Source organism: Salvelinus namaycush, unplaced genomic scaffold (genome assembly GCF_016432855.1).
Source record: "Salvelinus namaycush isolate Seneca unplaced genomic scaffold, SaNama_1.0 Scaffold402, whole genome shotgun sequence".
Lineage (NCBI taxonomy): Eukaryota > Metazoa > Chordata > Actinopteri > Salmoniformes > Salmonidae > Salvelinus > Salvelinus namaycush.
Window position 1 is genome coordinate 133,548 of NW_024061031.1, and position 72,089 is coordinate 205,636.

Genomic DNA, 72,089 nt, shown 5'->3' on the forward strand with positions numbered 1-72,089 from the left:
TTATGATTGTATTTCCAGTGCCCACCAGGTGGCAGTGTGTGACGGGGTGTTGTATTTTATCTGTTTTAGACAGATTTATCTCCCTCTTCGTTCAAAGACTCAATCATTTGTGATGCTGTATGTATTTCCAGTATACATTGATTTAATTATGTCATGTTTTACCCCCTACACCACTTTCAATAACTTTGTAGAACAGTCCTGTATGCCAAATAAAATCAAATGCTGTTTGGAAGTCGATAAAGCAAGAGTAAATATGTGTAAATATGATTGGTCGTGCTATGTAGACATTGTGCTTATTAAGGAAGTTTATAATCTTACAATCATTTTTTTTATTTTTAAACACCCCTTTTTCGTGGTATCCAATTGTTCGTTACAGTCTGGTCCCATCGCTGCAACTCCCCTACGGCCTTGTGAGAGGCGAAGGTCGAGAGCCATGTATCCTTTGAAACACGACTCTGCCAAGCCATACTGCTTCCTGACACTGCTCTCTTAACCCGGAAGCCAGCCGCACCAATGTGTCAGAGGAAACACCATCCAACTGACGACCGGAGTCAGCTTGCAGGCGCCCGGCCACCCACAAGGAGTAGCTAGAGCGCGATGGGTCAAGGAAATCTCGGTCGGCCAAACCCTCCCCTAACCGGACGACACTGGGCCAATTGTGGGCCGCCTCATGGGTCTCGTGGTCACGGCCAGCTGTAACACAACCTGTGATTGTAGTGATGCCTCAAATACTGCGATGCAGTGCCTTAGATCGCTGCGCCACTCGGGAAGACCACTCTTACATTTATACTACTACAGAAAACTTTCCCCAGGTTACTGTTCACACTAATGCCTCTGCAATTTTTATGGTCAAATTTGTCTCCGTTCTTAAAGATCGGGGTTATTGAGTCCTTGATTCCAGATGTCAGGGAAATAATCTACACTCAGGATCAATTTAAACAGTTTTAATATAGCCAATTGAAATGTTGCACTAGTGAATTTGAGCATCTCATTTAGGATGCTTTCAGGTCCGCATGCTTGAAGTTTCTTATAGAGCTCTGGTCAGTAATTGGGGAGTCCAATGGATTTTGATCGTCTATTAATTCTTCTTGTTTGGATTTTCTATTTTTGTTGTTGCCAGAAGTTGTGTTTTGTTGCTTGCTGTTGTACTGGGCTTGTTGGTTTTTGAGAGTTTTGTTTTATAGAGATGTAAAGTCTCACAGTAATGAAGGTGTGGGTTTCTGGGCTTTTGGTTTGCTGTGTTTTTCCTGATCATTTTACAATCCGTATCAAACCAGTTGTCATCTTTAGTTTTTCAGTTTTTTTTTGTTGTTGTCAATTTCAGTTGTGCTTCTTTTGCTATTTGATATTGGTGTGTTTTACTGCTAGATTGATGCCTTCTTTACGGTGATACAGTGCATTCAGAAAGTATTCAGACCCCTTGACTTTTTCCACATTTTGTCACATTACAGCCTTATTCTAAAAGGGATTAAATAAATAAAAATCCTCATCAATCTACACACAATACCCCATAATGGCAAAGCGAAAAAGATTTGAAGATATGTTTGCTAATTTATAAAAAATAAACAACAGAAATAACTTATTTTCATAAGTATTCAGACCCGTTGCTATGATACTTGAAATTGAGCTGAGCTCAGGTGCATCCTGTTTCCATCAATCATCCTTGAGATGTTTCTACAACTTGACTGGAGTCCACCTGTGGTAAATTCAATTAATTGGACATGATTTGGAAAGACACACACCTGTCTATATAAGGTCTAACAGTTGGCAGTGCATTTCAGAGCAAAAACCAAGCTATGAGGTTGAAGGAATTGTCCGTAGAGCTCTGAGACACGATTGTGTCGAGGCACAGATCTGGGGAAGGATACCAGAAAATGTCTGCAACATTGAAGGTCCCCAAGAACACAGTGGCCTCCATCATTCTAAAATGGAAGAAGTTTGGAACCACCAAGACTCCTCCTAGAGCTGGCCGCCCGGCCAAACTGAGCAATCGGGGGAGAAGGGCCTTGGTCAGGGAGGTGATCAAGAACCTGATGGTCACTCTGACAGAGCTCTAGAGTTCCTCTGTGGAGATGGGAGAACCTTCCAGAAGGACAACCATCTCTGCAGCACTCCACCAATCAGGCCTTCAAGGTAGAGTGACCAGACAGAAGCCACTCCTCAGTAAAAGGCACATGACAGCCCGCTTGGAGTTTGCCAAAAGACACCAAAAGGACTCTGACCATGAGAAACAAGATTCTCTGGTCTGATGAAACCAAGACTCTTTGGCCTGAATGTCAAGCATCATGTCTGGAGGAAACCTGGCACCATCCCTATGGTGAAGCATGGTGGTGGCAGCATCATGCTGTGGGGATGTTTTTCAGCGGCAGGGACTGGTAGACTAGTAAGGATCGAGGGAAAGATGAACGGAGCAAAGTACAGAGATATCCTAGATGAAAACCTGCACCAGAGCGCCCAGAACCTCACACTGGGGCAAAGGTTCACCATCCAACAGGACAACGACCCTAAGCACAGAGCCAAAACAACACAGGAGTGGCTTCAGGACAAGTCTCAATGTCCTAGAGCCTGGACTTGAACCCGATCAAACAACTCTGGAGAGACCTGAAAATAGCTGTCCAGTGACGTTCCCCATCCAACCTGACAGAGCTTGAGAGGATCTGCAGAGAAGAACGGGAGAAACAGGTGTGCCAAGCTTGTAGTGTCATACCCAAGAAGACTCAAGGCTGTAATCACTGCCAAAGGTGCTTCAACAAAGTACTGAGTAAAGGGTCTGAATACGTATGTAAAAGTGATATTAAAAAAAAAATATATATATATATATATATACACATTTGCAAAATGTTCTAAAAACCTGTTTTTGCTTTGTCATTATGGGGTATTGTGTGTAGATTGATGAAGAATTATATATTTTTTAAATACATTTTAGAATAAGGCTGTAACGTAACACAATGCTGAAAAAGTCATGGGGTCTGAATACTTTCTGAATGCACTGTACACCAGTTCACATAAAGGACTGGGTAAGCAACATGCCAAGCAGTCAAAAGCACTTGGTATTGACCCCGTGGCTGGTGTCTGGGGTACTTGCTCATTAAGGTTTCCCGGACACATGTTAAGCCTCTAAAATTGCCAGTGTTATCCCCTACAGTAACCCATGTGTAGCCTAGACACATTGTGGGCTATAACATGGGACCAAATAGTACAGTAACATCTAGATAATTACATTAGCCATGTTGTCGCAAGTAGGATATTTCATTTGTTTATGGTAAAAAAAAAACAAGGTCTCCCACAATGCTTTGGTTCCGACATCAAGCTGCAGTTGATGAGGACAGAGAGGAAGAGAGAGGCCCAACACGGCGGGAAATCTGTCTCCATCCAGCAGTTGGCGTATTTTCGTTGTTTCGCACACCAAGCAAGGAGTTTTTGTATGGAGGTTTAATGAGAGAATGTCGAATTTGGTCGACAGAATGAATGGCATATTTGCTACGTGACGTTTATTTGTTCAAACAGAAGTTTCGTAATGCTTAAACTGTTATGATATAGAACTTGTCCCGATTGGTATTTTTAAATCACTGATGAATGATCTTGGGACTGATTCCCTGACCTGTCAATGTTTTTAATTTGCTGTTTTTGATTTTGTTATACTCTTGTGAATTCAATGGTTTTTACTAGATTACTTGTAGTTTTTCATGTTGTCTGTCTGTAATTTTTGTAATGACTTGGTGCTGCCTATCTTGGCCAGGACGCTCTTGAAAAAGTGATACATCTCAATGAGCCTTTCCTGGTTAAATAACGGTTAAATAAATAAATAAAATATAAGTAGGACACGTGACATCCCGGCAATTTTGAGTTTTTTTTTTTTTATATCGGAGTTGTCTCGCGATGTCAATGCATATTCATATTCATATTCAAATGACCTCCAGCAGGCCACAAATGTGCATGTGTCTGCTCAAACGGTCAGAAACAGACTCCATGAGGGTGGTATGAGGGCCCGACGTCCACAGGTGGGGGTTGTGCTTACAGCCCAACACCGTGCAGGACGTTTGGCATTTGCCAGAGAACACCAAGATTGGCAAATTCGCCACTGGCGCTCTGTGCTCTTCACAGATGAAAGCAGGTTCACACTGAGCACATGAGCACATGTGACAGACGTGACAGAGTCTGGAGACGCCGTGGAGAACGTTCTGCTGCCTGCAACATCCTCCAGCATGACCGGTTTGGCGGTGGGTCAGTCATGGTGTGGGGTGGCATTTCTTTGTGGGGCCGCACAGCCCTCCATGTGCTCGCCAGAGGTAGCCTGACTGCCATTAGGTACCGAGATGAGATCCTCAGAGCCCTTGTGAGACCTTATGCTGACACATGCATATTTGTGGCCTGCTGGAGGTCATTTTGCAGGGCTCTGGCAGTGCTCCTCATTGCACAAAGGCGGAGGTAGCGGTCCTGCTGCTGGGTTGTTGCCCTCCTACGGTCTCCTCCACGTCTCCTGATGTACTGGCCTGTCTCCTGGTAGCGCCTCCATGCTCTGGACACTACGCTGACAGACACAGCAAACCTTCTTGCCACAGCTCGCATTGATGTGCCATCCTGGATGAGCTGCAATACCTGAGCCACTTGTGTGGGTTGTAGACTCCGTCTCATGCTACCACTAGAGTGAAAGCACCGCCAGCATTCAAAAGTGACCAAAACATCAGCCAGGAAGCATAGGAACTGAGAAGTGGTCTGTGGTCACCACCTGCAGAATCACTCCTTTATTGGGGGTGTCTTGCTAATTGCCTATAATTTCCACCTTTTGTCTATTCCATGTGCACAACAGCATGTGAAATTTATTGTCAATCAGTGTTGCTTCCTAAGTGGACAGTTTGATTTCACAGAAGTGTGATTGACTTGGAGTTACATTGTGTTGTTTAAGTGTTCCCTTTATTTTTTTGAGCAGTGTATATATTTTTAAATTAGCTAACTAGAATACTTTTTTGGCCCTAAACAGACAGTACACAGTGGCAGAATACCTGACCACCGTGACTGACCCAAACTTAAGGAAAGCTTTGACTATGTACAGACCCAGTGAGCATAGCCTTGCTATTGAGAAAGGCCTCCGTAGGCAGACCTGGCTCTCAAGAGAAGACAGGCTATGTGCACACTGCCCACAAAATGAGGTGGATACTGAGCTGCACTTGCCCAATGTATGACCATATTAGAGACACATATTTCCCTCAGATTACACAGATCCACAAAGAATTAGAAAACAAACCCTAATTTGATAACCTCCCATATCTACTGGGTGAAATATCACAGTGTTCCATCACAGCAGCAAGATTTGTGACCTGTTGCTACAAGTAAAGGTCAACCAGTGAAGAACAAACACCATTGTAAATACAACCCATATTTATGTTTATTTATTTTCCCTTTTGTACTTTAACTATTTGCACATCGTTACAACACTGTATATATACATAATATGACATTTGAAATGTCTTCATTCTTTTGGAACTTTTGTGAGTGTAATGTTTACTGTTAATTTTTGTAATTGTTTATTTCACTTTTGTTTATTATCTATTTCACTTGCTTTGGCAATGTAAACATATGTTTCCCATGCCAATAAAGCCCCTTAAATTAAATTGAAATCGTATCCACCAGAGTTGGAATAATCCAGAGTTAGCCAGCTCGCCTTTCCGCTTTGTGGACGACGACGACTGTTAAGGCTGAGAGACATGTACCTTGTGTGGGAAGTGTGAAATGGCTAGCTAGTTAGCGGGTACGCGGGGCGAGGGGACGGTTTAAAGTTATACTGTTACACAGCCAGAGGGCTGGATATGGGATAGAGAACTGTGTAGTTTCGGTGGATAAAGTTGTGCGAGGGGGCAGGTTGAGGTGTCTAGAGTCAGAGTAGTGCACAGGGTGTCGTATGCTGAGGCATTGAACAAAGTAGAAGAAGACAAGGGCACAGGAGGTTGGTACCATAATTGGGGGGCGAACAGGCTCGTGGTAATGACTGGAGCGGAATCAGTGGAATGGTATCAAACACATGGTTTCCATGGTTTTCAGGTGTTTGTTGCCGTTCCATTTGCTCCGTTCCGGCCTTTATTATGATCCGTTATCCCCTCAGCGGCCTCCACTAGTAAAATGTGAGGGACTCAGAGGATCCCTGTAAATAGTAGATCTGCACCGAAGGGATAGCCGAATGAGTGATTTGATTTGAGTGATAATATATACCATATGTTTCAGTAAGGTTGGCGTCTTAGCGTTCATAGCAATGGTTATCAACTGTACCGCAGAACGTAAGTCACAGAAAATAGATGTTGTGGTGGCAGCTGCAGAGAAATACTTGGGGGTATGAGATTGGACTTTGGAAGAGTTACAGGGTGTGTTGAGTGGTGGTGTCTCGTCCTCTGAGGCCGTTGGTATGGGGTAGGATCAGAAAGGGTTTAAACTAATAAAAGGAAAATAATAATAAAATAAAAGGAATAACCTGATGGGCTTTAATGAGTATAGGGCTAGTTGGGTAATTAAAATATGTATTTTTTTTACTTAACTTTTTTCTCGCTTCCCCTTTCCCATTTTGTATCACAAAGTGTAATGGATCTATACTATTGTTCAATTTGGTGGGGGCGCAAATGCAACATATTGGATGCCAACAGCCATTAAACTTGACCAAAGACGACGTGTATCTTGTTAGAATAGAGTACCACAGTATGAGTCATAATACCCATAAAACCTAGTGGTCAAACAAGGAAATGGTTCCATTCATTTTTCCCCATCGGGGATTTTAGAAACACTTAAAATAATGGCTGTGTTTTGTGTAGACTTTCCCTGGCGTTGCTTGTATTTACCCCCCCCCCCCCCCCCCCAAAAAAAAGAAAATGCTAATTAGCTGATAATGAGGCTATCATAAAGAAGTACAAATGCCTTGATGATCTGGAGGAGACTGCCGAATCGAGGCAAAGGTAAGAATCTCTGGATAAACTATCTAATGTTAGCTAAATTAAGTAATGATTAAATTGGCAAAATGTCTTTAGATTGACAATTCTGTGAATTGTCTTGTGCAAGTTTTAAATCGACACAATACCTGTTAGCAAAGGTGTCAGCTAGAGATGACACTCAGCGATTTGTAGTCTTGCATGATGTTTACATTGATGCTAATTAACATTTTCGAATCTGAGAAATAAATAGAGGCTGAATATATTGATAAATCACCTTGTCCGAGAGAGATTTACCGTTCTCAAAACCTCACGCCAGGGTAAACCGACACGAAACACAGCCCTTATTGTAAAGTGTTTCTAGGGTTTGACCGGTGTAGGCTGTCATTGTAAATCAGAAATTGTTAACTGACTTAGTTAAAGGTGGAAAACCTATTGTAACCATTTCCCTGTTTGATTAGGTTTCAGTGTACTGTGGTACTATATATCCATACTGTTTGGCTTTGTCCATCGACCCATGTGGGATTTAGTGAGTACAGACAGTCTGCTGGGTTTATTCCGCCGTGGTTCAGAGGCCAGAACGGTAGTAGTCACATGGTCTGGTACTTGGCATTGTGGGAAACAAACAGAGCGGTGGCTGGTGTATGAACAGCGTCCAACGTCAACACCACTTACTATTGTGGGCTAAACAAGTAATAAGACGCAGCTGTCTAGCAGACGGACTTAGACGCCACGGTTATCACTATGCACCGGGAAGAGAAGGTCCATGTTCGGTGAATCTGCCCGTTGGGACGGGTTTCCAGGACTTTACAGACAGCAGCTAGCCGAGTCGGTCTCACTGGAGTAGCAACTCGCTGCAAGGTTTTACGATAAATAGGACAGAGGAGTCGCAAAAGTTGGATTTATCTTTGGACCGCACGGATTTATCTTTGGACCGTTTCGTATGGATATGAATAGTAGGCTTGATCTGACGTTTTTAGCAGTACCGTGACTTTGTGGTCAGTTTGTTGTTGTGCCTCGGCTCGCCAGATTAACATCGACCGATGCTTTTCAACGCAGTGATTGTGTGACGAAAACTGCTGGGAGTATCGCCTCCGATTCGAGGCGATGTGAAAACGTTTTTTCTTTAAATCATTGGACTGGCATGTCTCCCAATTTGGTGTACCCAAGATCAAGAACTGCCACACTGGACGATAATTCGTATGATGGCAACCCGGATTGGAAGAATTTCCGTTTGAAGCCTATGTAAACAGTTATCCTCTATGCTGAAAAATAGAAACGTGTCCCCAACACAGAAACCATCGATAACCTTTCTCACTGTCAGCACATCACCCGAATCTTTCTCGGTTGTCATTATTTATGTTCAAGCGTCATCGTTTCTACAAGGGGGAAACGGGATAATTCAAGTACACAACGCTCCATCTTAAATCCGGGCACAACCAGTCAGAGCGACTGTATATCTTCCTGAGACTCAGTTGTAGGGCAACCATGTGGGGCGCAAGGGCGCCACCATCCCTGCAGGTCGTCCTAAAGGTCCTTAAACACGCTGCGGTCAAAGGACAGATCCAGCTGAACCGCTGGCTCCAGAGATCCTCCCCGGACGAGTGCGATAAAATTGACATCTTGATATGCAACGCGTTTGACGAGAGAGGAGCAGCCGTCGGTAAATCTGACGGAGACCCTGAGAGCATCGTTGACGCTGGCGTGTCATTCACCGGTAGCGTCACCAACGGTGATTTCAGACACCCGTGTTGTATTACCACGTGTTGTTTCAAGAGTGCCCTCCTGGCGTGCATTGTGACAGCTGTGTGCTTCTCCTCCGTGGCTCTAGTCCGACAGTACCTCAAGGACCTTCTACTCTGGGTGGAGAGCTTGGACAGCCTGGTTGGAGTCCTGCTGTTCATAGTCGGTCTGATCATTGTCTCCTTCCCATTCGGCTGGGGCTACATCGTACTGAACGTGGCTGCGGGATACCTCTACGGCTTCGTGCTGGGTATGGGACTGGTGATGGTGGGGGTGCTCATCGGTACCTTCGTGGCTCACCTGGTGTGTAAGAGACTGTTGACGGACTGGGTGGTCAACAAGGTGGGGAACTCTGAACAGCTCAGTGCTGTGATACGGGTGGTGGAGGGGGGGAGCGGACTCAAAGTTGTGGCCTTAGCGAGACTCACGCCCATTCCGTTTGGACTCCAGAATGCAGTGTTCTCAGTGAGTATGGTTGAAAATCTTGCCAGTACAGTTGCTGATGGTGTCTTTGGTCCTTTCTCCATTGTCTGTGCAGGTGAGAAACGGGAACCAGAATGTGCTTCCCAAATGGAACCCTATTCCCTAAATAGTAGGGCTGCACAATTAATTGCAGTATCGACATTTTAATATTGACATGTGCAATATCCATATTGCATTGTTTGTTTTTTCTGGTTTACTCTTTGTCCTCTCTGTCTCCCTCTAACAGCTGCTTCCCACACACACAGGCCCCGCCCCCTGTCACTCAAGCAGCTCCTCTGTTAGATTTGGGCTCCTCTGTTAGATTTGGGCTCCTCTGTTAGATTTGGGCTCCTCTGTTAGATTTGGGCTCCTCTGTTAGATTTGGGCTCCTCTGTTAGATCTGGGCTCCTCTGTCAGATTTGGGCTCCTCTGTCAGATTTGGGCTCCTTGTCCTCTGTTTAATCCAGTATTATTGTGGATGATGTTCTGTTAGGTCAAATACAGTCAACACAATGTTACAAACAAGAATGATGCCGCTTTCCACTTTGCTTCTTAATATAAATCATTATATTTATATTATTCCAACAGTTCACCCAAGTGTTTAGATTTAAATAACAATATTAAAAAAAATTAAAAAAAATAATATTAAATCGTAATTAGATTTTTCCTGCCCATATCTTTCAGCCGTACTATGTATTGCACTATAAAGGGAATAGGGTGCCATTTGAGACAGACAGCATCTGCAAGGGTGGTCGACCACCTGGTGGATGTGCAGGCCTTTGTTCCAGCCCTGTTCCAACATACTTTAATGATTCAGCTAATGTAGCCTAGGTCCTGATGACAAGCTGATTTGCAGTATCAGGTGTGTTCGAGCAGGGCTGGAACACAAGCCTGCACACTTAGATGAACAGGGCCGAGCATTCCAAGGAGAACAGGGCCGAGCATTCCAAGGAGAACAGGGCCGAGCATTCCAAGGAGAACAGGGCCGAGCATTCCAAGGAGAACAGGGCCGAGCATTCCAAGGAGAACAGGGCCTAGCATTCCAAGGAGAACAGGGCCGAGCATTCCAAGGAGAACAGGGCCGAGCATTCCAAGGAGAACAGGGCCGAGCATTCCAAGGAGAACAGGGCCGAGCATTCCAAGGAGAACAGGGCCGAGCATTCCAAGGAGAACAGGGCCGAGCATTCCAAGGAGAACAGGGCCGAGCATTCCAAGGAGAACAGGGCCGAGCATTCCAAGGAGAACAGGGCCGAGCATTCCAAGGAGAACAGGGCCGAGCATTCCAAGGAGAACAGGGCCTAGCATTCCCAAAGCTACACACACTAGGCTAGGGCTGTGCAGAATACTGTGACACAATGAGTATTGTAACGGATATGGAGAAATATGACTACGACAAATATTTTTTTATTATCTGTGATCAGAAAAAAGTAATTTCCAGCTGCCAGCACACATCTCTTTCACTCAGTGTGAAGCGCTGTGTTCTGTAAATAACTATTGGCTACTTCTTCTGTCTGCAAAGAAATGGGCGGGCTATTGGTTGAAACCGTTGCAATGATTGGATTAGAACAAGCCACTGCTCCAGCTGTTCTCATTCCCCCAGACACACAGGCACTGCTGTTTCAGTCACTCGTCTGTGGGGACAAGTCTCCCTTTCTCCAAAAGTCACGTATCAATCAGAATTCACAGCTAGTCATTGTTGTTTAATCGAGTTATTTCCTGTCGTCTTGTCCGAGGCCATATGGTTGTTTTAGTCTGTCTACTTGGTGTTGTTTAGTCTGTCTACTTGGTCTTGTTTAGTCTGTCTACTTGGTCTTGGTTTAGTCTGTCTACTTGGTCTTGGTTTAGTCTGTCTACTTGGTCTTGGTTTAGTCTGTCTACTTGGTCTTGGTTTAGTCTGTCTACTTGGTCTTGGTTTAGTCTGTCTACTTGGTCTTGTTTTAGTCTGTCTACTTGGTCTTGTTTTAGTCTGTCTACTTGGTCTTGTTTTAGTCTGTCTACTTGGTCTTGTTTTAGTCTGTCTACTTGGTCTTGTTTTAGTCTGTCTACTTGGTCTTGTTTTAGTCTGTCTACTTGGTCTTGTTTTAGTCTGTCTACTTGGTCTTGTTTTAGTCTGTCTACTTGGTCTTGTTTTAGTCTGTCTACTTGGTCTTGTTTTAGTCTGTCTACTTGGTCTTGTTTTAGTCTGTCTACTTGGTCTTGTTTTAGTCTGTCTACTTGGTCCATTGCGGACCACGCCTGTCGTTACGCTGTGATCCAAGCCCATGCTTCTAGCTGTTGTTGTTATTATTTATTATTATTGCTCCTGTCCAAGGATGTTTACTGAATGACAGGTCATTAGTAAATGAAATCAAATGTTGTGACATAAGTGTGGGGAGAGAAGTGTTTTGCTCCTATCTAAAGTGAACCAATACATAGTGAATTATCCGAGCTTCATCTAAATGTGTCTGGAAGAAATGCAGGCAGTAGTAGCCAGCCATGCGTTAGGCTATTTACAGTATACACAAACTGTACCTACTGCAGCCCTAGCTGCTGTTTACACAAACTGGACCTACCTAGCTGCTGTTTACACAAACTGGACCTACCTAGCTGCTGTTTACACAAACTGGACAGGTCAAAAAAAGCTGAAATAAACTTTAAACACAGATGCACTTTTCTGAGATCCAACATTGCAGCCCTTCAGCTCGACCATGTCTCAAATTACACCCTATTTACCAACATGAGGCTTTGTCAAAAGTAGTGCACTATGAACAGAATAGGGTGCCATTTGAGTTGCAGGCCCTAGTCTGATGTTTTGAACCCCCCAACTATTTTACCCCCCACTGAGAAGGTGGTGTGTGTGGGTGGTAAACCCGGAATTATCCCCACGGACTAATCTGTCACTGGTCTCCAACACTTGACACAGCTAACAGTGAATTGCCCGTCTGTGTCAACACTAGGCCCCTCTTACGTCAAAAACTACAGACCTGTATCCCTTCTTTCTTTCCTTTCCAAAACACTTGAGCGTGCTGTTATACTGGATAGTTATACTGTTATACTGTATAGTTATACTGTTATAGTGGATAGTTATACTGTTATACTGTATAGTTATACTGTTATGCTGTTATAGTGTATAGTTATACTGTTATAGTGGATAGTTATACTGTTATAGTGGATAGTTATACTGTTATACTGTATAGTTATACTGTTATGCTGTTATAGTGGATAGTTATACTGTTATAGTGGATAGTTATACTGTTATACTGTATAGTTATACTGTTATAGTGGATAGTAGAGTCCCTGCCCATCTTCCCCCTGATGCTAGGACAGTAGAGTCCCTGTCCATCTTCTCCCTGATGCTAGGACAGTAGAGTCCCTGCCCATCTTCCCCCTGATGCTAGGACAGTAGAGTCCCTGTCCATCTTCTCCCTGATGCTAGGACAGCAGAGTCCCTGCCCATCTTCTGAAAACATCTGAAACCTTACCTCTTCAGACAGTATCTTAAATAATCTCCCTCACCTGAATGGAGTAGACTGTTGTGCAGTTAGAGAGCATGGTCCCAGTAGACTGTCGTGCGGTTAGATAGCATGGTCCCAGTAGACTGTTGTGCAGTTAGAGAGAATGGTCCCACATCTGTTTGTTCTATTATGTCAAATCCTATATAAATGTTTGGCATGACAAGGAGTGGCACAAACATGCTCGTACCCACCCAGGCTAGCAATTAGACTGTACAAGGCATGCCAAAAATAATATTAGTCACATGCTTTGTAAACAACCGGTGTAGACTGGGCTGTATGCATTACTCTCTGTAGTGCCTTGCGGTTGGATGCCAAGCAGTTGCCATATCAAGCAGTGATGCACCCAGTCAAGATGCTCTCAATGGTGTGGCTGTAGAACCTTTTGAGCATCTGTGGGCTGAATCTTGAAAATGTAAGTGAATACTCTTACCAGCTGGTCAGTACACGTCCTGGTAATCTGTCTGTCCATTGTGAATGTTAACCTGTTTTAAATGTCTTACTCATATCATCTACGGAGAGTGAGATCACGGTCGTCCGGAACAGCTGGTGCTCTCATGCATGGTTCAGTGTTGCTTGCCTCAAGCATAGAAGGAATTTAGCTTGTCTGGTCGGCTCGTGTCACTGGGCAGCTCGCTGCTGGGTTTTCATTTGTATTCCAGGATAGTTTGCAAGCCTTGCCACATCCGACGAGCGTAGTAGGATTCGATCTTAGTCCTGTATTGACGTTTTGATGGTTCGTCAGAAGTCGAAGTGGGATTTCTTATCAACATCCGGAATAGTGTCCTGCTCCTTGAGGCAGCAGCTCTAGCCTTTAGCTCAGTGTGTATGTACATAAGGTCACTGTGGGGACAATTTCATTAATGAAGCCGGTGACTCTGGTAAATTCCTCAATGTTACAGGATGAATCCCAGAACATTTTCCAGTCTTGTAGCTTAGTGTCCTCTTCATCGGACCACTTCCTTATTGAGCAAGTCTCTGATACTTCCTGTTTTGAGTTTTTGCTCGTAAGCAGGAATCAGGACGATTTATGGTCAGATTTGCCAAATGGAGGGCGAGGGAGAGATTTGTCTGCGTCTCTGTGTGTGGAGTGAAGGTGAACTAGAGGTTTTATTTTGTACAGGTGAAAATTAGGTACTGTAAAATAGATTGCCGTTTCCCTCCATTAAAATCAACGGCCACTAGGAGCGCCGGTCTTAGTGCATTTTCTTGCTTCAGTTCCTATACAACTTGTTTAGTGCGGTCTTATAAATATAGATGAACTCTGTTGGTAAATAGTATGGTCTACAGTTTATCATGAGGTACTCTACCTCAGGCGAGCAATACCTTGAGACTTCCTTTATATTAGAGATTGTTAACAGGTGTTGGGCAAAGTGACAAACACCTCCCCCCTTAACCTCACCCTACGCTTGCGATCGGTCTTGACGAGGCATAGAAAAACCAGCTAGAGACTGGGCGTTCTCTACGTTCACGTCGGTAGCCATGAAGTGCTTTGAAAGGCTGGTCATGGCTCACAACACCATCATCATGCCAGGAAACCCTAGACCCACTCTAATTCGCGTACCGCCCTAACAGATCCACAGATGACGCAATCTCAAATCGTACTCCACACTGGTTTTCAAATTGTATCCGAGTAAAATGTAGCCTAAATATCTTGAATTCCCATTGTGTTGGTAATCCTATTTTAAATATGCATGTTTTCATAATGACTCTGTGTTTTAGTCATACTAGTGGAAAAGTGCAGATATCGTTAGCATAGACGGTAGGCCTAAAAAAAGAGTTTGATTTTGTATGCTTCCCAAACGTTCCAGTTAATGTCGTGTAATCACCCTCTACCAATCTTTGACATTAGCATTATATTGCATTTTAAATGGACAAGATTTATTTTAGTTTATGCTCGGTTACGCTACATATGTCAACCCTTGTATTGCTTTATGAAGATCAGCGGGATGTGGGATTAGGTTGTAGTAATATACTCCTTTAGCTTTAGTCGAAAACAACAAAGGAACCTATTGAGCAGTCGGTCTCCTACGAACGTGGGCGTTGTTTTGACAGCAAACATTGTTTAGTATCAAAACACTGCTTCCACCCAGGTTGACTACTGTAGGGGACAGTAGCTGTTCTGGACAGACCAGATTGACTACTGTAGGGAACAGCAGCTGTTCTGGACAGACCAGGTTGACTACTGTAGGGAACAGTAGCTGTTCTGGACAGACCAGATTGACTACTGTAGGGAACAGTAGCTGTTCTGGACAGACCAGGTTGACTACTGTAGGGAACAGTAGCTGTTCTGGACAGACCAGATTGACTACTGTAGGGAACAGCAGCTGTTCTGGACGGACCAGGTTGACTACTGTAGGGAACAGTAGCTGTTCTGGACGGACCAGGTTGACTACTGTAGGGAACAGTAGCTGTTCTGGACAGACCAGATTGACTACTGTAGGGAACAGTAGCTGTTCTGGACAGACCAGATTGACTACTGTAGGGAACAGTAGCTGTTCTGGACAGACCAGGTTGACTACTGTAGGGAACAGTAGCTGTTCTGGACAGACCAGGTTGACTACTGTAGGGAACAGTAGCTGTTCTGGACAGACCAGGTTGACTACTGTAGGGAACAGTAGCTGTTCTGGACAGACCAGGTTGACTACTGTAGGGAACAGTAGCTGTTCTGGACAGACCAGATTGACTACTGTAGGGAACAGTAGCTGTTCTGGACAGACCAGATTGACTACTGTAGGGAACAGTAGCTGTTCTGGACAGACCAGGTTGACTACTGTAGGGAACAGTAGCTGTTCTGGACAGACCAGGTTGACTACTGTAGGGAACAGTAGCTGTAATGGACAGACCAGATTGACTACTGTAGGGAACAGTAGCTGTTCTGGACAGACCAGGTTGACTACTGTAGGGAACAGTAGCTGTTCTGGACAGACCAGGTTGACTACTGTAGGGAACAGTAGCTGTTCTGGACAGACCAGGTTGACTACTGTAGGGAACAGCAGCTGTTCTGGACGGACCAGGTTGACTACTGTAGGGGACAGCAGCTGTTCTGGACAGACCAGGTTGACTACTGTAGGGAACAGTAGCTGTTCTGGACAGACCAGGTTGACTACTGTAGGGAACAGCAGCTGTTCTGGACAGACCAGATTGACTACTGTAGGGAACAGTAGCTGTTCTGGACAGACCAGGTTGACTACTGTAGGGGACAGCAGCTGTTCTGGACAGACCAGGTTGACTACTGTAGGGAACAGTAGCTGTTCTGGACAGACCAGGTTGACTACTGTAGGGAACAGTAGCTGTTCTGGACGGACCAGGTTGACTACTGTAGGGAACAGCAGCTGTTCTGGACGGACCAGGTTGACTACTGTAGGGAACAGCAGCTGTTCTGGACAGACCAGGTTGACTACTGTAGGGAACAGCAGCTGTTCTGGACAGACCAGGTTGACTACTGTAGGGAACAGTAGCTGTTCTGGACGGACCAGGTTGACTACTGTAGGGAACAGTAGCTGTTCTGGACGGACCAGGTTGACTACTGTAGGGAACAGTAGCTGTTCTGGACGGACCAGGTTGACTACTGTAGGGAACAGTAGCTGTTCTGGACGGACCAGGTTGACTACTGTAGGGGACAGCAGCTGTTCTGGACAGACCAGATTGACTACTGTAGGGAACAGCAGCTGTTCTGGACGGACCAGATTGACTACTGTAGGGAACAGCAGCTGTTCTGGACAGACCAGGTTGACTACTGTAGGGAACAGCAGCTGTTCTGGACAGACCAGGTTGACTACTGTAGGGAACAGCAGCTGTTCTGGACAGACCAGATTGACTACTGTAGGGAACAGCAGCTGTTCTGGACAGACCAGATTGACTACTGTAGGGGACAGCAGCTGTTCTGGACAGACCAGATTGACTACTGTAGGGAACAGCAGCTGTTCTGGACAGACCAGGTTGACTACTGTAGGGAACAGCAGCTGTTCTGGACAGACCAGGTTGACTACTGTAGGGAACAGCAGCTGTTCTGGACAGACCAGATTGACTACTGTAGGGAACAGCAGCTGTTCTGGACTGACCAGATTGACTACTGTAGGGGACAGCAGCTGTTCTGGACAGACCAGATTGACTACTGTAGGGAACAGCAGCTGTTCTGGACAGACCAGATTGACTACTGTAGGGAACAGCAGCTGTTCTGGACAGACCAGGTTGACTACTGTAGGGAACAGCAGCTGTTCTGGACAGACCAGATTGACTACTGTAGGGAACAGTAGCTGTTCTGGACAGACCAGATTGACTACTGTAGGGAACAGTAGCTGTTCTGGACAGACCAGGTTGACTACTGTAGGGGACAGCAGCTGTTCTGGACAGACCAGATTGACTACTGTAGGGAACAGCAGCTGTTCTGAACAGACCAGGTTGACTACTGTAGGGAACAGCAGCTGTTCTGGACGGACCAGGTTGACTACTGTAGGGAACAGCAGCTGTTCTGGACGGACCAGGTTGACTACTGTAGGGAACAGTAGCTGTTCTGGACAGACCAGGTTGACTACTGTAGGGAACAGTAGCTGTTCTGGACAGACCAGGTTGACTACTGTAGGGAACAGCAGCTGTTCTGGACGGACCAGGTTGACTACTGTAGGGAACAGCAGCTGTTCTGGACGGACCAGGTTGACTACTGTAGGGAACAGCAGCTGTTCTGGACGGACCAGGTTGACTACTGTAGGGAACAGCAGCTGTTCTGGACAGACCAGGTTGACTACTGTAGGGAACAGCAGCTGTTCTGGACAGACCAGATTGACTACTGTAGGGAACAGCAGCTGTTCTGGACAGACCAGATTGACTACTGTAGGGGACAGCAGCTGTTCTGGACAGACCAGATTGACTACTGTAGGGGACAGCAGCTGTTCTGGACAGACCAGATTGACTACTGTAGGGAACAGCAGCTGTTCTGGACAGACCAGGTTGACTACTGTAGGGAACAGCAGCTGTTCTGGACAGACCAGGTTGACTACTGTAGGGAACAGCAGCTGTTCTGGACAGACCAGGTTGACTACTGTAGGGAACAGCAGCTGTTCTGGACAGACCAGATTGACTACTGTAGGGGACAGCAGCTGTTCTGGACAGACCAGGTTGACTACTGTAGGGAACAGCAGCTGTTCTGGACAGACCAGATTGACTACTGTAGGGAACAGCAGCTGTTCTGGACAGACCAGATTGACTACTGTAGGGGACAGCAGCTGTTCTGGACGGACCAGGTTGACTACTGTAGGGAACAGCAGCTGTTCTGGACAGACCAGGTTGACTACTGTAGGGAACAGCAGCTGTTCTGGACAGACCAGATTGACTACTGTAGGGAACAGCAGCTGTTCTGGACAGACCAGATTGACTACTGTAGGGAACAGCAGCTGTTCTGAACAGACCAATTCCTGTCGTCTTGTCCGAGGCCATATGGTTGTTTTAGTCTGTCTACTTGGTCTTGTTTAGTCTGTCTACTTGGTCTTGTTTAGTCTGTCTACTTGGTCTTGTTTAGTCTGTCTACTTGGTCTTGTTTAGTCTGTCTACTTGGTCTTGTTTAGTCTGTCTACTTGGTCTTGTTTAGTCTGTCTACTTGGTCTTGTTTAGTCTGTCTACTTGGTCTTGTTTAGTCTGTCTACTTGGTCTTGTTTTAGTCTGTCTACTTGGTCTTGTTTTAGTCTGTCTACTTGGTCTTGTTTAGTCTGTCTACTTGGTCTTGTTTAGTCTGTCTACTTGGTCTTGTTTAGTCTGTCTACTTGGTCTTGTTTAGTCTGTCTACTTGGTCTTGTTTTAGTCTGTCTACTTGGTCTTGTTTTAGTCTGTCTACTTGGTCTTGTTTTAGTCTGTCTACTTGGTCTTGTTTTAGTCTGTCTACTTGGTCTTGTTTAGTCTGTCTACTTGGTCTTGTTTTAGTCTGTCTACTTGGTCTTGTTTTAGTCTGTCTACTTGGTCTTGTTTTAGTCTGTCTACTTGGTCCATTGCGGACCACGCCTGTCGTTACGCTGTGATCCAAGCCCATGCTTCTAGCTGTTGTTGTTATTATTTATTATTATTGCTCCTGTCCAAGCATGTTTACTGAAAGACAGGTCATTAGTAAATGAAATCAAATGTTGTGACATAAGTGTGGGGAGAGAAGTGTTTTGCTCCTATCTAAAGTGAACCAATACATAGTGAATTATCCGAGCTTCATCTAAATGTGTCTGGAAGAAATGCAGGCAGTAGTAGCCAGCCATGCGTTAGGCTATTTACAGTATACACAAACTGTACCTACTGCAGCCCTAGCTGCTGTTTACACAAACTGGACCTACCTAGCTGCTGTTTACACAAACTGGACCTACCTAGCTGCTGTTTACACAAACTGGACAGGTCAAAAAAAGCTGAAATAAACTTTAAACACAGATGCACTTTTCTGAGATCCAACATTGCAGCCCTTCAGCTCGACCATGTCTCAAATTACACCCTATTTACCAACATGAGGCTTTGTCAAAAGTAGTGCACTATGAACAGAATAGGGTGCCATTTGAGTTGCAGGCCCTAGTCTGATGTTTTGAACCCCCAACTATTTTACCCCCCACTGAGAAGGTGGTGTGTGTGGGTGGTAAACCCGGAATTATCCCCACGGACTAATCTGTCACTGGTCTCCAACACTTGACACAGCTAACAGTGAATTGCCCGTCTGTGTCAACACTAGGCCCCTCTTACGTCAAAAACTACAGACCTGTATCCCTTCTTTCTTTCCTTTCCAAAACACTTGAGCGTGCTGTTATACTGGATAGTTATACTGTTATACTGTATAGTTATACTGTTATACTGTTATAGTGGATAGTTATACTGTTATAGTGGATAGTTATACTGTTATAGTGGATAGTTATACTGTTATAGTGGATAGTTATACTGTTATAGTGGATAGTTATACTGTTATACTGTATAGTTATACTGTTATAGTGGATAGTTATACTGTTATAGTGGATAGTTATACTGTTATAGTGGATAGTTATACTGTTATACTGTTATAGTTATACTGTTATACTTTTATAGTTATACTGTTATAGTGGATAGTTATACTGTTATACTGTTATAGTTATACTGTTATAGTGGATAGTTATACTGTTATACTGTATAGTTATACTGTTATAGTGGATAGTTATACTGTTATACTGTATAGTTATACTGTTATAGTGGATAGTTATACTGTTATACTGTATAGTTATACTGTTATACTGTATAGTTATACTGTTATAGTGGATAGTTATACTGTTATACTGTATAGTTATACTGTTATACTGTATAGTTATACTGTTATAGTGGATAGTTATACTGTTATACTGTATAGTTATACTGTTATACTGTATAGTTATACTGTTATAGTGGATAGTTATACTGTTATAGTGGATAGTTATACTGTTATACTGTATAGTTATACTGTTATAGTGGATAGTTATACTGTTATAGTAGATAGTTATACTGTTATACTGTTATAGTGGATAGTTATACTGTTATAGTGGATAGTTATACTGTTATAGTGGATAGTTATACTGTTATAGTGGATAGTTATACTGTTATAGTGGATAGTTATACTGTTATACTGTTATAGTGGATAGTTATACTGTTATAGTGGATAGTTATACTGTTATAGTGGATAGTTATACTGTTATAGTAGATAGTTATACTGTTATACTGTATAGTTATACTGTTATAGTGTATAGTTATACTGTTATAGTGGATAGTTATACTGTTATAGTGGATAGTTATACTGTTATACTGTATAGTTATGCTGTTATAGTGGATAGTTATACTGTTATACTGTATAGTTATACTGTTATACTGTATAGTTATACTGTTATAGTGGATAGTTATACTGTTATAGTGGATAGTTATACTGTTATACTGTATAGTTATACTGTTATAGTGGATAGTTATACTGTTATAGTAGATAGTTATACTGTTATACTGTTATAGTGGATAGTTATACTGTTATAGTGGATAGTTATACTGTTATAGTGGATAGTTATACTGTTATAGTGGATAGTTATACTGTTATAGTGGATAGTTATACTGTTATACTGTTATAGTTGATAGTTATACTGTTATAGTGGATAGTTATACTGTTATAGTGGATAGTTATACTGTTATAGTGGATAGTTATACTGTTATAGTGGATAGTTATACTGTTATAGTAGATAGTTATACTGTTATACTGTTATAGTGGATAGTTATACTGTTATAGTGGATAGTTATACTGTTATAGTGGATAGTTATACTGTTATACTGTATAGTTATACTGTTATAGTAGATAGTTATACTGTTATAGTGGATAGTTATACTGTTATAGTGGATAGTTATACTGTTATAGTGTTATACTGTTATAGTGGATAGTTATACTGTTATAGTGGATAGTTATACTGTTATAGTAGATAGTTATACTGTTATAGTGGATAGTTATACTGTTATAGTGGATAGTTATACTGTTATACTGGATAGTTATACTGTTATACTGTTATAGTGGATAGTTATACTGTTATACTGTTATAGTGGATAGTTATACTGTTATAGTGGATAGTAGAGTCCCTGCCCATCTTCTCCCTGATGCTAGGACAGCAGAGTCCCTGCCCATCTTCTCCCTGATGCTAGGACAGTAGAGTCCCTGCCCATCTTCCCCCTGATGCTAGGACAGTAGAGTCCCTGTCCATCTTCTCCCTGATGCTAGGACAGCAGAGTCCCTGCCCATCTTCTGAAAACATCTGAAACCTTACCTCTTCAGACAGTATCTTAAATAATCTCCCTCACCTGAATGGAGTAGACTGTTGTGCAGTTAGAGAGCATGGTCCCAGTAGACTGTCGTGCGGTTAGATAGCATGGTCCCAGTAGACTGTTGTGCGGTTAGAGAGCATGGTCCCACATCTGTTGGTCCCAGTAGACTGTTGTGCAGTTAGAGAGAATGGTCCCACATCTGTTTGTTCTATTATGTCAAATCCTATATAAATGTTTGGCATGACAAGGAGTGGCACAAACATGCTCGTACCCACCCAGGCTAGCAATTAGACTGTACAAGGCATGCCAAAAATAATATTAGTCACATGCTTTGTAAACAACCGGTGTAGACTGGGCTGTATGCATTACTCTCTGTAGTGCCTTGCGGTTGGATGCCAAGCAGTTGCCATATCAAGCAGTGATGCACCCAGTCAAGATGCTCTCAATGGTGTGGCTGTAGAACCTTTTGAGCATCTGTGGGCTGAATCTTGAAAATGTAAGTGAATACTCTTACCAGCTGGTCAGTACACGTCCTGGTAATCTGTCTGTCCATTGTGAATGTTAACCTGTTTTAAATGTCTTACTCATATCATCTACGGAGAGTGAGATCACGGTCGTCCGGAACAGCTGGTGCTCTCATGCATGGTTCAGTGTTGCTTGCCTCAAGCATAGAAGGAATTTAGCTTGTCTGGTCGGCTCGTGTCACTGGGCAGCTCGCTGCTGGGTTTTCATTTGTATTCCAGGATAGTTTGCAAGCCTTGCCACATCCGACGAGCGTAGTAGGATTCGATCTTAGTCCTGTATTGACGTTTTGATGGTTCGTCAGAAGTCGAAGTGGGATTTCTTATCAACATCCGGAATAGTGTCCTGCTCCTTGAGGCAGCAGCTCTAGCCTTTAGCTCAGTGTGTATGTACATAAGGTCACTGTGGGGACAATTTCATTAATGAAGCCGGTGACTCTGGTAAATTCCTCAATGTTACAGGATGAATCCCAGAACATTTTCCAGTCTTGTAGCTTAGTGTCCTCTTCATCGGACCACTTCCTTATTGAGCAAGTCTCTGATACTTCCTGTTTTGAGTTTTTGCTCGTAAGCAGGAATCAGGACGATTTATGGTCAGATTTGCCAAATGGAGGGCGAGGGAGAGATTTGTCTGCGTCTCTGTGTGTGGAGTGAAGGTGAACTAGAGGTTTTATTTTGTACAGGTGAAAATTAGGTACTGTAAAATAGATTGCCGTTTCCCTCCATTAAAATCAACGGCCACTAGGAGCGCCGGTCTTAGTGCATTTTCTTGCTTCAGTTCCTATACAACTTGTTTAGTGCGGTCTTATAAATATAGATGAACTCTGTTGGTAAATAGTATGGTCTACAGTTTATCATGAGGTACTCTACCTCAGGCGAGCAATACCTTGAGACTTCCTTTATATTAGAGATTGTTAACAGGTGTTGGGCAAAGTGACAAACACCTCCCCCCTTAACCTCACCCTACGCTTGCGATCGGTCTTGACGAGGCATAGAAAAACCAGCTAGAGACTGGGCGTTCTCTACGTTCACGTCGGTAGCCATGAAGTGCTTTGAAAGGCTGGTCATGGCTCACAACACCATCATCATGCCAGGAAACCCTAGACCCACTCTAATTCGCGTACCGCCCTAACAGATCCACAGATGACGCAATCTCAAATCGTACTCCACACTGGTTTTCAAATTGTATCCGAGTAAAATGTAGCCTAAATATCTTGAATTCCCATTGTGTTGGTAATCCTATTTTAAATATGCATGTTTTCATAATGACTCTGTGTTTTAGTCATACTAGTGGAAAAGTGCAGATATCGTTAGCATAGACGGTAGGCCTAAAAAAAGAGTTTGATTTTGTATGCTTCCCAAACGTTCCAGATAATGTCGTGTAATCACCCTCTACCAATCTTTGACATTAGCATTATATTGCATTTTAAATGGACAAGATTTATTTTAGTTTATGCTCGGTTACGCTACATATGTCAACCCTTGTATTGCTTTATGAAGATCAGCGGGATGTGGGATTAGGTTGTAGTAATATACTCCTTTAGCTTTAGTCGAAAACAACAAAGGAACCTATTGAGCAGTCGGTCTCCTACGAACGTGGGCGCTGTTTTGACAGCAAACATTGTTTAGTATCAAAACACTGCTTCCACCCAGGTTGACTACTGTAGGGAACAGTAGCTGTTCTGGACAGACCAGATTGACTACTGTAGGGAACAGCAGCTGTTCTGGACAGACCAGGTTGACTACTGTAGGGAACAGCAGCTGTTCTGGACGGACCAGATTGACTACTGTAGGGAACAGTAGCTGTTCTGGACAGACCAGGTTGACTACTGTAGGGAACAGTAGCTGTTCTGGACAGACCAGGTTGACTACTGTAGGGAACAGTAGCTGTTCTGGACAGACCAGGTTGACTACTGTAGGGAACAGTAGCTGTTCTGGACAGACCAGATTGACTACTGTAGGGAACAGCAGCTGTTCTGGACAGACCAGGTTGACTACTGTAGGGAACAGTAGCTGTTCTGGACAGACCAGATTGACTACTGTAGGGGACAGCAGCTGTTCTGGACAGACCAGATTGACTACTGTAGGGAACAGCAGCTGTTCTGGACAGACCAGGTTGACTACTGTAGGGAACAGCAGCTGTTCTGGACAGACCAGGTTGACTACTGTAGGGAACAGCAGCTGTTCTGGACAGACCAGATTGACTACTGTAGGGAACAGCAGCTGTTCTGGACAGACCAGGTTGACTACTGTAGGGAACAGCAGCTGTTCTGGACTGACCAGATTGACTACTGTAGGGGACAGCAGCTGTTCTGGACAGACCAGATTGACTACTGTAGGGAACAGCAGCTGTTCTGGACAGACCAGATTGACTACTGTAGGGAACAGCAGCTGTTCTGAACAGACCAGGTTGACTACTGTAGGGGACAGCAGCTGTTCTGGACAGACCAGGTTGACTACTGTAGGGAACAGCAGCTGTTCTGAACAGACCAGGTTGACTACTGTAGGGGACAGCAGCTGTTCTGGACAGACCAGGTTGACTACTGTAGGGAACAGTAGCTGTTCTGGACAGACCAGGTTGACTACTGTAGGGAACAGCAGCTGTTCTGGACGGACCAGGTTGACTACTGTAGGGAACAGCAGCTGTTCTGGACGGACCAGGTTGACTACTGTAGGGAACAGCAGCTGTTCTGGACAGACCAGGTTGACTACTGTAGGGAACAGCAGCTGTTCTGGACAGACCAGATTGACTACTGTAGGGGACAGCAGCTGTTCTGGACAGACCAGATTGACTACTGTAGGGAACAGCAGCTGTTCTGGACAGACCAGATTGACTACTGTAGGGGACAGCAGCTGTTCTGGACAGACCCGGTTGACTACTGTAGGGAACAGCAGCTGTTCTGGACAGACCAGGTTGACTACTGTAGGGAACAGCAGCTGTTCTGGACAGACCAGGTTGACTACTGTAGGGAACAGCAGCTGTTCTGGACAGACCAGGTTGACTACTGTAGGGAACAGCAGCTGTTCTGGACAGACCAGGTTGACTACTGTAGGGAACAGTAGCTGTTCTGGACAGACCAGGTTGACTACTGTAGGGAACAGCAGCTGTTCTGGACAGACCAGATTGACTACTGTAGGGGACAGCAGCTGTTCTGGACAGACCAGATTGACTACTGTTGAGGACAGCAGCTGTTCTGGACAGACCAGGTTGACTACTGTAGGGGACAGCAGCTGTTCTGGACAGACCAGGTTGACTACTGTAGGGGACAGCAGCTGTTCTGGACAGACCAGGTTGACTACTGTAGGGGACAGCAGCTGTTCTGGACAGACCAGATTGACTACTGTAGGGAACAGCAGCTGTTCTGAACAGACCAGGTTGACTACTGTAGGGGACAGCAGCTGTTCTGAACAGACCAGATTGACTACTGTAGGGGACAGCAGCTGTTCTGGACAGACCAGGTTGACTACTGTAGGGGACAGTAGCTGTTCTGGACAGACCAGATTGACTACTGTAGGGAACAGCAGCTGTTCTGGACAGACCAGATTGACTACTGTAGGGAACAGCAGCTGTTCTGGACAGACCAGATTGACTACTGTAGGGAACAGCAGCTGTTCTGGACAGACCAGATTGACTACTGTAGGGGACAGCAGCTGTTCTGGACAGACCAGATTGACTACTGTAGGGGACAGCAGCTGTTCTGGACAGACCAGGTTGACTACTGTAGGGAACAGCAGCTGTTCTGGACAGACCAGATTGACTACTGTAGGGAACAGCAGCTGTTCTGGACAGACCAGATTGACTACTGTAGGGAACAGCAGCTGTTCTGGACAGACCAGATTGACTACTGTAGGGGACAGCAGCTGTTCTGGACAGACCAGATTGACTACTGTAGGGAACAGCAGCTGTTCTGGACAGACCAGGTTGACTACTGTAGGGAACAGCAGCTGTTCTGGACAGACCAGGTTGACTACTGTAGGGAACAGCAGCTGTTCTGAACAGACCAGATTGACTACTGTAGGGAACAGCAGCTGTTCTGGACAGACCAGATTGACTACTGTAGGGGACAGCAGCTGTTCTGGACGGACCAGATTGACTACTGTAGGGGACAGCAGCTGTTCTGGACGGACCAGATTGACTACTGTAGGGGACAGCAGCTGTTCTGGACGGACCAGATTGACTACTGTAGGGGACAGCAGCTGTTCTGGACGGACCAGATTGACTACTGTAGGGAACAGCAGCTGTTCTGAACAGACCAGATTGACTACTGTAGGGAACAGCAGCTGTTCTGAACAGACCAGGTTGACTACTGTAGGGGACAGCAGCTGTTCTGGACAGACCAGATTGACTACTGTAGGGAACAGCAGCTGTTCTGGACAGACCAGGTTGACTACTGTAGGGGACAGCAGCTGTTCTGGACAGACCAGGTTGACTACTGTAGGGAACAGCAGCTGTTCTGGACAGACCAGGTTGACTACTGTAGGGAACAGCAGCTGTTCTGGACAGACCAGGTTGACTACTGTAGGGAACAGCAGCTGTTCTGGAATGACCAGATTGACTACTGTAGGGGACAGCAGCTGTTCTGGACAGATCAGATTGACTACTGTAGGGGACAGCAGCTGTTCTGGACAGACCAGATTGACTACTGTAGGGGACAGCAGCTGTTCTGGACAGACCAGATTGACTACTGTAGGGGACAGCAGCTGTTCTGGACAGACCAGATTGACTACTGTAGGGAACAGCAGCTGTTCTGGACAGACCAGGTTGACTACTGTAGGGGACAGCAGCTGTTCTGGACAGACCAGATTGACTACTGTAGGGAACAGCAGCTGTTCTGGACAGACCAGATTGACTACTGTAGGGAACAGCAGCTGTTCTGGACAGACCAGATTGACTACTGTAGGGGACAGCAGCTGTTCTGGACAGACCAGATTGACTACTGTAGGGAACAGCAGCTGTTCTGAACAGACCAGGTTGACTACTGTAGGGAACAGCAGCTGTTCTGGACAGACCAGGTTGACTACTGTAGGGAACAGCAGCTGTTCTGGACAGACCAGGTTGACTACTGTAGGGGACAGCAGCTGTTCTGGACAGACCAGGTTGACTACTGTAGGGAACAGCAGCTGTTCTGGACAGACCAGATTGACTACTGTAGGGAACAGCAGCTATTCTGGACAGACTACTAACAGCCTATAGGAGTGGTTTTTGGGTGATGAGAGCGAGCCTAACAGCCTATAGGAGTTTGCTACAGCGTTGCCACCTGACTGTTTTGCATAATAATTTATTCCACAGTTGAGTTCAGACATGAACATACACTTCAGGAAGTATTCACACCCTTTGACTTTTTCCACATTTTTGTTGTGTTACAGCCTGAGTTTAAAATGGATTAAATTGAGTTTTTGTGTCACTGGCCTAAACACAATAACCAATAATGTCAAAGTGGAATGATGTTTTTTAGATTTTTTTAAAGATTTTTTTTACAAACTATAAAAAAAATTAAAAGCTGAAGTCCTGAGTCAATAAGTATACAAACCCTATGAGAAGCCTAAATAAGTTCAGGAGTACAGAACTGCTGGTCACATAAGTGTCATGGACTCACCCTGTGTGCAATAATAGTGTTTACCATGATTTCTGAATGACTACCTCATCTCTGTACCCCACACATACAATTATCTGTAATGTCCCTCAGTCGAGCAGTGAATTTCAAACACAGATTCAACCACAAAGACCAGGGAGGTTTTCCAATGCCTCACAGAGAAGGGCTCTTATTTGTAGATGGGTACAAATAAAGCAGACATTGAATATCCCTTTGAGCATGGTGAAGTTTTTAAATACACTTTGCATGGTGTATCAATACACCCAGTCACTACAAAGATACAGGCGTCCTTCCTAACTCGGTTGTTGGAGAGGAAGGAAACCGCTCAGGGATTTCCCCATGAGGCCGATGGTGACTTTTAAACAGTGTTTTTATGAATGATATGAAAACTGAGGATCGATCAAGAAATGAACGTTATGTCCTGAATACAAAGCATTATGTTTGGGGCAAACACAACACATCCCTGAGTACCATTCTTCATATTTTCAAGCATGGTGATGGCTGCATCATGTTATGGGTATGCTTGTCATCGGCAAGGACTAGGGAGGGAGTTTTTAGGATGAAAAGAAATGGAATAGAGCCAAGGACAGGCAATATCCTAGATGAAAACCTGGTTCAGTCTGCTTTCCACGACACTGGGAGACAAATTCACCTTTCGGCAGGACAATAACCTAAAACACAAGGTCTACACTGGAGTTACTTACCAAGACGACAGTGAATGTTCCTGAGGGGCCTAGTTACAGTTTTGACTTAAATTGACTTGAATATCTAATGGCAAGACTTGACAATGTCTGTCTAGCAATGATCAACAACCTACTTCACAGAGCTTGAAGAATTTAAAAAAAAATAATTTGCAAATATTGTACTGTCCAAGTGTGCAAAGCTCTTGGAGACGTACCCAGAGAAACTCACAGCTGTAATCGCTTCCAAAGGTGATTCTAACATGTATTGACTCAGGGGTGTAAATACTTATGTAAATGAGATTCATGTATTTCATTTAGCAATTTGCAAAAAAAATGTCTAAAAACATGTTTTTCACTTTGTGATAATGGGGTTTGTGTGTCGATGGGTGAGAGAAAAACCCATATATTGAATGTTGAATTCAGGCTGTAACACAGCATGTGGAATCAGTCAGGGGGGTGTGAATACTTTCTGAAGGGACTGGTTCCTCCTCCCAGTATTTCACTGCAGTAATTATGTTCCCTTCTCATACACCTCAGCAGATCCCTTTCTCCTGACTGAGCTTGTGCCAAATAGCCTCCTATTCATTATATAGTGAGGTGAGTCGTATAGGATTGTAGCTTTTCATTTGACCTAAACCAGTCAGCAGGTCATACTTTACAGCTTTACTGTGGGCCCTGGTCAACGGCAGTGTGGGCCCTGCCCGGTCAACGGCAGTGTGGGCCCTGCCCGGTCAACGGCAGTGTGGGCCCTGCCCGGTCAACGGCAGTGTGGGCCCTGCCCGGTCAACGGCAGTGTGGGCCCTGCCCGGTCAACGGCAGTGTGGGCCCTGCCCGGTCAACGGCAGTGTGGGCCCTGCCCGGTCAACGGCAGTGTGGGCTGTGTAGGAAATGGGGTGCCATTTGGGATATAGACACTATGAGGGACTTGGAAGTTCCCTGTCCAATGGTTAAAATGTCTCACCCATGACGCCAGGACCTGTATTCACAAACGTAGCCCAGAAATATTTTCAGTATCTATCTCCGATTCTTCTGGCAATTCTCACAGTAACGTCACTGGAAGGAACGATGTTTGGCATTTATTTTGCATTTGTATTCGTCTCTAGAGCCTCCATATTATTATTATTTTTAAGTCACAATGAAAGCAGCCATTTTGGGCCCTATTCAGACCCATCCATGCCTCCTGTAAGACCCTATGATCTGTGAACCGTACGTGATACAGACAACATCTGGGTATCATTACACTCCTTTACAGCACTCTCTCATATGGAGTGATTCTGAAATACTATTCAATGGGTTCGTGGTGCTTATAAAAACGTATCCTGCAGTACCTTCAGAATTAGCAGGGTTCCTACTGGACTTGTGGTGTACTTACAGATTGTAGACACTCCATATGAGAGTGCTATAAGGGGTATAATGATACCCAGATGTTGTCTGTATCATGTACAGATTATAGAGTCTTACAGGAGGAATGGATGGGTTTGAATCGGGCCTAAAATGGCTTCTTTCATAAGAATGTCAAACAAACAATCTGAGTTACCAAAAATAGTATCAACCTACGCATGGAATCGCCCTTGGGTAAAGTTCTCTGTCCAAAGGTTATAACGTCCCTCCCAGGACAGGAGCCAAGACGAGACTGCTCTTTGACCCTCCACTCTGCCGAAACACCGACGCTCCCAAATCGCTCTCTCCGCCGACGCTCCCAAATCGCTCTCTCCGCCGACGCTCCCAAATCGCTCTCTCCGCCGACGCTCCCAAATCGCTCTCTCCGCCGACGCTCCCAAATCGCGCTCTCCGCCGACGCTCCCAAATCGCTCTCTCCACCGACGCTCCCAAATCGCTCTCCACTGTACAAGTTGTTGCCACTTGTATCATGTCTTGTTGAAGACAGTAAAAGGCCTCCTACCTGCAGGCCCGCCTGTAGACTGTTTCGTTGTCGACCTGCTTGTATCATGTCTTGTTGAAGACAGTAAAAGGCCTCCTACCTGCAGGCCCGCCTGTAGACTGTTTCGTTGTCGACCTGCTTGTATCATGTCTTGTTGAAGACAGTAAAAGGCCTCCTACCTGCAGGCCCGCCTGTAGACTGTTTCGTTGTCGACCTGCTTGTATCATGTCTTGTTGAAGACAGTAAAAGGCCTCCTACCTGCAGGCCCGCCTGTAGACTGTTTCGTTGTCGACCTGCTTGACGTTTCTACATTTAATTACTCTGATTCCCCAGATGACTTCCTGTTCCCTATATAATGAATGTGATTCCCCAGATGACTTCCTGTTCCCTATATAATGAATGTGATTCCCCAGATGACTTCCTGTTCCCTATATAATGAATGTGATTCCCCAGATGACTTCCTGTTCCCTATATAATGAATGTGATTCTCCAGATGACTTCCTGTTCCCTATATAATGAATGTGATTCCCCAGATGACTTCCTGTTCCCTATATAATGAATGTGATTCCCCAGATGACTTCCTGTTCCCTATATAATGAATGTGATTCCCCAGATGACTTCCTGTTCCCTATATAATGAATGTGATTCCCCAGATGACTTCCTGTTCCCTATATAATGAATGTGATTCCCCAGATGACTTCCTGTTCCCTATATAATGAATGTGATTCTCCAGATGACTTCCTGTTCCCTATATAATGAATGTGATTCCCCAGATGACTTCCTGTTCCCTATATAATGAATGTGATTCCCCAGATGACTTCCTGTTCCCTATATAATGAATGTGATTCCCCAGATGACTTCCTGTTCCCTATATAATGAATGTGATTCCCCAGATGACTTCCTGTTCCCTATATAATGAATGTGATTCCCCAGATGACTTCCTGTTCCCTATATAATGAATGTGATTCCCCAGATGACTTCCTGTTCCCTATATAATGAATGTGATTCTCCAGATGACTTCCTGTTCCCTATATAATGAATGTGATTCCCCAGATGACTTCCTGTTCCCTATATAATGAATGTGATTCCCCAGATGACTTCCTGTTCCCTATATAATGAATGTGATTCCCCAGATGACTTCCTGTTCCCTATATAATGAATGTGATTCCCCAGATGACTTCCTGTTCCCTATATAATGAATGTGATTCTCCAGATGACTTCCTGTTCCCTATATAATGAATGTGATTCTCCAGATGACTTCCTGTTCCCTATATAATGAATGTGATTCCCCAGATGACTTCCTGTTCCCTATATAATGAATGTGATTCCCCAGATGACTCCCTGTTCCCTATATTGTGCACAGGGGCTGAAGTTCTCACTGTGACAGATTTCCATCATATGGATTCTTTATACACTGCTCCAAAAAATAAAGGGAACACTAAAATAACACATCCTAGATCTGAATGAATGAAATATTCTTATTAAATACTTTTTTCTTTACATAGTTGAATGTGCTGACAACAAAATCACACAAATGGTCAATGTAAATCAAATTTATCAACCCATGGAGGTCTGGATTTGGAGTCACACTCAAAATTAAAGTGGAAAACCACACTACAGGCTGATCCAACTTTGATGTAATGTCCTTAAAACAAGTCAAAATGAGGCTCAGTAGTGTGTGTGGCCTCCACGTGCCTGTATGACCTCCCTACAACGCCTGGGCATGCTCCTGATGAGGTGGCGGATGGTCTCCTGACGGATCTCCTCCCAGACCTGGACTAAAGCATCCGCCAACTCCTGGACAGTCTGTGGTGCAACGTGGCGTTGGTGGATGGCGCGAGACATGATGTCCCAGATGTGCTCAATTGGATTCAGGTCTGGGGAACGGGCGGGCCAGTCCATAGCATCAATGCCTTCCTCTTGCAGGAACTGCTGACACTCCAGCCACATGAGGTCTAGCATTGTCTTGCATTAGGAGGAACCCAGGGCCAACCGCACCAGCATATGGTCTCACAAGGGGTCTGAGGATCTCATCTCGGTACCTAATGGCAGTCAGGCTACCTCTGGCGAGCACATGGAGGGCTGTACGGCCCCCCAAAGAAATGCCACCCCACACCATGACTGACCCACCGCCAAACCGGTCATGCTGGAGGATGTTGCAGGCAGCAGAACGTTCTCCACGGCGTCTCCAGACTCTGTCACGTCTGTCACATGTGCTCAGTGTGAACCTGCTTTCATCTGTGAAGAGCACAGGGCGCCAGTGGCGAATTTGCCAATCTTGGTGTTCTCTGGCAAATGCCAAATGTCCTGCACGGTGTTGGGCTGTAAGCACAACCCCCACCTGTGGACGTCGGGCCCTCATACCACCCTCATGGAGTCTGTTTCTGACCGTTTGAGCAGACACATGCACATTTGTGGCCTGCTGGAGGTCATTTTGCAGGGCTTGCACAAAGGCGGAGGTAGCGGTCCTGCTGCTGGGTTGTTGCCCTCCTACGGCCTCCTCCACGTCTCCTGATGTACTGGCCTGTCTCCTGGTAGCGCCTCCATGCTCTGGACACTACGCTGACAGACACAGCAAACCTTCTTGCCACAGCTCGCATTGATGTGCCATCCTGGATGAGCTGCACTACCTGAGCCACTTGTGTGGGTTGTAGACTCCGTCTCATGCTACCGCTAGAGTGAAAGCACCGCCAGCATTCAAAAGTGACCAAAACATCAGCCAGGAAGCATAGGAACTGAGAAGTGGTCTGTGGTCACCACCTGCAGAACCACTCCTTTATTGGGGGTGTCTTGCTAATTGCCTATAATTTCCACCTTTTGTCTATTCCATTTGCACAACAGCATGTGAAATTTATTGTCAATCAGTGTTGCTTCCTAAGTGGACAGTTTGATTTCACAGAAGTGTGATTGACTTGGAGTTACATTGTGTTGTTTAAGTGTTCCCTTTATTTTTTTGAGCAGTGTATTTACAGTGCCTTCAGAAAGCATTCAGACCCCTTGACTTTTTCCACATTTTGTTACGTTACAACCTTATTCTAAAATGGATTTAAAAAAAAAAAAAAAAAATGTAATCTACACACAATACCCCATAATGACAAAGCAAAAACAGTTTTTTAGAAATGTTTGTAAATGTATTAAAAATAAAAATCTTAAATCACGTTTACGTAGGTATTCAGACCCTTCTTGGGTATAACGCTATAAAGAGTTCAGTCTTGGTTTCATCAGACCGTAGAATCTTGTGGTCAGAGTCCTTTAGGTGCCTTTTGACAATCTCCAAGCTCGCTGTCATGTGCCTTTTACTGAGGAGTGGCTTCTGTCGGGCCACTCTACCATAAAGGCCTGATTGGTGGATTGCTGCAGAGATGGTTGTCCTTCTGGAAGATTCTCCCATCTCCACAGAGGAACTCTGGAGCTCTGACAGATTGACCATCGGGTTCTTGGTCACCTCCCTGACCAAGGCCCTTCTCCCCCGATTGCTCAGTTTGGCCGGGCGGCCAGCTCTAGGAGGAGTCTTGGTGGTTCCAAACTTCTTCCATTTAAGAATGATGGAGGCCACTGTGTTCTTAGGAACCTTCAATGCTGCAGACATTTTTTCTGTGTCTCGACACAATCCTGACTCGGAGCTCTACGGACAATTCCAGGTGGAGTCGAATGAAGTTCTGGAAACATCTCAAGGATGATCAATGGAAACAGGATGCACCTGAGCTCAATTTTGAGTCTCATAGCAAAGGGTCTGAATAATTTTGTAAATAAGGTATGTTTTTTATTTTTTAATACATTTTCAAACATTTCTAAAAACCTGTTTTTTGCTTTGTCATTATGGCACATTGTGTGTAGAAAATAATTTAATCCATTTTAGAATAATGCTGTAACGTAACAAAATGTGGAGAAAGTCAAGGGGTCTGAATACTTTCCCGACAACGGCTGTGGATCCAACTTTGCTCTGACCTTTATCTTGTACTGCTATCACGACACAGACATGCAGTCTATTTAGGAATGTTTTTATAGGCAGCATGCCAAGACAGACATACAGTCTCTAAATACTGATTTAATCAAATGTTTTTATCATTGCAACCATTGGCTAAAGCAGGAGACAGACAGGAAGTCAAAGTAGGAATGTACTTCTTTTTCCCCCCCCCCCCAGCAACAATCAGGCTACGATATGACAAATAGCAGTAGGCCCCAGGCCATCCAAAACTAACTCGCCCCACTGTTGAACTCAGCTTACGGGCTACATGCTCCACCTTCCCAGAGGTGGAACAGCTACTCTGGTGGATTTAAGTCATGTCGCAGCTTAATTATTAAGATTACATCATCACAAATGTTAATGTGTGGAAGGTGGATTGTTTTGCCCCAATGTGATGTGGGGACTGAACCCTGCTTCTGCTACTGTAATATCCTTAGTTACAACAGACAGGTTGTAGCCTACGTTCTACATTAGCCTACGTTAGCCTACGTTCTACGTTAGCCTACGTTCTACATAAGCCTACGTTAGCCTACGTTCTACATTAGCCTACGTTCTACATTAGCCTACGTTCTACATTAGCCTACGTTCTACATTATCCTACGTTCTACATTAGCCTACGTTCTACATTAGCCTACAACATGTATTGGTTTTCAGAATGTTGGTTGAAGTAGCCACAGGGGTTTTATTTATTCAGAAATATGAGGCTACTAGTCTAGGCACCAGTCTTTTTGAGCAAAATTATTTTGCATTAATCCCAAAGTTCACTACTTTTGACCAATGGCACCTTTTTTATAGAGGGCTGTGGTCAGAAGTAGTGTACTATAGCGGGAATAGGGAGTCATTTTGGAAGCAGACTAGGCCGATGATGCATCCAGGTTGGCTGGTTATTAGGCCCTTGTGGAGTTGTGTCCGTCCACCCCTTTTTAGTAAGCACATTCTGTAGAAGAGGGGGCTCCATTTCCCCTGACTGGTTTGTTTCCTGCTGAAGCAGCCTGCTTTAGAGGGCACTACGTTAGGTCTGTAACCCAAAACCCCATAGTCTGCCAGTCTTAGCAGAACAAATCAAATATCAACTATTTCCAGCTATGTTATTGAGAGTGAAGCATGCTATTTTTGACCAGAGCCCAATGCAGTGCCCCAATGCAGTGCCCCAATGCAGTGCCCCTATGCAGTGACCCAATGCAGTGACCCTATGTAGTGACTCAATGCAGTGACCCAATGCAGTGACCCAATGCAGTGCCCCTATGCAGTGCCCCTATGTAGTGCCCCTATGCAGTGCCCCCTATGTAGTGCCCCTATGCAGTGCCCCCTATGTAGTGCCCCTATGTAGTGCCCCTATGTAGTGCCCCAATGCAGTGCCCCAATGCAGTGACCCAATGCAGTGACCCAATGCAGTGCCCCCTATGTAGTGACCCTATGCAGTGACCCAATGCAGTGCCCCCTATGTAGTGCCCCCTATGTAGTGCCCCTATGTAGTGCCCCAATGCAGTGACCCAATGCAGTGACCCAATGCAGTGCCCCTATGCAGTGACCCAATGCAGTGACCCAATGCAGTGCCCCTATGCAGTGCCCCTATGTAGTGCCCCAATGCAGTGCCCCCTATGCAGTGCCCCTATGTAGTGCCCCTATGTAGTGCCCTATGTAGTGCCCCAATGCAGTGACCCAATGTAGTGCCCCTATGTAGTGCCCTATGATGAAGGGTGCCGTTGGCCACCCGACCCCATCAATCATTAGTTTTTAATTGGGTGATAAATGATGAATTCATCATGTGATGTACAAACAGGGAAAATGTTTGTTCAAATGCTCAGCCTAACTCTGGGCCCGGTCTACAGGATCCTAACTCTGGGCCCGGTCTACAGGATCCTAACTCTGGGCCCGGTCTACAGGGTCCTAACTCTGGGCCCTATTTAATCACAATGGGTTAGACCTACAGGATCCTAACTCTGGGCCCGGTCTACAGGGTCCTAACTCTGGGCCCTATTTAATCACAATGGGTTAGACCTACAGGGTCCTAACTCTGGGCCCGGTCTACAGGGTCCTAACTCTGGGCCCTATTTAATCACAATGGGTTAGGTCTACAGGGTCCTAACTCTGGGCCCGGTCTACAGGATCCCAACTCTGGGCCCTATTTAATCACAATGGGTTAGACCTACAGGATCCTAACTCTGGGCCCGGTCTACAGGATCCTAACTCTGGGCCCTATTTAATCACAATGGGTTAGGTCTACAGGGTCCTAACTCTGGGCCCGGTCTACAGGATCCCAACTCTGGGCCCTATTTAATCACAATGGGTTAGACCTACAGGATCCTAACTCTGGGCCCTATTTAATCACAATGGGTTAGACCTACAGGATCCTAACTCTGGGCCCGGTCTACAGGATCCTAACTCTGGGCCCTATTTAATCACAATGGGTTAGACCTACAGGATCCTAACTCTGGGCCCGGTCTACAGGATCCTAACTCTGGGCCCTATTTAATCACAATGGGTTAGACCTACAGGGTCCTAACTCTGGGCCCGGTCTACAGGGTCCTAACTCTGGGCCCGGTCTACAGGGTCCTAACTCTGGGCCCGGTCTACAGGGTCCTAACTCTGGGCCCTATTTAGTCAAATTAGACCTACAGGGTCTCTGGATAAAGCAATACTAGTCTTTCCTGTCTGTAAGCAGTGGCTGTCTGAACAATGGCTCAATGTACATACAGTTGATGTTCTGGTTGTTTCGTGCTGAAAACAGCTTTGTTTTTGAAGTCTAAGTGATACACATTCAAAATGGCAGTTCCAGCCATGCCATCTATTACTGAACCAGAACTGAACGGGGGACAAACCGGGTGGGATATAGGGTTTGATTGAATGTGTTGTTATTCTGCATGCCAGCTATATGGAAGATTATTCTAGGATTCTCTGCTGTTTTAAACAGCCTCTATGCAGCCCCTGCCCACAGCCTCTATACGCGCCCTGCCCACAGCCTCTATACGCGCCCTGCCCACAGCCTCTATACACACCCTATCCTATCCACAGCCTCTATACACACCCTATCCACAGCCTCTATACACGCCCTGCCCACAGCCTCTATACGCGCCCTGCCCACAGCCTCTATACGCGCCCTACCCTGCCCACAGCCTCTATACGCGCCCTACCCTGCCCACAGCCTCTATACGCACCCTGCCCACAGCCTCTATACGCACCCTGCCCACAGCCTCTATACGCGCCCTGCCCACAGCCTCTATACGCGCCCTGCCCACAGCCTCTATACGCGCCCTGCCCACAGCCTCTATACGCGCCCTGCCCACAGCCTCTATACGCGCCCTGCCCACAGCCTCTATACGCGCCCTGCCCACAGCCTCTATACGCACCCTGCCCACAGCCTCTATACGCACCCTACCCACAGCCTCTATACACACCCTGCCCTGCCCACAGCCTCTATACACACCCTACCCACAGCCTCTATACACACCCTACCCACAGCCTCTATACACACCCTGCCCACAGCCTCTATACACACCCTACCCACAGCCTCTATACACACCCTACCCACAGCCTCTATACGCACCCTACCCTGCCCACAGCCTCTATACGCGCCCTGCCCACAGCCTCTATACACGCCCTACCCACAGCCTCTATACGCGCCCTGCCCACAGCCTCTATACGCGCCCTACCCACAGCCTCTATACGCGCCCTACCCACAGCCTCTATACGCGCCCTACCCTGCCCACAGCCTCTATACACACCCTACCCTGCCCACAGCCTCTATACACACCCTACCCTGCCCACAGCCTCTATACACACCCTACCCTGCCCACAGCCTCTATACACACCCTACCCTGCCCACAGCCTCTATACACCCTACCCTGCCCACAGCCTCTATACACCCTACCCTGCCCACAGCCTCTATACGCGCCCTACCCTGCCCACAGCCTCTATACGCGCCCTACCCTGCCCACAGCCTCTATACGCACCCTACCCTGCCCACAGCCTCTATACGCGCCCTGCCCACAGCCTCTATACGCGCCCTGCCCACAGCCTCTATACACACCCTGCCCTACCCACAGCCTCTATACGCACCCTACCCACAGCCTCTATACGCACCCTACCCTGCCCACAGCCTCTACGCGCTCTGCCCACAGCCTCTATACGCGCCCTGCCCACAGCCTCTATACACACCCTGCCCTATCCACAGCCTCTATACACACCCTATCCACAGCCTCTATACGCCCCCTACCCACAGCCTCTATACGCGCCCTACCCTGCCCACAGCCTCTATACACACCCTACCCTGCCCACAGCCTCTATACACACCCTACCCTGCCCACAGCCTCTATACGCGCCCTGCCCACAGCCTCTATACGCGCCCTACCCTGCCCACAGCCTCTATACACACCCTACCCTGCCCACAGCCTCTATACGCGCCCTGCCCACAGTCTCTATACGCGCCCTGGCCCACAGCCTCTATACACACCCTGCCCTACCCACAGCCTCTATACGCACCCTACCCACAGCCTCTATACGCACCCTACCCTGCCCACAGCCTCTACGTGCTCTGCCCACAGCCTCTATACGCGCCCTGCCCACAGCCTCTATACACACCCTGCCCTATCCACAGCCTCTATACACACCCTATCCACAGCCTCTATACACACCCTGCCCACAGCCTCTATACGCGCCCTGCCCACAGCCTCTATACGTGCCCTGCCCACAGCCTCTATACACACCCTGCCCTACCCACAGCCTCTATACGCACCCTACCCACAGCCTCTATACGCACCCTACCCTGCCCACAGCCTCTACGCGCTCTGCCCACAGCCTCTATACGCGCCCTGCCCACAGCCTCTATACACACCCTGCCCTATCCACAGCCTCTATACACACCCTATCCACAGCCTCTATACGCCCCCTACCCACAGCCTCTATACGCGCCCTACCCTGCCCACAGCCTCTATACACACCCTACCCTGCCCACAGCCTCTATACACACCCTACCCTGCCCACAGCCTCTATACGCGCCCTGCCCACAGCCTCTATACGCGCCCTACCCTGCCCACAGCCTCTATACACACCCTACCCTGCCCACAGCCTCTATACGCGCCCTGCCCACAGTCTCTATACGCGCCCTGGCCCACAGCCTCTATACACACCCTGCCCTACCCACAGCCTCTATACGCACCCTACCCACAGCCTCTATACGCACCCTACCCTGCCCACAGCCTCTACGTGCTCTGCCCACAGCCTCTATACGCGCCCTGCCCACAGCCTCTATACACACCCTGCCCTATCCACAGCCTCTATACACACCCTATCCACAGCCTCTATACACACCCTGCCCACAGCCTCTATACGCGCCCTGCCCACAGCCTCTATACGTGCCCTACCCACAGCCTCTATACGCGCCCTGCCCACAGCCTCTATACGCGCCCTGCCCACAGCCTCTATACGCGCCCTGCCCACAGCCTCTATACGCGCCCTGCCCACAGCCTCTATACGCGCCCTGCCCACAGCCTCTATACGCGCCCTGCCCACAGCCTCTATACGCGCCCTGCCCACAGCCTCTATACGCGCCCTGCCCACAGCCTCTATACGCGCCCTGCCCACAGCCCCTATACGCGCCCTGCCCACAGCCTCTATACGCACCCTGCCCACAGCCTCTATACGCGCCCTGCCCACAGCCTCTATACGCGCCCTGCCCACAGCCTCTATACGCGCCCTGCCCACAGCCTCTATACGCGCCCTGCCCACAGCCTCTATACGCGCCCTGCCCACAGCCTCTATACGCGCCCTGCCCACAGCCCCTATACGCGCCCTGCCCACAGCCCCTATACGCACCCTGCCCACAGCCTCTATACGCGCCCTGCCCACAGCCTCTATACGCGCCCTGCCCACAGCCTCTATACGCGCCCTGCCCACAGCCTCTATACGCGCCCTGCCCACAGCCTCTATACGCGCCCTGCCCACAGCCTCTATACGCGCCCTGCCCACAGCCTCTATACGCGCCCTGCCCACAGCCCCTATACGCGCCCTGCCCACAGCCTCTATACGCGCCCTGCCCACAGCCTCTTTACGCGCCCTACCCACAGCCTCTATACGCACCCTACCCACAGCCTCTATACGCACCCTACCCTGCCCACAGCCTCTACGCGCTCTGCCCACAGCCTCTATACGCGCCCTGCCCACAGCCTCTATACACACCCTGCCCTATCCACAGCCTCTATACACACCCTATCCACAGCCTCTATACGCCCCCTACCCACAGCCTCTATACGCGCCCTACCCTGCCCACAGCCTCTATACACACCCTACCCTGCCCACAGCCTCTATACACACCCTACCCTGCCCACAGCCTCTATACGCGCCCTGCCCACAGCCTCTATACGCGCCCTACCCTGCCCACAGCCTCTATACACACCCTACCCTGCCCACAGCCTCTATACGCGCCCTGCCCACAGTCTCTATACGCGCCCTGGCCCACAGCCTCTATACACACCCTGCCCTACCCACAGCCTCTATACGCACCCTACCCACAGCCTCTATACGCACCCTACCCTGCCCACAGCCTCTACGTGCTCTGCCCACAGCCTCTATACGCGCCCTGCCCACAGCCTCTATACACACCCTGCCCTATCCACAGCCTCTATACACACCCTATCCACAGCCTCTATACACACCCTGCCCACAGCCTCTATACGCGCCCTGCCCACAGCCTCTATACGTGCCCTACCCACAGCCTCTATACGCGCCCTGCCCACAGCCTCTATACGCGCCCTGCCCACAGCCTCTATACGCGCCCTGCCCACAGCCTCTATACGCGCCCTGCCCACAGCCTCTATACGCGCCCTGCCCACAGCCTCTATACGCGCCCTGCCCACAGCCTCTATACGCGCCCTGCCCACAGCCTCTATACGCGCCCTGCCCACAGCCTCTATACGCGCCCTGCCCACAGCCCCTATACGCGCCCTGCCCACAGCCTCTATACGCACCCTGCCCACAGCCTCTATACGCGCCCTGCCCACAGCCTCTATACGCGCCCTGCCCACAGCCTCTATACGCGCCCTGCCCACAGCCTCTATACGCGCCCTGCCCACAGCCTCTATACGCGCCCTGCCCACAGCCTCTATACGCGCCCTGCCCACAGCCCCTATACGCGCCCTGCCCACAGCCCCTATACGCACCCTGCCCACAGCCTCTATACGCGCCCTGCCCACAGCCTCTATACGCGCCCTGCCCACAGCCTCTATACGCGCCCTGCCCACAGCCTCTATACGCGCCCTGCCCACAGCCTCTATACGCGCCCTGCCCACAGCCTCTATACGCGCCCTGCCCACAGCCTCTATACGCGCCCTGCCCACAGCCCCTATACGCGCCCTGCCCACAGCCTCTATACGCGCCCTGCCCACAGCCTCTTTACGCGCCCTACCCACAGCCTCTATACGCGCCCTACCCACATTCTCTATACGCGCCCTACCCTGCCCACAGCCTCTATACGCGCCCTGCCCACAGCCTCTATACGCGCCCTGCCCACAGCCTCTTTACGCGCCCTACCCACAGCCTCTTTACGCGCCCTACCCTACCCACAGCCTCTATACGCGCCCTACCCACAGCCTCTTTACGCGCCCTACCCACAGCCTCTATACGCGCCCTACCCTGCCCACAGCCTCTATACGCGCCCTGCCCACAGCCTCTTTACGCGCCCTGCCCACAGCCTCTATACGCGCCCTGCCCACAGCCTCTTTACGCGCCCTGCCCACAGCCTCTATACGCGCCCTGCCCACAGCCTCTTTACGCGCCCTGCCCACAGCCTCTATACGCGCCCTGCCCACAGCCTCTATACGCGCCCTGCCCACAGCCTCTATACGCGCCCTGCCCACAGCCTCTATACGCGCCCTGCCCACAGCCTCTATACGCACCCTGCCCACAGCCTCTATACGCACCCTGCCCACAGCCTCTATACGCACCCTACCCACAGCCTCTATACGCACCCTACCCACAGCCTCTATACACACCCTACCCACAGCCTCTATACGCGCCCTACCCTGCCCACAGCCTCTATACGCACCCTACCCACAGCCTCTATACGCACCCTACCCACAGCCTCTATACGCACCCTACCCTGCCCACAGCCTTTATACGCGCCCTACCCTGCCCACAGCCTCTATACGCGCCCTATCCTGCCCACAGCCTCTATACGCACCCTACCCACAGCCTCTATACACACCCTACCCACAGCCTCTATACGCACCCTACCCACAGCCTCTATACGCACCCTGCCCACAGCCTCTATACACACCCTACCCTACCCACAGCCTCTATACGCACCCTGTCCTACCCACAGCCTCTATACACACCCTACCCACAGCCTCTATACGCACCCTACCCACAGCGTCTATACACACCCTACCCTACCCACAGCCTCTATACGCACCCTGCCCACAGCCTCTATACACGCCCTGCCCACAGCCTCTATACGCACCCTACCCTACCCACAGCCTCTATACGCGCCCTACCCACAGCCTCTATACGCGCCCTACCCACAGCCTCTATACGCGCCCTACCCTACCCACAGCCTCTATACGCACCATACCCTACCCACAGCCTCTATACGCGCCCTGCCCACAGCCTCTATACGCGCCCTACCCACAGCCTCTATACACGCCCTACCCACAGCCTCTATACGCACCCTACCCACAGCCTCTATACACGCCCTGCCCACAGCCTCTATACGCTCCCTACCCACAGCCTCTATACACGCCCTACCCTACCCACAGCCTCTATACACGCCCTGCCCACAGCCTCTATACGCGCCCTACCCACAGCCTCTATACACGCCCTACCCTGCCCACAGCCTCTATACGCGCCCTGCCCACAGCCTCTATACGCACCCTACCCTACCCACAGCCTCTATACGCGCCCTACCCACAGCCTCTATACGCGCCCTACCCACAGCCTCTATACGCGCCCTACCCTACCCACAGCCTCTATACGCACCATACCCTACCCACAGCCTCTATACGCGCCCTACCCACAGCCTCTATACACGCCCTAACCTACCCACAGCCTCTATACGCACCCTACCCTGCCCACAGCCTCTATACGCGCCCTGCCCACAGCCTCTATACGCGCCCTACCCACAGCCTCTATACACGCCCTACCCACAGCCTCTATACGCACCCTACCCACAGCCTCTATACACGCCCTGCCCACAGCCTCTATACGCGCCCTACCCACAGCCTCTATACACGCCCTACCCTACCCACAGCCTCTATACACGCCCTGCCCACAGCCTCTATACGCGCCCTACCCACAGCCTCTATACACGCCCTACCCTGCCCACAGCCTCTATACGCGCCCTACCCACAGCCTCTATACGCGCCCTACCCACAGCCTCTATACATGCCCTACCCTACCCACAGCCTCTATACACGCCCTACCCACAGCCTCTATACGCGCCCTACCCACAGCCTCTATACACGCCCTACCCTACCCACAGCCTCTATACACGCCCTACCCTACCCACAGCCTCTATACACGCCCTACCCTACCCACAGCCTCTATACACGCCCTACCCTACCCACAGCCTCTATACACGCCCTGCCCACAGGTTGCGTCCCAAATCGCAACCTTTTCCCTACATAGTGCGCAGCTTTCAGAGGGAATATTGTGCCATTGGGCCGCAGTAGGAACAGACAGATGCCTGGGTGGAAAGTCCACACAACGTAGATATCATAGCACAGTGCGTTTTGCTTAGCACAAGATGACTGCCTCGTGCTTCTACACCTGCATTGATTTGATTTGACTGGGGGATTTGATATCTGCTGCACAGTAACATTCAACGCAGCAGACGAACATGAAAGAGCCACTGTCTAAAGGATAGGCTCCAGACTCCATGCCCCTCCCTCAGGGCGCAGGTTCAACCCTTTCTAGGAGAAACAGGGAAGTCGGCCTATCCAGCATGAATGTATATAGCCTGTGGAAGAGCTTTGTTTCTGTGCATGGCAACAACAAGAGGTTTCTCTCTTTGTCTGTGTCTCTCTCTCTGCCTCTCTCTCTGCCTCTCTCTCTCTCTCTGCCTCTCTCTCTGCCTCTCTCTCTGCCTCTCTCTCTGCCTCTCTCTCTCTCTCTCTCTGCCTCTCTCTGCCTCTCTGCCTCTCTCTGCCTCTCTCTCTCTCTCTGCCTCTCTCTCTCTCTCTGCCTCTCTCTCTCTCTCTGCCTCTCTCTCTGCCTCGCTCTCTGCCTCTCTCTCTCTCTCTGCCTCTCTCTGCCTCTCTCTCTCTGCCTCTCTGCCTCTCTCTCTCTCTCTCTGCCTCTCTCTCTCTCTCTCTCTGCCTCTCTCTCTCTGCCTCTCTCTCTCTCTCTCTCTGCCTCTCTCTCTCTCTCTCTCTGCCTCTCTCTCTCTCTCTCTCTGCCTCTCTCTCTCTCTCTCTCTGCCTCTCTCTCTCTCTCTCTGCCTCTCTCTCTCTCTCTCTGCCTCTCTCTCTCTCTCTCTGCCTCTCTCTCCCTCTCTCTGCCTCTCTCTCTGTCTCTCTCTCTGCCTCTCTCTCTGTCTCTCTGCCTGCCTCTGCCTCTCTCTCTCTCTCTCTGCCTCTCTCTCTCTCTCTCTCTCTCTGCCTCTCTCTCTCTCTCTCTCTCTGCCCCTCTCTCTCTCTCTCTCTCTCTCTGCCTCTCTCTCTGCCTCTCTCTCTCTCTGCCTCTCTCTCTGCCTCTCTCTCTGCCTCTCTCTCTGCCTCTCTCTCTCTCTCTCTCTGCCTCTCTCTGCCTCTCTCTGCCTCTCTCTCTCTCTCTGCCTCTCTCTCTCTCTCTGCCTCTCTCTCTCTCTCTGCCTCGCTCTCTGCCTCTCTGCCTCGCTCTCTGCCTCTCTCTCTCTCTCTGCCTCTCTGCCTCTCTCTGCCTCTCTCTCTCTGCCTCTCTGCCTCTCTCTCTCTCTCTCTCTGCCTCTCTCTCTCTCTGCCTCTCTCTCTCTGCCTCTCTCTCTCTCTCTGCCTCTCTCTCTCTCTCTCTCTGCCTCTCTCTCTCTCTCTGCCTCTCTCTCTCTCTCTCTCTCTCTCTCTCTCTCTCTGTCTCTCTCTGTCTCTCTGTCTCTCTGTCTCTCTGTCTCTCTGTCTCTCTCTCTCTCTCTCTCTCTCTCTGCCTCTCTCTCTCTCTCTCTCTCTCTGCCTGCCTCCGCCTCTCTCTCTCTCTGCCTCTCTCTCTCTCTCTCTCTGCCTCTCTCTCTCTCTCTGCCTCTCTCTCTCTCTCTGCCTCTCTCTCTCTCTCAATTCAATTCAAGGGGCTTTATTGGCATGGGAAACATGTGTTAACATTGCCAAAGCAAGTGAGGTAGATATTATACAAAAGTGAAATAAACAATACAAATTAACAGTAAACATTACACATACAGAAGTTTCAAAACAATAAAGACATTACAAATGTTATATTATATATATACAGTGTTGTAACAATGTACAAATGGTTAAAGCACACAAGTTAAAATAAATAAGCATAAATATGGGTTGTATTTACAATGGTGTTTGTTCTTCACTGGTTGCCCTTTTCTTGTGGCAACAGGTCACAAATCTTGCTGCTGTGATGGAACACTGTGGAATTTCTCCCAGTAGATATGGGAGTTTATCAAAATTGGATTTGTTTTCAAATTCTTTGTGGATCTGTGTAATCTGAGGGAAATATGTGTCTCTAATATGGTCATACATTGGACAGGAGGTCAGGAAGTGCAGCTCAGTTTCCACCTCATTTTGTGGGCAGTGTGCACATAGCCTGTCTTCTCTTGAGAGCCATGTCTGCCTACGGCGGCCTTTCTCAATAGCAAGGCTATGCTCACTGAGTCTGTACATAGTCAAAGCTTTCCTTAAGTTTGGGTCAGTCACAGTGGTCAGGTATTCTGCCACTGTGTACTCTCTGTTTAGGGCCAAATAGCATTCTAGTTTGCTCTGTTTTTTTGTTAATTCTTTCCAATGTGTCAAGTAATTATCTTTTTGTTTTCTCATGATTTGGTTGGGTCTAATTGTGCTGTTGTCCTGGGGCTCTGTGGGGTGTGTTTGTGTTTGTGAACAGAGCCCTAAGACCAGCTTGCTTAGGGGACTCTTCTCCAGGTTCATCTCTCTGTAGGTGATGGCTTTTATGGAAGGTTTGGGAATCGCTTCCTTTTAGGTGGTTGTAGAATTTAACGGCTCTTTTCTGGATTTTGATAATTAGTGGGTATCGGCCTAATTCTGCTCTGCATGCATTATTTGGTGTTCTACGTTGTACACGGAGGATATTTTTGCAGAATTCTGCATGCAGAGTCTCAATTTGGTGTTTGTCCCATTTTGTGAAATCTTGGTTGGTGAGCGGACCCCAGACCTCACAACCATAAAGGGCAATGGGCTCTATGACTGATTCAAGTATTTTTAGCCAGATCCTAATTGGTATGTTGAAATTTATGTTCCTTTTGATGGCATAGAAGGCCCTTCTTGCCTTGTCTCTCAGATCGTTCACAGCTTTGTGGAAGTTACCTGTGGTGCTGATGTTTAGGCCGAGGTATGTATAGTTTTTTGTGTGCTCTAGGGCAACGGTGTCTAGATGGAATTTGTGGTCCTGGTGACTGGACCTTTTTTGGAACACCATTATTTTGGTCTTACTGAGATTTACTGTCAGGGCCCAGGTCTGACAGAATCTGTGCAGAAGATCTAGGTGCTGCTGTAGGCCCTCCTTGGTTGGTGACAGAAGCACCAGATCATCAGCAAACAGTAGACATTTGACTTCGGATTCTAGTAGGGTGAGACCGGGTGCTGCAGACTGTTCTAGTGCCCGCGCCAATTCGTTGATATATATGTTGAAGAGGGTGGGGCTTAAGCTGCATCCCTGTCTCACCCCACGACCCTGTGTGAAGAAATGTGTGTTTTTTGCCAATTTTAACCGCACACTTGTTGTTTGTGTACATGGATTTTATAATGTCGTTTGTTTTACCCCCAACACCACTTTCCATCAATTTGTATAGCAGACCCTCATGCCAAATTGAGTCGAAGGCTTTTTTGAAATCAACAAAGCATGAGAAGACTTTGCCTTTGTTTTGGTTTGTTTGGTTGTCAATTAGGGTGTGTAGGGTGAATACATGGTCTGTTGTACGGTAATTTGGTAAAAAGCCAATTTGACATTTGCTCAGTACATTGTTTTCATTCTCTCTCTCTTTGCCTGCCTCTCTCTCTCTGCCTCTCTCTCTCTCCCTCTCTCTCTCTCTGCCTCTCTCTCTCTCTCTCTCTCTCTGCCTCTCTCTCTCTTCCTTCCCCCCACCACCAGTATCTGCTAGGCTAGTTATAATATATGCATTCTGTCTTTACCAAGGTCATATCTGGAGGCTGATGTTATCATTCCTGGGACGTTCTAGGCCGAGGGGACTGAAACACATGTTTCTATTTAGGCAGTTGTTCTATTGAGTAATCTAGTGATAAGAGACTGAGCTAGCTGGGACTGTAAACTTCAGCCCGACGCTTTTTTTTGATTAGTTAAGAGACTTAACATAGAGGATACAGTGCTTCACTAGTCTGTAGGAGAAACAATCAACCTCTGTTATCTAAAGGTGAAAAATACAGCCAAAACACAGGCTAACTTTATGTTTTGGCTGTATTTTTCACCTTTAGATAAGAGGTTGATTGTTTCTCCTACAGACTAGCATCTTGTCCAGGGGGGTGATATTGTACATGAAGCTGCCTCATACTACAGAAACAGGAGACAGGGCTCCTTCCCTGGAGGCCGTTCTGGAGGGAGGGCTCCTTCCCTAGAGGCCGTTCTGGAGGGAGGGCTCCTTCCCTAGAGGCCGTTCTGGAGGGAGGGCTCCTTCCCTAGAGGCCGTTCTGGAGGGAGGGCTCCTTCCCTCGAGGCCGTTCTGGAGGGAGGGCTCCTTCCCTCGAGGCCGTTCTGGAGGGAGGGCTCCTTCCCTCGAGGCCGTTCTGGAGGGAGGGCTCCTTCCCTAGAGGCCGTTCTGGAGGGAGGGCTCCTTCCCTAGAGGCCGTTCTGGAGGGAGGGCTCCTTCCCTCGAGGCCGTTCTGGAGGGAGGGCTCCTTCCCTCGAGGCCGTTCTGGAGGGAGGGCTCCTTCCCTCGAGGCCGTTCTGGAGGGAGGGCTCCTTCCCTGGAGGCCGTTCTGGAGGTAGGGCTCCTTCCCTGGAGGCCGTTCTGGAGGGAGGGCTCCTTCCCTCGAGGCCGTTCTGGAGGGAGGGCTCCTTCCCTCGAGGCCGTTCTGGAGTAAGGGCTCCTTCCCTAGAGGCCGTTCTGGAGGGAGGGCTCCTTCCCTAGAGGCCGTTCTGGAGGTAGGGCTCCTTCCCTAGAGGCCGTTCTAGAGGGAGGGCTCCTTCCCTAGAGGCCGTTCTGGAGGTAGGGCTCCTTCCCTAGAGGCCGTTCTGGAGGTAGGGCTCCTTCCCTCGAGGCCGTTCTGGAGGTAGGGCTCCTTCCCTCGAGGCCGTTCTGGAGGTAGGGCTCCTTCCCTGGAGGCCGTTCTGGAGGGAGGGCTCCTTCCCTCGAGGCCGTTCTGGAGGTAGGGCTCCTTCCCTAGAGGCCGTTCTGGAGGGAGGGCTCCTTCCCTCGAGGCCGTTCTGGAGGGAGGGCTCCTTCCCTCGAGGCCGTTCTGGAGGTAGGGCTCCTTCCCTAGAGGCCGTTCTGGAGGTAGGGCTCCTTCCCTCGAGGCCGTTCTGGAGGGAGGGCTCCTTCCCTCGAGGCCGTTCTGGAGGGAGGGCTCCTTCCCTAGAGGCCGTTCTGGAGGGAGGGCTCCTTCCCTAGAGGCCGTTCTGGAGGTAGGGCTCCTTCCCTCGAGGCCGTTCTGGAGGTAGGGCTCCTTCCCTCGAGGCCGTTCTGGAGGTAGGGCTCCTTCCCTCGAGGCCGTTCTGGAGGTAGGGCTCCTTCCCTCGAGGCCGTTCTGGAGGTAGGGCTCCTTCCCTCGAGGCCGTTCTGGAGGTAGGGCTCCTTCCCTCGAGGCCGTTCTGGAGGGAGGGCTCCTTCCCTAGAGGCCGTTCTGGAGGGAGGGCTCCTTCCCTAGAGGCCGTTCTGGAGGGAGGGCTCCTTCCCTAGAGGCCGTTCTGGGACAAGACTAACTGTGACTTTCAATATCTCTTCCTTTCAGATCACAGACGTGTCGTTGCCAAACTACCTGGTGGCGTCGTCAGTAGGCCTGCTGCCCACACAGCTCCTAAACTCCTACCTGGGCACCACGCTGCGCACCATGGAGGACGTTATCGCAGAACAGAGCATCAGCGGATACCTTGTCTTCAGTCTACAGGTGAGTCAGAACAGAGAGTTAGATACCTTGTCTACAGGTGAGTCAGAACAGAGAGTTAGATACCTTGTCTTCAGTCTACAGGTGAGTCAGAACAGAGAGTTAGATACCTTGTCTACAGGTGAGTCAGAACAGAGAGTTAGATACCTTGTCTTCAGTCTACAGGTGAGTCAGAACAGAGAGTTAGATACCTTGTCTACAGGTGAGTCAGAACAGAGAGTTAGATACCTTGTCTACAGGTGAGTCAGAACAGAGAGTTAGATACCTTGTCTACAGGTGAGTCAGAACAGAGTTAGATACCTTGTCTTCAGTCTACAGGTGAGTCAGAACAGAGAGTTAGATACCTTGTCTTCAGTCTACAGGTGAGTCAGAACAGAGAGTTAGATACCTTGTCTTCAGTCTACAGGTGAGTCAGAACAGAGAGTTAGATACCTTGTCTACAGGTGAGTCAGAACAGAGAGTTAGATACCTTGTCTACAGGTGAGTCAGAACAGAGAGTTAGATACCTTGTCTTCAGTCTACAGGTGAGTCAGAACAGAGAGTTAGATACCTTGTCTACAGGTGAGTCGGAACAGAGAGTTAGATACCTTGTCTACAGGTGAGTCGGAACAGAGAGTTAGATACCTTGTCTTCAGTCTACAGGTGAGTCAGAACAGAGAGTTAGATACCTTGTCTTCAGTCTACAGGTGAGTCAGAACAGAGAGTTAGATACCTTGTCTTCAGTCTACAGGTGAGTCAGAACAGAGAGTTAGATACCTTGTCTTCAGTCTACAGGTGAGTCAGAACAGAGAGTTAGATACCTTGTCTACAGGTGAGTCAGAACAGAGAGTTAGATACCTTGTCTACAGGTGAGTCAGAACAGAGAGTTAGATACCTTGTCTACAGGTGAGTCAGAACAGAGAGTTAGATACCTTGTCTACAGGTGAGTCAGAACAGAGAGTTAGATACCTTGTCTACAGGTGAGTCAGAACAGAGAGTTAGATACCTTGTCTACAGGTGAGTCGGAACAGAGAGTTAGATACCTTGTCTTCAGTCTACAGGTGAGTCGGAACAGAGAGTTAGATACCTTGTCTTCAGTCTACAGGTGAGTCGGAACAGAGAGTTAGATACCTTGTCTACAGTCTACAGTTGAGTCAGAACAGAGAGTTAGATACCTTGTCTACAGTCTACAGGTGAGTCAGAACAGAGAGTTAGATACCTTGTCTACAGGTGAGTCAGAACAGAGAGTTAGATACCTTGTCTTCAGTCTACAGGTGAGTCAGAACAGAGTTAGATACCTTGTCTTCAGTCTACAGGTGAGTCAGAACAGAGAGTTAGATACCTTGTCTTCAGTCTACAGGTGAGTCAGAACAGAGAGTTAGATACCTTGTCTACAGGTGAGTCAGAACAGAGAGTTAGATACCTTGTCTACAGGTGAGTCAGAACAGAGAGTTAGATACCTTGTCTTCAGTCTACAGGTGAGTCAGAACAGAGAGTTAGATACCTTGTCTACAGGTGAGTCAGAACAGAGAGTTAGATACCTTGTCTACAGGTGAGTCAGAACAGAGAGTTAGATACCTTGTCTTCAGTCTACAGGTGAGTCAGAACAGAGAGTTAGATACCTTGTCTTCAGTCTACAGGTGAGTCAGAACAGAGAGTTAGATACCTTGTCTTCAGTCTACAGGTGAGTCAGAACAGAGTGTTAGATACCTTGTCTACAGGTGAGTCAGAACAGAGAGTTAGATACCTTGTCTTCAGTCTACAGGTGAGTCAGAACAGAGAGTTAGATACCTTGTCTACAGGTGAGTCAGAACAGAGAGTTAGATACCTTGTCTACAGGTGAGTCAGAACAGAGAGTTAGATACCTTGTCTACAGGTGAGTCAGAACAGAGAGTTAGATACCTTGTCTACAGGTGAGTCAGAACAGAGAGTTAGATACCTTGTCTACAGGTGAGTCAGAACAGAGTTAGATACCTTGTCTACAGGTGAGTCAGAACAGAGTTAGATACCTTGTCTACAGGTGAGTCAGAACAGAGAGTTAGATACCTTGTCTACAGGTGAGTCAGAACAGAGAGTTAGATACCTTGTCTACAGGTGAGTCAGAACAGAGAGTTAGATACCTTGTCTACAGGTGAGTCAGAACAGAGAGTTAGATACCTTGTCTACAGGTGAGTCGGAACAGAGAGTTAGATACCTTGTCTACAGGTGAGTCGGAACAGAGAGTTAGATACCTTGTCTTCAGTCTACAGGTGAGTCGGAACAGAGAGTTAGATACCTTGTCTACAGTCTACAGTTGAGTCGGAACAGAGAGTTAGATACCTTGTCTACAGTCTACAGGTGAGTCGGAACAGAGAGTTAGATACCTTGTCTACAGTCTACAGGTGAGTCGGAACAGAGAGTTAGATACCTTGTCTACAGTCTACAGGTGAGTCAGAACAGAGAGTTAGATACCTTGTCTTCAGTCTACAGGTGAGTCAGAACAGAGTTAGATACCTTGTCTTCAGTCTACAGGTGAGTCAGAACAGAGAGTTAGATACCTTGTCTTCAGTCTACAGGTGAGTCAGAACAGAGAGTTAGATACCTTGTCTACAGGTGAGTCAGAACAGAGAGTTAGATACCTTGTCTACAGGTGAGTCAGAACAGAGAGTTAGATACCTTGTCTACAGTCTACAGGTGAGTCAGAACAGAGAGTTAGATACCTTGTCTACAGTCTACAGGTGAGTCAGAACAGAGAGTTAGATACCTTGTCTACAGTCTACAGGTGAGTCAGAACAGAGAGTTAGATACCTTGTCTTCAGTCTACAGGTGAGTTAGATACCTTGTCTTCAGTCTACAGGTGAGTTAGATACCTTGTCTTCAGTCTACAGGTGAGTCAGAACAGAGAGTTAGATACCTTGTCTTCAGTCTACAGGTGAGTCAGAACAGAGAGTTAGATACCTTGTCTTCAGTCTACAGGTGAGTCAGAACAGAGAGTTAGATACCTTGTCTTCAGTCTACAGGTGAGTCAGAACAGAGAGTTAGATACCTTGTCTTCAGTCTACAGGTGAGTCAGAACAGAGAGTTAGATACCTTGTCTTCAGTCTACAGGTGAGTCAGAACAGAGAGTTAGATACCTTGTCTACAGGTGAGTCAGAACAGAGAGTTAGATACCTTGTCTACAGGTGAGTCAGAACAGAGAGTTAGATACCTTGTCTACAGGTGAGTCAGAACAGAGAGTTAGATACCTTGTCTACAGGTGAGTCAGAACAGAGAGTTAGATACCTTGTCTACAGGTGAGTCAGAACAGAGAGTTAGATACCTTGTCTACAGGTGAGTCAGAACAGAGAGTTAGATACCTTGTCTACAGGTGAGTCAGAACAGAGAGTTAGATACCTTGTCTACAGGTGAGTCAGAACAGAGAGTTAGATACCTTGTCTACAGGTGAGTCAGAACAGAGAGTTAGATACCTTGTCTACAGGTGAGTCAGAACAGAGAGTTAGATACCTTGTCTACAGGTGAGTCAGAACAGAGAGTTAGATACCTTGTCTTCAGTCTACAGGTGAGTCAGAACAGAGAGTTAGATACCTTGTCTACAGGTGAGTCAGAACAGAGAGTTAAATACCTTGTCTACAGGTGAGTCAGAACAGAGAGTTAGATACCTTGTCTACAGGTGAGTCAGAACAGAGAGTTAGATACCTTGTCTTCAGTCTACAGGTGAGTCAGAACAGAGAGTTAGATACCTTGTCTTCAGTCTACAGGTGAGTCAGAACAGAGAGTTAGATACCTTGTCTTCAGTCTACAGGTGAGTCAGAACAGAGAGTTAGATACCTTGTCTACAGGTGAGTCAGAACAGAGAGTTAGATACCTTGTCTTCAGTCTACAGGTGAGTCAGAACAGAGAGTTAGATACCTTGTCTTCAGTCTACAGGTGAGTCAGAACAGAGAGTTAGATACCTTGTCTACAGGTGAGTCAGAACAGAGAGTTAGATACCTTGTCTACAGGTGAGTCAGAACAGAGAGTTAGATACCTTGTCTACAGGTGAGTCAGAACAGAGAGTTAGATACCTTGTCTACAGGTGAGTCAGAACAGAGAGTTAGATACCTTGTCTACAGGTGAGTCAGAACAGAGAGTTAGATACCTTGTCTACAGGTGAGTCAGAACAGAGAGTTAGATACCTTGTCTACAGGTGAGTCAGAACAGAGAGTTAGATACCTTGTCTACAGGTGAGTCGGAACAGAGAGTTAGATACCTTGTCTACAGGTGAGTCGGAACAGAGAGTTAGATACCTTGTCTACAGGTGAGTCAGAACAGAGAGTTAGATACCTTGTCTACAGGTGAGTCGGAACAGAGAGTTAGATACCTTGTCTACAGGTGAGTCAGAACAGAGAGTTAGATACCTTGTCTACAGGTGAGTCAGAACAGAGAGTTAGATACCTTGTCTTCAGTCTACAGGTGAGTCAGAACAGAGAGTTAGATACCTTGTCTTCAGTCTACAGGTGAGTCAGAACAGAGAGTTAGATACCTTGTCTACAGTCTACAGGTGAGTCAGAACAGAGAGTTAGATACCTTGTCTTCAGTCTACAGGTGAGTCAGAACAGAGAGTTAGATACCTTGTCTTCAGTCTACAGGTGAGTCAGAACAGAGAGTTAGATACCTTGTCTACAGGTGAGTCAGAACAGAGAGTTAGATACCTTGTCTTCAGTCTACAGGTGAGTCAGAACAGAGAGTTAGATACCTTGTCTTCAGTCTACAGGTGAGTCAGAACAGAGAGTTAGATACCTTGTCTTCAGTCTACAGGTGAGTCAGAACAGAGAGTTAGATACCTTGTCTACAGGTGAGTCAGAACAGAGAGTTAGATACCTTGTCTACAGGTGAGTCAGAACAGAGAGTTAGATACCTTGTCTTCAGTCTACAGGTGAGTCAGAACAGAGAGTTAGATACCTTGTCTACAGGTGAGTCAGAACAGAGAGTTAGATACCTTGTCTACAGGTGAGTCAGAACAGAGAGTTAGATACCTTGTCTTCAGTCTACAGGTGAGTCAGAACAGAGAGTTAGATACCTTGTCTTCAGTCTACAGGTGAGTCAGAACAGAGAGTTAGATACCTTGTCTTCAGTCTACAGGTGAGTCAGAACAGAGAGTTAGATACCTTGTCTACAGGTGAGTCAGAACAGAGAGTTAGATACCTTGTCTACAGGTGAGTCAGAACAGAGAGTTAGATACCTTGTCTTCAGTCTACAGGTGAGTCGGAACATATCGTTCGTAGATACTTTGTCTACAGGTGAAAAATAATGATCACTAATAATACGTTGGATTTCTACTTAGTGCTTTTCAAATCCCCCAGAGGCGTCAGGTGAGTTAGCGGCAGGCCGTCAGACTAAAACACACAGCGCCTTCTGAACGTGTAACAGCCTGAAAATGGATTCCATTCAGACTTTGACACCACCATGTCAAAAGTGGAATTATGTTTTTTGAAATTTTTACAAAATTAATAAAAAATGTTAAGCTGAAATGGGTTGAAGACTTATTGACTCAATAAATGTTTTTATGTATGGCAAGTCTAAATCATTTCAGGAGTAAAAATGTGCTTTAAAAAATGGCATAAGTTGCATGGACTCTGTGTGTAATAATAGTGTTTTTAATGTCGTTACTTTGCTCCTTTTCCTCCCTAATTGGTAGTTACAGTCTTGTCCCATCGCTGCAACACCCGTACGGACTCGGGAGAGGCGAAGGTCGAGAGCCGTGCGTCCTCCCGAAACACGACCCTGCCAAGCCGCACTGCTTCTTGACACACTGCTCTCTTAACCCGGAAGTTAGCCGCACCAATGTGTCGGAGGAAACACCATAAAAATGGCATCTGTGTCACTGTGCATGCTCCCGGCCCCCCATGGGAGTCGCTAGAGCGAGAAGGGACAAGGACATCCCTGCCGGCCAAACCCTACCCTAACCCGGACGATGCTGATCTAATTGTGCGTCGCCTCATGGGTCTCCCGGTCGCGGCCAGCTGCGAACCCGGATCTGTAGTGACGCCTCAAGCGCTGCAGTGCCTTAGACCGCTACGCCACTCGGAAGGCCACAATAATAGTGTTTAACATGATTTTTTAATGACTACCTCATCTCTGTACCCCACACATACAGTTATCTGTAAGGTCTCTCAGTCGAGCAGTGAATTTCAAACACAAAGACCAGGGAGGTTTTCCAATGTCTCTCAAAGGGCACCTATTGGTAGATGGGTACAAATTAAAAAGCAGACATTGAATATCCCTTTGAGCATGGTGAAGTTACTAATTACACTTTGCATGGTGTATCAATACACCCAGTCACTACAAAGATTACAGACATCCTTCCTAACTCGGATGCCTGAGGGGAAGGAAACTGCTCAGGGATTTCACCATAAGGCCGATGGTGACTTTAAAACAGTTAGAGAGTTTAATGGCTGTGATAGGAGAAAACTGAGGATGGATCAACAACATTACCACAATACTAACATAAGTGGCCGGAAAGAAAGGAAGCCTGTACAGAATATTCCAACACATGCATCCTGTTATGTTTGGGGCAAATCCAATACAACACATTTCTGAGTAACACTCTCCATATTTTCAAGCATAGTGGTGGCTGCATCATGTTATGGGTATGCTTCTAAGCATTAAGGAGTTGGCGAGATTTTCAGGATAAGAAAAGAAAGAAAAGAAAAAAGTGGAGCTAAGCACAGACAAAATCCTAGAAAACCTTGTTCAGTCTGCTTTCCACCAAACAGATGAATCAACCTTTCAGCAGGACAATAACCTAAAACACAAGACCAAATCTGCACTGGAGTTGCTTACCAAGAAGACAGTGAATGAGTGGCCGAGTTAGTTTTTGTCTTAAATCTGCTTGAAAAATCTACGGTAAGACCTGAAAATGGTTGTCTAGTGATGATCAGTAAACCAATTTGATTGAGCTTGAAGATTTAAAAGAAAAAATAATAATGGGCAAATGTTGCACATTCCAGGTGTGGAAAGCTTGTAGAGACTTACCCAGATTGACTCACAGCTATAATCACTGCCAAAAGTGCTTCTACCAAGTATTGACTCAGGGGTGTGAATACTTATGTAAATGAGATATTTCTATATTTCATTTTCTATACATTTTGTAAAAATTTCAAACTTTTTCATTATGGGGTATTGTGTGTAGATGGATGAGGGGGGGGACTGTTTAATCCATTTTGAATTCGGGCTGTAACAAAATGTGGAATAAGTCAAGGAGGATGAATAGTTTCTGACGACAGATAATAATAATAATAATGTAGCTAATTTATCTTTAGTCTGCAGCTGAGCCAGCAGCAGGGGTCTGTCCCTGGGGGCCAGTTTCCTTGGCGCAGATTAAACCCCAGACGCAGATTAAGCCCCAGATGCGGATTAAGCCCCAGACGCGGATTAAACCCCAGACGCGGATTAAGCCCCAGACGCGGATTAAACCCCAGACGCGGATTAAGCCCCAGACGCGGATTAAACCTAGTCCTGGACACTCACTAGATATTCTCAATTGAAAGTGCCCCTTAGTCCAGGACCAGGCTTTATCTTTGTCCTGAAAACCATCAACACTGCACCCAAATACCTTTTTGTGTTTAGAATGCCAGTTCTTGGTTCTTCAGGTCAGACACCTTTTTGTGTTTAGAATGCCGGTTCTTGGTTCTTCAGGTCAGACACCTTTTTGTGTTTAGAATGCCGGTTCTTGGTTCTTCAGGTCAGACACCTTTTTGTACCTTTGTTTTCAAGAGAACGTTCGATGAAGAACAACGTGTTCATCAGCAACTAGACCCAGAGGCAGCTACTGTAGCAGAAACGGTACATGTTGGATGGATGGATGAAGAAAATTAAACCTTTCATTGATTCTCATCAGTATAGATCTTCTGACAGTTAGCTTGCCTCGTCCTCAGATCCTCATCAGTATGGGATCTTTTGACAGTTAGCTTGCCTCATCCTCTCTCAGATCCTCATCAGTATAGATCTTCTGACAGTTAGCTTGCCTCGTCCTCTCTCAGATCCTCATCAGTATAGATCTTCTGACAGTTAGCTTGCCTCGTACTCTCTCAGATCCTCATCAGTATAGATCTTCTGACAGTTAGCTTGCCTCGTCCTCAGATCCTCATCAGTATGGGATCTTTTGACAGTTAGCTTGCCTCATCCTCTCTCAGATCCTCATCAGTATAGATCTTCTGACAGTTAGCTTGCCTCGTCCTCTCTCAGATCCTCATCAGTATAGATCTTCTGACAGTTAGCTTGCCTCGTACTCTCTCAGATCCTCATCAGTATAGATCTTCTGACAGTTAGCTTGCCTCGTACTCTCTCAGATCCTCATCGGTATGGGATCTTCTGACAGTTAGCTTGCCTCGTCCTCTCTCAGATCCTCATCGGTATGGGATCTTCTGACAGTTAGCTTGCCTCGTCCTCAGATCCTCATCGATATAGATCTTCTGACAGTTAGCTTGCCTCGTCCTCTCTCAGATCCTCATCGGTATGGGATCTTCTGACAGTTAGCTTGCCTCGTCCTCTCTCAGATCCTCATCGGTATGGGATCTTCTGACAGTTAGCGTGCCTTGTCCTCTCTCAGATCCTCATCGGTATGGGATCTTCTGACAGTTAGCTTGCCTCATCCTCTCTCAGATCCTCATCAGTATAGATCTTCTGACAGTTAGCTTGCCTCGTCCTCTCTCAGATCCTCATCGGTATGGGATCTTCTGACAGTTAGCTTGCCTCGTCCTCTCTCAGATCCTCATCGGTATGGGATCTTCTGACAGTTAGCTTGCCTCGTCCTCTCTCAGATCCTCATCGGTATGGGATCTTCTGACAGTTAGCGTGCCTTGTCCTCTCTCAGATCCTCATCGGTATGGGATCTTCTGACAGTTAGCTTGCCTCATCCTCTCTCAGATCCTCATCAGTATAGATCTTCTGACAGTTAGCTTGCCTCGTCCTCTCTCAGATCCTCATCAGTATGGGATCTTCTGACAGTTAGCTTCCCTCGTCCTCTCTCAGATCATCATTAGTATAGGCCTCATGTTCCATGTGGTCTATACTAGTTATACTAGTTATTCTGTGGTTCTAAACCACAGTTCTCTTCTCTCTCAGATCATCATCAGTATAGGCCTGATGTTCTACAGTAATTACATGGTTCTACACAGAATGGTTCTAAATAGTTTTGTCCTTGATGGTTCTCTCTCCCTCCTCTCATCGTCAGTTTAGGCCTGATGTTCAATGTGGTATTAATTCCGTGGTTCTAAATCACGGTTCTGTTTCCCTCTCTCTCTCAGATCATCATCAGTATAGGCCTGATGTTCTACGTGGTCCATCGGGCCCAGGTGGAGCTGAATGCGGCCATCGCTGCCTGTCAGATGGAGCTGAAGACATCACGCATGAACGGCACTTCCACCAATCACAGCGGCTTCACCTACTGCAGCAAGAGGGCGTCGGCCGGGGGTGGGATCATCAACGTGGTCTGATAAATGTCTCAAAAACCTGATTGGAGACGAGCGACTGGGATCGAACTGAACACTGATTGGCCAGTGTAGCAGTTGTGATATCTGATAGGAGTGCCTTCCACGGTGAGGAGTACCTGCCAAATAGGGATGCTGATTGTGTGGATCTATAGGGCTTGTAGGTGCAGCTGAGGGGTGCCAGGTGTTTAGTAGTCAGGTACGGTGGTGTTGTCGTCATGGACTTCGAACACACCGACAGCTTCATTGCATTTTGGTACACCGGAATTACATTAATTTCCAATGAAACGCTGCGTTTGCTTTTCTGCATTGTTGCAGAGGCAGTTGCAGTTCGTTCTGTGTGGTGTGTATGTTGGATTTATCGAAGGTACGAGTCAAACTGTATGAGTAGACGGCTTGACAGAAATGGTAGCAGAAGGTGAATGTTGAACTGTTGTTACATGCATATCCAGATGAGGCTGTCGGTGTGTTGGAGGAGTTAACCTGAGCTCTCTATACAACACAGCTCACCATTCAGATCTCCAAGACCATTGGCTTCTCTTCTACAGTGTTGGACCAGGGGCCAATGGCTTCTCTTCTAAAGTGTGGGACCAGGGGCCAATGGCTTCTCTTCTACAGTGTGGGACCAGGGGCCAATGGCTTCTCTTCTAAAGTGTGGGACCAGGGGCCAATGGCTTCTCTTCTACAGTGTGGGACCAGGGGCCAATGGCTTCTCTTCTAAAGTGTGGGACCAGGGGCTATGCTATATGTTGAACTCATTTATAATGATGAAATAAATAAATGGTACAGCACACTGAGTTATTTTTTCCTTGTTCTTCACTTTCCCTTTAGGCCAGCGTTTCCCATACTCAGTCCTGGGCCCCCAGGGTCCACCTCCTTGGTTTTTGCCGTAACACTACACACAGCTGACTCAAATAATCTAAGCATGAAGATTTATTTATTGTAAAAATAAAAAAAATGACGAGGCGAGTCAGCCTACCCCGGGCCAATTGTGCGCCGCCCTTTGGGACTCCCAATCACGGCCGCTTGTGATACAGCCTGGAATCGAACCAGGGTGTCTGGAGTGACGCCACTTGGGAGCCCATTGGTCGGTTGATTATTTGAATCAGCTGTGTAGCGGTAGGGCAAAACGTGCACCTGGGGGGGGCGGGCGGGCAAGGCAGGACAGAGTATGATAAACCCTGCTATAACCTGTCTAGTATTATAAACCCTGCTATAACCTACCTAGTATTATAAACCCTGCTATAACCTGCCTTAGTCCATAGAGACATGCTATATTGACAAAAACTAACACTACTTATTTTTACTGTCAGGTTCACTACAACTGGTTTAATGACGACGTAGGGTTTAGTGACGACGTAGGGTTTAGTGACGACGTATGGTTTAGTGACGACGTAGGGTTTAGTGACGACGTAGGGTTTAGTGACGACGTAGGGTTTAGTGACGACGTAGGGTTTAGTGACGACGTATGGTTTAGTGACGACGTATGGTTTAGTGACGACGTATGGTTTAGTGACGACGTATGGTTTAGTGACGACGTATGGTTTAGTGACGACGTATGGTTTAGTGACGACGTAGGGTTTAGTGACGACGTAGGGTTTAGTGACGACGTATGGTTTAGTGACGACGTATGGTTTAATGACGACGTATGGTTTAATGACGACGTATGGTTTAATGGTCAAAAGTAGTGCACTATATAGGGAATAGGGTTCCATAGGGCTCTGGTCTAAAGTAGTGCACTATATAGGGAATAGGGTTCTATAGGACTCTGGTCTAAAGTAGTGCACTATATAGGGAATAGGGTTCCATGGGGCTCTGGTCTAAAGTAGTGCACTATATAGGGAATAGGGTTCCATAGGGCTCTGGTCTAAAGTAGTGCACTATATAGGGAATAGGGTTCTATAGGACTCTGGTCTAAAGTAGTGCACTATATAGGGAATAGGGTGCCATTTGGGACGTAACCCTGTCTGTCGTCAAATGTATTTATATAACCCTTCTTACATCAGCTGATGTCACAAAGTGCTGTACAGAAACCCAGCCTAAAAGCCCAAACAGCAGGCAATGCAGGTGTAGAAGCACGGTGGCTAGGAAAAACTCCCTAGAAAGGCAGGAACCTAGGAAGTACTGTACAGAAACCCAGCCTAAAAGCCCAAACAGCAGGCAATGCAGGTGTAGAAGCACGGTGGCTAGGAAAAACTCCCTAGAAAGGCAGGAACCTAGGAAGTACTGTACAGAAACCCAGCCTAAAAGCCCAAACGGCAAGCAATGCAGGTGTAGAAGCACGGTGGCTAGGAAAAACTCCCTAGAAAGGCAGGAACCTAGGAAGTACTGTACAGAAACCCAGCCTAAAAGCCCAAACGGCAAGCAATGCAGGTGTAGAAGCACGGTGGCTAGGAAAAACTCCCTAGAAAGGCAGGAGCCTAGGAAGTACTGTACAGAAACCCAGCCTAAAAGCCCAAACGGCAAGCAATGCAGGTGTAGAAGCACGGTGGCTAGGAAAAACTCCCTAGAAAGGCAGGAACCTAGGAAGTACTGTACAGAAACCCAGCCTAAAAGCCCAAACGGCAAGCAATGCAGGTGTAGAAGCACGGTGGCTAGGAAAAACTCCCTAGAAAGGCAGGAACCTAGGAAGTACTGTACAGAAACCCAGCCTAAAAGCCCAAACGGCAAGCAATGCAGGTGTAGAAGCACGGTGGCTAGGAAAAACTCCCTAGAAAGGCAGGAACCTAGGAAGTACTGTACAGAAACCCAGCCTAAAAGCCCAAACGGCAAGCAATGCAGGTGTAGAAGCACGGTGGCTAATAATACGAATGTGAAAACTAGGAGTTTAATGTGTTCTGTTTCCATGTTCCATCCAAACCTCCCCGTGCATCACTTCATATCTCACAGGCTTTTTTGGTTCATTTATTTTTATTATTTGCATTGTTATGTAGGACATTTTTGGGATAAGTTTCAGTCTAGTTAATTGTGCCTTATTGTTTAAGATAGAGACTGTCATTGTTACCAGGCTATCGGTACCGGCTCGTGTTCATTGGGCACCTCCTTTCCACTAAATTGAACTTGTCCAATAAGAAACATTGGTTTTGAATAGGACCCAGGTCATGACAAGACAATCCACTGGTTTGGCCTGGGGGTCCTGTCCTGGCTGTCCAATAGCAACAGTTCTGCTTTGGCCCGGCTGTCCAATAGCAACACTTCTGCTTTGGCCCGGCTGTCCAATAGCAACACTTCTGCTTTGGCCCGGCTGTCCAATAGCAACACTTCTGCTTTGGCCCGGCTGTCCAATAGCAACACTTCTGCTTTGGCCTGGCTGTCCAATAGCAACACTTCTGCTTTGGCCTGGCTGTCCAATAGCAACACTTCTGCTTTGGCCTGGCTGTCCAATAGCAACACTTCTGCTTTGGCCCGGCTGTCCAATAGCAACACTTCTGCTTTGGCCCGGCTGTCCAATAGCAACACTTCTGCTTTGGCCTGGCTGTCCAATAGCAACACTTCTGCTTTGGCCTGGCTGTCCAATAGCAACACTTCTGCTTTGGCCTGATTGTCCTGTGCTGTCTGCCCGGGATCATTTTAGCAGCCCTGCAGTTCTGACAGGAACAGATGGAAAGTAGAGACATTCTCAGCAGGAAATGTTCTGCCAAGGAGCCCTGAGTACATTATGGTCTGATTTACTGTAGGCTAGCTGAATTAACCATTCTGATTTACTGTAGGCTAGCTGGCTTAACCATTCTGATTTACTGTAGGCTAGCTGGCTTAACCATTCTGATTTACTGTAGGCTAGCTAGCTTAACCATTCTGATTTACTGTAGGCTAGCTGACTTAACCATTCTGATTTACTGTAGGCTAGCTGGCTTAACCATTCTGATTTACTGTAGGCTAGCTGGCTTAACCATTCTGATTTACTGTAGGCTAGCTGGCTTAACCATTCTGATTTACTGTAGGCTAGCTGGCTTAACCATTCTGATTTACTGTAGGCTAGCTGACTTAACCATTCTGATTTACTGTAGGCTAGCTGGCTTAACCATTCTGATTTACTGTAGGCTAGCTGGCTTAACCATTCTGATTTACTGTAGGCTAGCTGGCTTAACCATTCTGATTTACTGTAGGCTAGCTGGCTTAACCATTCTGATTTACTGTAGGCTAGCTGGCTTAACCATTCTGATTTACTGTAGGCTAGCTAGCTTAACCATTCTGATTTACTGTAGGCTAGCTGGCTTAACCATTCTGATTTACTGTAGGCTAGCTGGCTTAACCATTCTGATTTACTGTAGGCTAGCTGGCTTAACCATTCTGATTTACTGTAGGCTAGCTGGCTTAACCATTCTGATTTACTGTAGGCTAGCTGGCTTAACCATTCTGATTTACTGTAGGCTAGCTGGCTTAACCATTCTGATTTACTGTAGGCTAGCTGGCTTAACCATTCTGATTTACTGTAGGCTAGCTGGCTTAACCATTCTGATTTACTGTAGGCTAGCTGGCTTAACCATTCTGATTTACTGTAGGCTAGCTGGCTTAACCATTCTGATTTACTGTAGGCTAGCTGGCTTAACCATTCTGATTTACTGTAGGCTAGCTGGCTTAACCATTCTGATTTACTGTAGGCTAGCTGGCTTAACCATTCTGATTTACTGTAGGCTAGCTGGCTTAACCATTCTGATTTACTGTAGGCTAGCTGGCTTAACCATTCTGATTTACTGTAGGCTAGCTGGCTTAACCATTCTGATTTACTGTAGGCTAGCTGGCTTAACCATTCTGATTTACTGTAGGCTAGCTAGCTTAACCATTTTGATTTACTGTAGGCTAGCTAGCTTAACCATTCTGATTTACTGTAGGCTAGCTGGCTTAACCATTCTGATTTACTGTAGGCTAGCTGGCTTAACCATTCTGATTTACTGTAGGCTAGCTGGCTTAACCATTCTGATTTACTGTAGGCTAGCTGGCTTAACCATTCTGATTTACTGTAGGCTAGCTGGCTTAACCATTCTGATTTACTGTAGGCTAGCTGGCTTAACCATTCTGATTTACTGTAGGCTAGCTAGCTTAACCATTCTGATTTACTGTAGGCTAGCTGGCTTAACCATTCTGATTTACTGTAGGCTAGCTGGCTTAACCATTCTGATTTACTGTAGGCTAGCTGGCTTAACCATTCTGATTTACTGTAGGCTAGCTGGCTTAACCATTCTGATTTACTGTAGGCTAGCTGGCTTAACCATTCTGATTTACTGTAGGCTAGCTGGCTTAACCATTCTGATTTACTGTAGGCTAGCTGGCTTAACCATTCTGATTTACTGTAGGCTAGCTGGCTTAACCATTCTGATTTACTGTAGGCTAGCTGGCTTAACCATTCTGATTTACTGTAGGCTAGCTGGCTTAACCATTCTGATTTACTGTAGGCTAGCTAGCTTAACCATTTTGATTTACTGTAGGCTAGCTAGCTTAACCATTCTGATTTACTGTAGGCTAGCTGGCTTAACCATTCTGATTTACTGTAGGCTAGCTGGCTTAACCATTCTGATTTACTGTAGGCTAGCTGGCTTAACCATTCTGATTTACTGTAGGCTAGCTAGCTTAACCATTCTGATTTACTGTAGGCTAGCTAGCTTAACCATTCTGATTTACTGTAGGCTAGCTGGCTTAACCATTCTGATTTACTGTAGGCTAGCTAGCTTAACCATTCTGATTTACTGTAGGCTAGCTGGCTTAACCATTCTGATTTACTGTAGGCTAGCTGGCTTAACCATTCTGATTTACTGTAGGCTAGCTGGCTTAACCATTCTGATTTACTGTAGGCTAGCTGGCTTAACCATTCTGATTTACTGTAGGCTAGCTGGCTTAACCATTCTGATTTACTGTAGGCTAGCTGGCTTAACCATTCTGATTTACTGTAGGCTAGCTGGCTTAACCATTCTGATTTACTGTAGGCTAGCTGGCTTAACCATTCTGATTTACTGTAGGCTAGCTGGCTTAACCATTCTGATTTACTGTAGGCTAGCTGGCTTAACCATTCTGATTTACTGTAGGCTAGCTGGCTTAACCATTCTGATTTACTGTAGGCTAGCTAGCTTAACCATTCTGATTTACTGTAGGCTAGCTGGCTTAACCATTCTGATTTACTGTAGGCTAGCTGGCTTAACCATTCTGATTTACTGTAGGCTAGCTAGCTTAACCATTCTGATTTACTGTAGGCTAGCTAGCTTAACCATTCTGATTTACTGTAGGCTAGCTGACTTAACCATTCTGATTTACTGTAGGGTAGCTTAAACATTCTGATTTACTGTAGGCTAGCTGGCTTAACCATTCTGATTTACTGTAGGCTAGCTAGCTTAACCATTCTGATTTACTGTAGGCTAGCTGACTTAACCATTCTGATTTACTGTAGGCTAGCTAGCTTAACCATTCTGATTTACTGTAGGCTAGCTGGCTTAACCATTCTGATTTACTGTAGGCTAGCTGGCTTAACCATTCTGATTTACTGTAGGCTAGCTGACTTAACCATTCTGATTTACTGTAGGCTAGCTTAACCATTCTGATTTACTGTAGGCTAGCTTAACCATTCTGATTTACCTTAGACACCACGTCTACATACAGGGACATAACCTGCCATACCACGTCTACATACAGGGACATACCACGTCTACATACAGGGACATAACCTGCCATACCACGTCTACATACAGGGACATAACCTGCCATACCAAGTCTACATACAGGGACATAACCTGCCATACCACGTCTACATACAGGGACATAACCTGACATACCAAGTCTGCATACAGGGACATAACCTGCCATACCAAGTCTGCATACAGGGACATAACCTGACATACCACGTCTACATACAGGGACATAACCTGACATACCACGTCTACATACAGGGACATAACCTGCCATACCACGTCTACATACAGGGACATAACCTGACATAGCACGTCTACATACAGGGACATAACCTGACATACCACGTCTACATACAGGGACATAACCTGCCATACCAATTCTGCATACAGGGACATAACCTGACATACCACGTCTACATACAGGGACATAACCTGACATACCACGTCTACATACAGGGACATAACCTGACATACCACGTCTACATACAGGGACATAACCTGACATACCACGTCTACATACAGGGACATAACCTGACATACCACGTCTACATACAGGGACATAACCTGCCATACCAAGTCTGCATACAGGGACATAACCTGCCATACCAAGTCTGCATACAGGGACATAACCTGCCATACCAAGTCTACATACAGGGACATAACCTGACATACCAAGTCTGCATACAGGGACATAACCTGACATACCAAGTCTGCATATGCCCAATGGTTGTTGATTTCAAAACACCATCTATGGTTATATCCCTGTATGCAATGTGACTGACTTGTCACGACAGGTACTACTTATGATGCCAGATGCCATGACAGCTGTTATTTTCTGGGCCATACTAAAAGTAAAGGCATATCAAATGACAGCATTTTGACCACATTTGGGTTGAAGTTAGATTTGACCTAGTTATTAGTAGTTATATCTATTAATTTAGATTTTATATGAGAACTGTTATGTTTTTAAGTTTTTAAATGATACAACGAGAAGTTTTTCACAGTCTAAATCCTAGCCGTAACAATATTTTGATATTGTGAACAACATACAAGAATTTATTGATTCAGATTCAAGCTGGTTTAAGAAGTCACTAGTATGTAAAATGGTGTCTTAAGACCAACAATCAAACATGACATGAATACAAGAAGAATGTGATCATAATTACATGCATATTAAATGACATATATCTGTATTGTGATGCTGGTAAAGCTCTAATACTGTATTCTGACAAGGGCTTTTTCGAAACATCTGGTTTGGTCCCTGTTTTGTTCCCAAGCCTGACATCTTTCTCTCTTTCATAGCCTGGTCGCAGACACGTTTGTGCTGTCCTGACAAAAATGACCATAGGTTAAGGCTCGTCGATAACATAAACCGATCTGACACCAGGCTCACTCTTCCATCCACCTATTCCATCTTTTCTCATTCTTCTTCTCTGGTTTTGGAAGCAGCACAGTAGTACGGTTGTCTCTCTCAAAAAGCTGTTGAATACATTGTATTCTGAAAGTATTCACACCCCTTGACACGCTACAGCCTTGTTCTAAAATAGATTAGATTGTGTTTTTTAATCATCAATCTACACACAATACCCCATAATGACATCACAATACCCCATAATGACATCACAATACCCAATTATGACATCACAATACCCCATAATGACATCACAATACCCCATCATGATAAAGCAAAAACAGGTTTTTAGACATTTTTGCAAATGTATATATTTTTCGCTTCTGAAATATAACATTTAAATAAGTATTCAGACCCTTTACTCAGTACTTTGTTAAAGCACCTTTGGCAGCGTTTACAGCCTCGAGTCTTCTTGAGTATGACGCTACAAGCTTGGCACACCTGTATTTGGGGAGTTTATCCCATTCTTGTCTTCAGATCCTCTCAAGCTCTGTCAGGTTGGATGGGGAGCATCGCTGCACAGCTATTTTCAGACAGACAGACCAACTCTACTCTGTCCAGACCTGTAGAGACACGTCATCAGACAGACCAACTCTACTCTGTCCAGACCTGTAGAGACACGTCATGTATCAGACCAGGTACTATGTAATACTCCCCCACCTGTATCCGATCAGACCAGGTACTATATAATACTCCCCCACCTGTATCAGACCAGGTAATATATAATACTCCCCCACCTGTATCCGATCAGACCAGGTACTATGTAATACTCCCCCACCTGTATCCAATCAGACCAGGTACTATGTAATACACCCTCACCTGTATCCGATAAGACCAGGTACTATGTAATACTCCGTCTGTATCCGATCAGACCAGGTACTATGTAATACTCCCCCACCTGTATCCGATCAGACCAGGTACTATGTAATACTCCCCCACCTGTATCCGATCAGACCAGGTACTATGTAATACTCCCCCACCTGTATCCGATCAGACCAGGTACTATGTAATACTCCCCCACCTGTATCCGATCAGACCAGGTACTATGTAATACTCCCCCACCTGTATCCGATCAGACCAGGTACTATGTAGTACTCCCCCACCTGTTTCCGATCAGACCAGGTACTATGAAATACAACGCCACCTGTATCCGATCAGACCAGATACTATGTAATACTCCCCCACCTGTATCCGATCAGACCAGGTACTATGTAATACTCCCCCACCTGTATCCGATAAGACCAGGTAGTATGTAATATTCACCCACCTGTATCCGATCAGACCAGGTACTTTGTAATAGTCCCCTACCTGTATCCGATCAGACCAGGTACTTTGTAATAGTCTCCCACCTGTATCCGATCAGACCAGGTACCATGTAATACTCCCCCACCTGAATCCGATCAGACCAGGTACTATGTAATAGTCCCCCACCTGTATCCGATCAGACCATATAATACTCCCCCACCTGAATCCGATCAGACCAGGTACTATGTAATACTCCCCCACCTGTATCCGATCAGACCAGGTACTATGTAATACTCCCCCACCTGTGTCCGATCAGACCATGTACTTTGTAACAGACCCCCACCTGTATCCGATCAGACCAGGTACCATGTAATACTCCCCCACCTGAATCCGATCAGACCAGGTACTATGTAATAGTCCCCCACCTGTGTCCGATCAGACCATGTACTTTGTAATAGTCCCCCACCTGTATCCGATCAGACCAGGTACCATGTAATACTCCCCCACCTGAATCCGATCAGACCAGGTAGTATGTAATACGCCCCCACCTGTATCCGATCAGACCAGGTACTATATAATACTCCCCCACCTGTATCAGACCAGGTAGTATGTAATACGCCCCCACCTGTATCCGGACAGACCAGGCACTATGTAATACTGCCCCACCTGTATCCGGACAGACCAGGCACTATGTAATACTCCCCCACCTGTATCCGATCAGACCAGGTACTATATAATACTCCCCCACCTGTATCCAATCAGACCAGGTACTATGTAATACTCCCCCACCTGTATCCGATCAGACCAGGTACTATATAATACTCCCCCACCTGTATCAGACCAGGTAATATATAATACTCCCCCACCTGTATCCGATCAGACCAGGTACTATGTAATACTCCCCCACCTGTATCCAATCAGACCAGGTACTATGTAATACACCCTCACCTGTATCCGATAAGACCAGGTACTATGTAATACTCCGTCTGTATCCGATCAGACCAGGTACTATGTAATACTCCCCCACCTGTATCCGATCAGACCAGGTACTATGTAATACTCCCCCACCTGTATCCGATCAGACCAGGTACAATGTAATACTCCCCCACCTGTATCCGATCAGACCAGATACTATGTAATACTCCCCCACCTGTATCCGATCAGACCAGGTACTATGTAATACTCCCCCACCTGTATCCGATCAGACCAGGTACTATGTAATACTCCCCCACCTGTATCCGATCAGACCAGGTACTATGTAATACACCCTCACCTGTATCCGATCAGACCAGGTACTATGTAATACTCCCCCACCTGTATCCGATCAGACCAGGTACTATGTAATACTCCCCCAGCTCTATCAGACCAGGTACTATGTAATACTCCCCCACCTGTATCCGATCAGACCAGGTACTATATAATACTCCCCCACCTGTATCCGATCAGACCAGGTACTATGTAATACTCCCCCACCTGTATCCGATCAGACCAGGTACTTTGTAATAGTCCCCTACCTGTATCCGATCAGACCAGGTACCATGTAATACTCCCCCACCTGAATCCAATCAGACCAGGTACTATGTAATAGTCCCCCACCTGTATCCGATCAGACCATGTAATACTCCAAAACCTGAATACGATCAGACCAGGTACCATGTAATACTCCCCCACCTGAATCCGATCAGACCAGGTACTATGTAATACTCCCCCACCTGTATCCGATCAGACAAAGTACTATGTAATACTCCCCCACCTGTATCCGATCAGACCAGGTACTATGTAATACTCCCCCACCTGTATCCGATCAGACCAGGTACTTTGTAATAGACCCCCACCTGTATCCGATCAGACCAGGTACTATGTAATACTCCCCCACCTGAATCCGATCAGACCAGGTACTATGTAATACTCCCCCACCTGTATCCGATCAGACCATATAATACTCCCCCACCTGAATCCGATCACACCAGGTACTATGTAATAGTCCCCCACCTGTATCCGATCAGACCAGGTACCACGTAATACTCCCCCACCTGTATCCGATCAGACCAGGTACCATGTAATACTCCCCCACCTGAATCCGATCAGACCAGGTAGTATGTAATACTCCACCACCTGTATCCGATCAGACAAAGTACTATGTAATACTCCCCCACCTGTGTCCGATCAGACCAGGTACTATGTAATACTCCCCCACCTGTATCCGATCAGACCAGTTACTTTGTAACAGACCCCCACCTGTATCCGATCAGACCAGGTACTATGTAATACTCCCCCACCTGAATCCGATCAGACCAGGTAGTATGTAATACGCCCCCACCTGTATCCGATCAGACCAGGTACTATATAATACTCCCCCACCTGTATCAGACCAGGTACTATGTAATACTGCCCCACCTGTATCCGGACAGACCAGGCACTATGTAATACTGCCCCACCTGTATCCGGACAGACCAGGCACTATGTAATACTCCCCCACCTGTATCCGGACAGACCAGGTACTATATAATACTCCTCCACCTGTATCCAATCAGACCAGGTACTATGTAATACTCCCCCACCTGTATCCGATCAGACCAGGTACTATGTAATACTCCCCCACCTGTATCCGATCAGACCAGGTACTATATAATACTCCCCCACCTGTATCAGACCAGGTACTATGTAATACTGCCCCACCTGTATCCGGACAGACCAGGCACTATGTAATACTGCCCCACCTGTATCCGGACAGACCAGGTACTATATAATACTCCTCCACCTGTATCCAATCAGACCAGGTACTATGTAATACTGCCCCACCTGTATCCGGACAGACCAGGCACTATGTAATACTGCCCCACCTGTATCCGGACAGACCAGGCACTATGTAATACTGCCCCACCTGTATCCGGACAGACCAGGCACTATGTAATACTCCCCCACCTGTATCCGGACAGACCAGGTACTATATAATACTCCCCCACCTGTATCCGGACAGACCAGGCACTATATAATACTCCCCCACCTGTATCAGACCAGGTACTATGTAATACTGCCCCACCTGTATCCGGACAGACCAGGCACTATGTAATACTGCCCCACCTGTATCCGGACAGACCAGGCACTATGTAATACTCCCCCACCTGTATCCGGACAGACCAGGTACTATATAATACTCCCCCACCTGTATCCAATCAGACCAGGTACTATGTAATACTCCCCCACCTGTATCCGATCAGACCAGGTACTATATAATACTCCCCCACCTGTATCAGACCAGGTAATATATAATACTCCCCCACCTGTATCCGATCAGACCAGGTACTATGTAATACTCCCCCACCTGTATCCGATCAGACCAGGTACTATGTAATACACCCTCACCTGTATCCGATAAGACCAGGTACTATGTAATACTCCGTCTGTATCCGATCAGACCAGGTACTATGTAATACTCCCCCACCTGTATCCGATCAGACCAGGTACCATGTAATACTCCCCCACCTGTATCCGATCAGACCAGGTACTATGTAATACTCCCCCCACCTGTATCCGATCAGACCAGGTACTATGTAATACACCCCCACCTGTATCCGATCAGACCAGGTACTATGTAATACTCCCCGAACCTGTATCCGATCAGACCAGGTACTATGTAATACTCCCCCACATGTATCCGATCAGACCATGTAATACTCCCCCACCTGAATCCGATCAGACCAGGTACTATGTAATAGTCCCCCACCTGTATCCGATCAGACCATATAATACTCCCCCACCTGAATCCGATCACACCAGGTACTATGTAATAGTCCCCTACCTGTATCCGATCAGACCAGGTACGTTGTAATAGTCCCCCACCTGTATCCGATCAGACCAGGTACCACGTAATACTCCCCCACCTGTATCCGATCAGACCAGGTACCATGTAATACTCCCCCACCTGTATCCGATCAGACCAGGTACTATGTAATACTCCCCCACCTGAATCCGATCAGACCAGGTAGTATGTAATACTCCCCCACCTGTATCCGATCAGACAAAGTACTATGTAATACTCCCCCACCTGTATCCGATCAGACCAGGTACTATGTAATACTCCCCCACCTGTATCCGATCAGACCAGGTACTTTGTAACAGACCCCCACCTGTATCCGATCAGACCAGGTACCATGTA

General features: G+C 47.0%; 1 protein-coding gene across 2 annotated transcripts; it reads left to right on the forward strand.

Annotated features, from left to right (window-relative positions):
- Nucleotides 1–7,473: 7,473 nt before the first annotated feature.
- On the forward strand, nucleotides 7,474–59,454 carry LOC120041072 (transmembrane protein 64-like). Of its 2 annotated transcripts, none has more exons than XM_038986029.1 (3): nucleotides 7,474–9,119; nucleotides 49,077–49,232; nucleotides 58,293–58,468. In XM_038986029.1, the coding sequence occupies exons 1-3, from the start codon at nucleotides 8,400–8,402 to the stop codon at nucleotides 58,404–58,406; spliced, it is 990 nt and encodes a 329-aa protein (XP_038841957.1). In that variant the 5' UTR covers nucleotides 7,474–8,399; the 3' UTR covers nucleotides 58,407–58,468. The 2 variants fall into 2 exon arrangements, with proteins under 2 accessions (XP_038841957.1, XP_038841956.1); XM_038986028.1 differs by lacking the exon at nucleotides 58,293–58,468 and adding an exon at nucleotides 58,475–59,454 and having other exon boundaries at nucleotides 7,483–9,119.
- The last annotated feature ends 12,635 nt before the right edge of the window (nucleotides 59,455–72,089 follow it).

Bases quoted from the DNA above. Each gene is read 5' to 3' on its own strand.
- LOC120041072 (XM_038986028.1), top strand. From the start codon at position 8,400: ATGTGGGGCGCAAGGGCGCCACCATCCCTGCAGGTCGTCCTAAAGGTC. The intron at 9,120-49,076 runs GTGAGTATGGTT...TCTTCCTTTCAG, and splicing joins TCCAGAATGCAGTGTTCTCA to ATCACAGACGTGTCGTTGCC. The intron at 49,233-58,474 runs GTGAGTCAGAAC...TCTCTCTCTCAG, and splicing joins ACCTTGTCTTCAGTCTACAG to ATCATCATCAGTATAGGCCT.